The 62,633-nt window shown below is 43.5% G+C and overlaps 1 protein-coding gene across 1 annotated transcript; it reads left to right on the top strand.

The window, feature by feature from the left end:
- Positions 1 to 2,190: 2,190 nt before the first annotated feature.
- LOC115459485 (fucolectin-5-like) lies at positions 2,191 to 47,314 on the top strand. Its single transcript, XM_030189291.1, has 4 exons — positions 2,191 to 2,253; positions 26,211 to 26,324; positions 41,255 to 41,528; positions 47,149 to 47,314. Exons 2-4 carry the CDS (start codon positions 26,240 to 26,242, stop codon positions 47,312 to 47,314), a joined length of 525 nt encoding a protein of 174 aa, XP_030045151.1. The 5' UTR covers positions 2,191 to 2,253; positions 26,211 to 26,239.
- Positions 47,315 to 62,633: the final 15,319 nt, after the last annotated feature.

The raw sequence follows: 62,633 nt of genomic DNA, 5'->3' as shown, positions 1-62,633 counted from the left end.
GCTCCTGAACTAGCTGTTCCATGAGCTGTCCTTGATTTCATCAAGAAATCTTATGTCCCTTGCGTGTACAGATGTTACATTAACCCAGTTATATGCGGGTAATTGAAATCCCCCATTATTATTGTGTGCCCAGTTGTTTGTTTGCGTCCCTGATTTCCTTTAACATTTCCGCATCCGTCTGTTCGTCCTGGCCAGGCGGACGGTAGTACACTCCTATCACTATCCTTTTCCCCTTTGCACATGGAATTTCAATCCACAGTGATTCCAAGGAGTGTTTGTTTCCTGCAGAATTTTCAATCTATTTGATTCGAGGCTCTCGTTAATATACAATGCTACCCCTCCACCAATCCGATTCACCCTATCACTACGATATAATTGTACCCCGGTATGACAGTGTCCCACTGGTTATCCTCCTTCCACCAGGTCTCAGAGATGCCTATTATATCTAATTTTTCATTTAGTGCAATATATTCCAACTCCCCCATCTTATTTCTTAGGCTCCTGGCATTCGCATATAGACATTTCAACTATGTTTGTTGTTCCTAAGTACACATGCTTAGTACTGACAGTATTAATTGGCAATCTTTTGTCTGATTTTATTGTTATTTAAAGATACCCGATATACTACAATCTCATTTCCTCCTATCCCGACCCTCCACTTCCTCTTCAACTTCATGAGGTACCTTGCTAAACGCCTTTTGAAAATCCAGATACACACTATCAACCGGCTCCCCTTTGTCCACATGTTTGTTTACTCAATTGAAGTAAATTGGTCAGGCAAGATTTCCCCACACAAAAGCCGTGCTGACTTGGTCTCAGTAATCCATGTCCTTGGATGTGCTCTGTAATTTTGTTTTTAATAATAGCCTCTACCATTTCCCCGGCACCGACGTCAGACTCACCGGTCTATAATTTCCCGGATCTCCCTGGAACCTTTTTTAAAAATGGGCCTTATTTGTATAATAAATATTTGGTTGCTTTTAATCATTCGCTGTGGATTGTTTTCTGGTTTCTTTGTTACTTGTGAATGTTGTCTCCACTTCATTCCATTTCCATCATCCACAAGGAGGTAAACCTGAGAGCCTTTCTACAATATTGATCACAAAACTGTTAGAAAGAACCAAATAAAGACCGCTGATAATGCCCCTAGCCTAAGTGTGAACTCCATTTATAACTATGTCTCATCACCTCCCACTCAACCAGTTTCTTACTTAGTCAATCACTTTAGGGTCCCTACTGAGGTGCTCAATTTATTTATAAGGGTTGTATGTAGAACCATGTCAAGAACGTTGCTAAATCGAAGTCCACTACATTTAGCACTCTCCTCAGATTCAATTCTCCTGTAGGGATGACAGCATAGAGGAGGTTGTGGAGTAAAACCCACAACCTGGGCAGACTTATACGGTCTGTGCCAGAGCCGGTGGTGGGAAGCGGGACTGGTGGTTGGGAGGGGGGATAGTGCTGGACAGACTTGTACGGTCTGTGCCAGAGCCGGTGGTTGGGAGGCGGGGCTGGTGGTTGGGAGGGGGGATAGTGCTGGGCAGACTTATCGGTCTGTGCCAGAGCCGGTGGTGGGAGGCGGGGATAGTGGACAGACTTGTACGGTCTGTGCCAGAGCCGGTGGTTGGGAGGCGGGGCTGGTGGTTGGGAGGTGGGGATAGTGCTGGGCAGACTTATACGGTCTGTGCCAGAGCCGGTGGTTGGGAGGAGGGGATAGTGCTGGGCAGACTTATATGGTCTGTGCCTTGAAGAGCACAGGTACAAATCAAAGTAAGGTATATACAAAAAGTAGCAAATATGAGTTATCTTGTTGGGCAGACTGGATGGACCGTGCAGGTCTTTTCTGCCATCATCTACTATGTTAGTAAACCTCATTCCCTCCTCTCATAGGCACAGTCTGTAATTCTGTCCTGGTACAGTGACTGCTAGGCACAGAGACCTCCTAGACAGTGCTCTGTAAATATGAGGTCCTGGGAGATGTTATAGTTTTGTTCTTGACGTTCTGCACTGGTGAATTTTCGGATATCCTGCTGTGATTATTGGCCCATAATTTCCTTCTCTCTGTCAATGTTCCCATGGTTTCTTCCTGTAATAATGGTTTCAGATAATTGATGCCTTCCTCAAATAATGAGTTGATTCTCCAGTATAATTCATGTAGATACAGCTTCTACCTCCTGCTGAAACCTACAGAACAGAGAAACAGACGGACATCAACTGTGCTGTGGAGGGAACTGAATCTTTCCAGCTTCCCAGGTTAAGTCACCCAAACATTTTCTGACAATCTCCAGAAATTCAGGATGTTCCTACACAGGGAAAGATTTGTTTTTGGGGGAATGGGCTAAGATGAAGATTCTATTCTTTTCTTGTGATTTATAACCGCACGAGTCTCATCAATAGATTCTATCTAGGCAGGTAAAAAACCATAGATATTGAACTGGATATAGACATTTACAACAATTGCAGATTACAGTTTAGGAAATGGGACTTGATACACTGCCTTTCTGTGGTTTTTGCAACTACATTTTTTATTGGACATAACTTAATACATTTCTTGATTAGCTTTCGAAGGTCTCCCTTCTTCCTCAGATCGGAAATAAGCAAATGTGCTAGCTGACAGTGTATATAAGTGAAAACATTCAAGCATTACTATGACAGTAAATAGATACTATTGGACATTCTACATGGAATGTTGCTACTATTGGACATTCTACATGGAATGTTGCTACTATTGGAGATTCTACATGGAATGTTGCTATTCCACTAGCAACATTCCTGCGCAGGCTTCTGTTTCTGTGAGTCTGACGTCCTGCACGTACGTGCAGGACGTCAGACTCACAGAAGCAGAAGCCTGCGCGGCCACATTGGTGATCTACAAGGGCCGACTTCTACATGGAATGTTGCTAGTGGAATAGCAACATTCCATGTAGAATCTATAGAAATCAAACAAAATAAAACATGGAAAAGAAAATAAGATGATACCTTTTTTATTGGACAAACTTATACATTTCTTGATTAGCTTTCGAAGGTTGCCCTTCCCTCAGATCGGAATAAGCAAATGTGCTAGCTGACAGTGTATAAGTGAAAACATTCAAGCATTACTATGACAGTCTGACAGGGTGGGAGGATGGGGGTGGGTAGGAGGTATGCATGGGGACATCAAAGCATATTATTGATATTCTAACAGGATGGGTGTGGATAGGTGAGGGGTGGGGTGATCAACAGAGACATACAGCTTTATGGTTTATAATGGGCTAGGAACCCCAGATCCTTGTTAAGTCCTTTCTGTTGGGTGTTAAAATATTCAATCATTCTGACTTCAAAGGTCTTACTGTGTGCGGATTATATTTACAAAGAAGCTGTGTGGTAGCCGTGTTAGTCTACTCTTAAAGGTTATCAATAGAAATAAACAAAATAAAACATGGAAAAGAAAATAAGATGATACCTTTTTTATTGGACATAACTTAATACTTTCTTGATTAGCTTTCGAAGGTTGCCCTTCTTCCTCAGATCGGAAATAAGCAAATGTGCTAGCTGACAGTGTATATAAGTGAAAACATTCAAGCATTACTATGACAGTCTGACAGGGTGGGAGGATGGGGGTGGGTCGGAGGTATGCATGGGGACATCAAAGCATATCATTGATATTCTAACAGGGTGGGTGTGGATAGGTGAGGGGAGGGTGATCAACAGAGACATACAGCTTTATGGTTTATAATGGGCTAGGAACCCCAGATCCTTGTTAAGTCCTTTCTGTTGGGTGTTAAAATATTCAATCATTCTGACTTCAAAGGTCTTACGTTCTTGTGCGGATTATATTTACAAAGAAGCTGTGTGGTAGCCGTGTTAGTCTACTCTTAAGGTTATCAATAGAAATCAAACAAAATAAAACATGGAAAAGAAAATAAGATGATACCTTTTTATTGGACATAACTTAATACATTCTTGATTAGCTTTCGAAGGTTGCCCTTCTTCCTCAGATCGGAAATAAGCAAATGTGCTAGCTGACAGTGTATATAAGTGAAAACATTCAAGCATTACTATGACAGTCTAACAGGGTGGGGGGTGGGGTATGACGAAGAAGGGCAGCCTTCGAAAGCTAATCAAGAAATGTATTAAGTTATGTCCAATAAAAAAGGTATCATCTTATTTTCTTTTCCATGTTTTATTTTGTTTGATTTCTATTGATAACCTTAAGAGTGGACTAACACGGCTACCACACTCCTCTGCAACTACATTGAAAGTGGTTTACGTGGAGGGGCATAATCGAACGCGAACGCCCATCTCCATGGGCGTCTGTGTCCGAAAACAGGTACGTGAAGAGGCGGGACAGACCGTATTTTCGAAAAAGATGGGCGTCCATCTTTCGTTTCAAAAATACGGTTTGGACGGACCAACTGCCATGGATTTGGTCCTTTCTGAGCTGGGCGTTTTTTTTTTTTTAGCGATAATGTAAACTAAAAACGGCCAGCTCAGAAACGTCCTGATCCAAGCCATTTGGTCGTGGGAGGGACAAATGTACAACACTGCCATAGCTCTTAGGGATGAAGGGGCAACTACATGTGGGTACAGTGGGTTTTAGAGGCTCCCATTTATCACCACAAGTGTTACAGGTAGGGGGGGGATGGGTTTGGGTCTGCCTGCCTGAAGTGCACTGCAGTACCCACTAAAAGTGCTCCAGGGACAGGACTTGTTGGTGCTGTATAACCTTGGCACAGCAGTTCACATCTGAAGACTAATCTCGCTGAAAACGTCCTTTATTTGAATAAGCACCTTTACTCACAGTTAACTGCAGATCAGAGGTTGTGCCCCACTGGCAACGAGTCTCCCTGGTACTGAGTTTAGCAGTAGGTCTGAGCTGGCAGAATGCTGTACAATGGTAAGAACTAAGTTCTGTAACGTGGCTAACACATGAAAGGGATCTAAAACTGGCTTACAAAAATGGCCACTACCTCATGGACTACCGGAAACAAAACAGGGCACACTCTGACCCAGTAAGCAGGGGGAAAAGCACCATGGGAGTAGAGCCTACCAGCTACCAACATCGTGAGCATGTAACACAAGCTAGTGGAATCACGGAGCCCAATACCCTACATCCACCACAATGCATTGGTGATGTGACTCTGCAGTGCCCATAACAGAAAAGGTGTCACACTCACCCGAGACCCACATCAGAACCAGGGAAAGGCTGTCAGAGGATAGAACACATTCTGCTGTTATGGAGGTGGGTACGGCATTTGAGGCTGGCATACACGCTGGGAAAAAAAGTTTGTAAAGTGGGGTTTTTTTTGGTGGGAGGGGGTTAGTGACCACTGGGGGAGTCAGGGCAGGTGATCCCCGATTCCCTCCAGTGGTCATCTGGTCAGTTGGAGCACTTTTTTGGGACTTGTTCGTGGAAAAAAAGGGTAAAAAAAAAGTGACCCAAAATTGCAGTAAAAACGCCTTTTTTTTCGATTATCAGCTAAAGACGCCCATCTCTCCTCGGCCGATAACCACGCCCCAGTTCTGCCTTCACCACGCCTCTGACATGCCCCCGTCAACTTTATTCGTTCCTGTGACGGAGTGCAGTTGAAGACGCCCAAAATCGGCTTTCCATTATACCGATTTGGGCGCCCGCGAGAGAAAGACGTCCATCTCCCGATTTAGGTCGGAATATGGGCGTTTTTCTCTTTTGATTATAAGGTGGATAGTATATACAGGTATTTATTTGTGCCTGGGGTAATGGAGGGTTACGTGATTTGTCCAGAGTCATAAGGAACTGCAGTGGGAATCGAACCCAGTTACCTAGGATCAAAGTCCACTGCACTAACCAGTAGGCTACTCCTCCACTCCACACACACAAAAAAAGAAAATAAGATGAAATTTGCCTTAAATCCACCTAAAGATTATTCCACTGCTTGATTCCATGATATCCAAAAGAATGATCAATTAACAAAGTTTCATCAAAGATCGGTACCAGGAATTTGTAGGGTTAATAGGAAATGAGAGATAGTGAATGAACCGTTCTGTACCTTTACCATATAAAGTTGTATATAATAATGTTACCAGTTTAATCTCAACTCTGTCACTAATAGGGAGCCAATGCAATTGTTGCAAAAGCGGAGTAATTATCAAAAATAAGATGAGCAGCTGTATTTTGGAACAGCAAACAGTCTAGTTCGCAGTTTTGTTTATTAATTATTTATTTGTGACAAGTTTGATTTCAATGTGGCTTACAATAAACACTACTGGATACATAACAAAGAGTAATGCATAAGAAAGTAATTTGTTTTAAGAATTCAATTTACAAAATAATATCATAAAAAACTGGGATAGCGATGGATGTTTAACATTTAGAAATCTTTTATGAATGAGAAATTGAACATGAAGCAAAGAGAAAGTCAATGGTAAATAGAGTATTAATCAAATTTCAGATAGTAACTAACTGTTTGAGATATGGTCGCTCTTTGTGAGGGTTTGTTTGAATAGGAACGATTTGAGGATTTTGTGGAATCCAGTATATTCCTGAACATTTCTTATTTTGGGTGCTAAGGAGTTCCACCATTTGGTTCCTAGGTAATCTAACTGAGGTAAAATGATTGCCTGAACAACTACCTGAAGACGTTTGGAAGTTAAATATGAACGTATTGTATAACAACGTTTTCCTTACTACTTCATTTATCTGTATCCCAAAAGGTAATTTAGAATCAAGGAATGCACCAAAAACTTTAGACCACTTCCCCAGAGTGCAGCATAATCTTCCTTCCGATAATCCCATCCGAATTCCCAAGACAAACCAATTTAATGTAATACATCCAGTCATCTATGAATACCATACTGGACAAACACATTCATGTCTTCAAAATTCACATATGCATGATTTCAAATTAAAACCTCAGCAGCAGAAGATTAAAGAATACCCAGATTAGACAGCATTTTCCCCCAGAGAAGTCATAGACAAAGGCGAAAGCAGGGAACCCTGTGGAACTCCGCAATGAGTCCCCCATGTTGCTAAAACTGAATTTTCACCCTTAACACAATATCTTTTTCTTCAAAAATTCTGAAAACCATTCAGCACATTACCTCCCATGCCCAAAGCGCTAAGGGGCCCTTTTACGCATCGATTTTGAAATACCGTTCATCTACCGCGTGGCCTGGGTGGTAATTTCATGCTTTTTATGTGCATCCACTAAGTCTGTCAGAAATTTTCTGCCACGCAGCGCTAACCGAGCATAATCAGCATTGTACGCCCTAGACCGCTAGCGCTCGCTTAACATGTGACACCTTACTGCTAGGTCAATTGGGTGGCGGTAAGGTCTAAGGCCCGAAATGGATGCACAACAATTTTGATTTTGCTGCACGTCCATTTCAGCCCAAAAGGACCTGTGTGCGTCCAAATCATGCATCTACACCAGTGCAGGCCATTTTTCGATGCACCCTTAGTAAAGGACCCCTAATTTTGCTTAATATTGATATTGATCAATGGCATTAAAAGTCTCAGATACGTCACACTGAAAGAGCATGAGTTGTTTACCACGGCATAAGATTTTTCTGATCTCAGACATTAATATCATCAGTAATATAATATCTCTGTGCTATTCCCCTTTTCCCCGTAAGGGCTACCAAAATGTTAATAATTGGCTTCCCCTTACCACTCTAGGATTATCACTGTCTTTCCACTCTCATTCCAGTGTCCCAAATATCCACTACTCAGTATTGTGGAGTGCTGAAAGACCAGTGGTGTTTAGTATTTTTATCACCTCTTTAAACTATCTACTATAATAATTTGCACCTCCAATGTTCTGAAGCCGACTGCCAGGAAGTTGAAGCCCGGTTCGTAATGTCTGAAGCCTTCCGGTGACATCACCATGTTGCCTGGGAAACTTCAACGTGTCTCAAGCAAGAGGCGCCAACGGACTCAGACATAAAAGCTGCAGCAGCTGAGTCCCGCCTGCCGCACACAGACACACTGACAAAGAGGGGGCCTGAACAGCACCAACGTAAGCACAATCTGCCCCCAACACACTTGCACCACCACACAACCCGCCGCTACGAGTTCGCACCACCAGCTCCATCCCCTCCCAATTTACATGGTGAGCAGCGTTTCAACTGTCAAATGTGAAACACTATTGGCGCGACCTAAGTACTCAGGGCACCAGTGCTGACAGGTACACAATGTTGAGATCGCCGGACTTAGAGATGGCCGGCCTCGGTTTTCGTCCATAATGGAAACCGAGGCCGGCCATCTCAAAACCCGGCCAAATCGAAGCCATTTGGTCATGGGAGGAGCCAGCATTTGTAGTGCACTGGTCTCCCTCACATGCCAGGACACCAACCGGGCACCCTAGGGGGCACTGCAGCGGACTTCATTAATTGCTCCCAGGCACATAGCTCCCTTCCCTTGGGTGCTAAGCCCCCCAAAACCCCCAAAACCCAATACCCACAACTGTACAACAGTACCATAGCCCTTAAGGGTAAAGGGGGGCACCTACATGTGGGTACAGTGGGGTTTCGGGTGGGTTTTGGAGGGCTCCCATTTACCACCACAAGTGTAACAGGTAAGGGGGGATGGGCCTGGGTCCGCCTGCCTGAAGTGCACTGCAGTACCCACTAAAAACTGCTCCAGGGACCTGCATATTGCTGTCATGGAGCTGGGTATGACATTTGAGGCTGGCATAGAGGGTGGCAAAAAATGTTTGTCATTTTTTTTAGGGTTGGAGGGGGTTGGTGACCACTGGGGGAGTACGGGTAGGTCATCCCCGATTCCCTCCGATGTTCATCTGGTCATTTGGGACACCTTTTTGAGACTTGGTCCTGAAAATAAATGGACCAAGTAAAGTCGGCCAAATGCTCATCAGGGCCGGCCTTCTTTTTTCCATTATGGGCCGAGGGCGGCTATCTCGTAACCATGCCCCCGTCCCGCCTTCCATACCCTGCCGAGACGCCCCCTTGAACTTTTGGCCGGCCCCCGCGACGGAATGCAGTTGAAGCCGGCCAAAATCGGCTTTCGCTTATACCGATTTGGCTGGCTTTGGGAGAAGGGCAGCCATCTCCCGATTTGTGTCGGAAGATGGCCGCCCTTCTCGTTTGAAAATAAGCAGGATTGTAGACAACAAGCAGAAATCCTCTTCCCAGTGTGCAGCAGTGACCAAAAAAGCAAACAGGATGCCAGGAATTTTTAGGAGACGGATGCAAAATAAGACCAAAAATATTATAATCGCTCCATGGAGTGGCCTTACCTTGAGTATTGGGTTCAATTCTGGTTGCCGTATCTCAAAAAAAATATAGCGGAATCAGAAAAGGTTTAGAGAAGAGCGACCAAAATGATAGAGGGGATGGAACTGTTCCCATATGAGGAAAGGCCTTCAGTTTGGAAGGGAGACGGATGAGTTCTAAAAAATCCTGAGTGGTGTGGAGCAGGTGGAGGTGAATCAATTTTTCGCCCATTCAAAAAGCACAAAGTCCAGGGAACACTCAATGAAATTGCATGGGAATACTTTTAAAACAAATAGGAGGAAATATTTTTTCCCCTGAAAGAATAGTTAAGCTCCGGAATCTGTTGAGAGGATGTGGTAACAGTGGTTAGTGTAACTGGTATTAAAAAGGGGGTTGACAAGTTCCTGGAGGAAAAGTCCATAGTCTGTTTTGAGATGGACATATGGGGGAAGCCACTGCTTGCCCTGGGATTGGTAGCATGGAATGTTGCTACTAACTGGGTTTCTGCCAGGTACTTGTGACTTGGATTGGCCACTGCTGGAATTCTTTCTCCATGGGAAATGGTCTCTTTCCCTTATATGTTAGGACCGGGCAGTATTAGTCTATGGGCTAGATGAACTATTGGTCAGACCCATAAATATGGCTATTCTTATGCTCTTATGATCTTACATAAGTATTGCCACATTGGGAGAGACCAAAAGTCCATCAAGCCCCAGCATCCTGTTTCCAACAGTGGCCAATCCAGGTCACAAGTACCTGGTAAGATCCCAGAAAACTCAATACATTTTATGCTGCTTATCCCAGAAATAAGCAGTGGATTTTCCCCAAGTCAATTTAATAATGGTCTATGGAGTTTTCCTATAGAAAGCCATCCACACCCTTTTTAAACCCCGCTCAGCTAACCACCTTTACCACATTCTCTGGCAACGAATTCCAGAGTTTAATTACATGTTGAGTGAAGAAACATTTTCTCCGATTCATATTAAATGTACTACTTTGTAGCTTCATCGCATGCCCTCTAGTCCTAGTATTTTTGGAAAGAGTAAACAAACGATTCACTCCACTCATTATTTTATAGACCTCTATCATATCTCCCCTCAGCTGTCTCTTCTCCAAGCTGAAGAGCCCTGGCTGCTTTAGCCTTTCCTCATAGGGAAGTTGTCCCATCCTCTTTATCATTTTCGTCGCACTTCTCTGCACCTTTTCTAATTTCACTATATCTTTTTTGAGATGTGGTTTCCTTTCAAACCAGCAAATTCACACGATGATCAAAAGTAGGATTGTTATCCAAATAAAAATTCCCAGAATTTTTAGTTGAGGCTCTAGTTTATATCTGAGTCCATTGACTGCAACCTCATCTTCAGAGTTCGTTTATGTATAACTGAATCATGGCTTTGAAATAGTGATACCGCAATCCGGAAGCAATTATGTTCTTTAGGGGGCTCCTTTTACTAAGACGCATAAGCATTCTACGCGTGCCCAATGTGTGCCAAAATGGAGTTACTGCCCGACTACCGCGTGGCTCTTGCAGTAATTTCATTTTTAGTGCTCGTCCGATACACACGTCTGAAAACTATTTTTTATTTTCAGGAGTGCATAACGGACACACCCCAAGTGGCATTTGGCGCTCATAGGTCATTACTGCTCAGTTACCGTGTCAGTCTTTACCGCTAGGTCAATGGCTGGCGGTCAGGTCTCAGACCCAAAACGAACGCACGGCAATTTTCATTTTGCCGCACATCCATTTTCGGCAAACATTTTAAAAAAGGCCTTTTTTACAGGTGCGCTAAAAAATATGGATTGGCACGCACCCAAATCCTGCGCCTACACTACCGCAAGCCATTTTTTCAGCGTCCCTTTGTAAAAGAACCTCTTTTTTTTTCCAGTTTAGAACAAATAGAGAGAAAGTGGCCTTTTAATCATTTCAAAATGAGTTTGAGTTTGTTGGAAAATAAGTGTTTTTTCAATTCCGAAAATATTGAATCTCTGGTCTTCTCATTTATACATATGTTTAGTTTATAGCAGCCCTGGAACACTCTACACAGATGTGTCCCCTCTGTTTGAAGCTTTGATTGCTCAAGATTTTAAGTCAAGGGAAACTATTATTTTACATGATTTTAACCTTCATGTGGATTCATGTAAGGGGGATTTTAGAATTATATAATTTTAACATATTCTTTTTCTTTGGGTTGAAGATAAATTATCTCTGACCTACACACAAGGCTGGACACATTTTACATTTGTTTTTAACAAAACAATCAGTTTAGGATATTAGTACTATTACTACTACTACTTAACATTTCTAGAGCGCTACTAGGGTTAAGCAGCGCTGTACGGTTTAACAAAGAAGGACAGTCCCTGCTCCAAGGAGCTTACAATCTAAAGGACGAAATGTCAAGTTGGGGCACTCAAGATTTACTGAATAGAGGTATAGTGGTTAGGTGTCGAAGGCAACATTGAAGAGGTGGGCTTTGAGCAGTGATTTGAAGATGGGCAGGGAGGGGGCCTGGCGTATGTGCTCAGGGAGTTTGTTCCAGGCATGGGGTGAGGTGAGGCAGAAAGGGCGGAGCCTGGAGTTGGCGGTGGTGGAGAAGGGTACTGAAAGGAGGGATTTGTCTTGAGAGCGGAGGTTACGGGTAGGAACGTACGGGGAGATGAGGGTAGAGAGGTAAGGAGGGGCTGCAGATCGAGTCCATTTGTAGGTTAGTAGGAGAAGCTTGAACTGTATGCGGTACCTGATCGGAAGCCAGTGAAGTGACTTGAGGAGAGGGGTGATATGAGTAGACCCAGTTTCTTTGACTGATCCCTTTGGGGTGCACTAACTGATTAAGCACACGCTAATGATCAGTACAGGGTAAATGCTAAGAAGTCCATTTTATACCTGTGGGGTCTCTTAACAATTATCACTTTCAAATCGGTAGCGTGTGCTACATCTGTAAGCTCACCTTAGTAAAAGGATCTCTGAAATATTAGTTGCCAATTTTCACATAATAGAAGATCATAAAGAGAAATATGTTCAAAAGGTACAAACGTGAAGTCCAATTGACCCAAATAAATTAAAATTCACTTAGATTCATTAAATACAAGAGTTGAATAAAAATAGTTCCCTTGCACCTCTGCACTTCACAGCTGGAGAATATTTTCCACTCAAACGCGTAGTACTCACTCAGTTCACAAGACAGTGGAATAACGAATAATCTTCACTATGAGGAATCCATAGATGCTCTTCAGAATCCAAGGATCTACTTTATTGGAGGAAAAAGGGCCTCAGTTTCCGCTGGAAATAATTCTTAGTAGATTACGGAATTTATTCAATATCCTGACTACATCCAGCATTTTTCTATCATTGGCTCAAAAACCCTCCAAGCAATGTGGGGACCATCATTAACCATGGATCTCTCTGTGCAAACTCCTTGCGGGACTAAATGTCTCATACAGACTCTATACTAATGATATTCAGTTCTCTGTCCTTATTAAGGGATCTTTTGGGGAGTCCCTGAAATTTTTGAAACTATGTCTCTCTACGATTAAATAGGCTGAAGTTAAATATGTCTAAAACTCAAATTTTAATCTTGTCAAATCAACCAAATATATCTTACTCTGAGAAACATATGATAGGAGATACATCTATTTCATTAGTACGAGAAATTAAATTTCTTGGGGTTGTCTTAGACTTTTCAATTTCATTTAAAGCTCATCTCAGGCTATTGGTAAAAAAAGATTTTTTTTTTAATAAAAAAAGGTTTTAAGAAGATTGAAAAACTTATTGTCTGAAGATCATTTCAGAAGGATTGTACAGGCACTTGTAAAGCCATTATTTGACTATTGCAACTCAAATTTCTTGGGTATTCTAAATATGTTGAAATCATTACAATTGGCACAGAATGCAGTATCTGGATTTTATCTAACACCTCAAGATTTGATCATAACTCCCCGATATTATTAAGATTACATGGGCTACCAATTAAATGTATATACAATTTAAAATTCTGGACCTTATTTTCAAAACATGGAATCAATGATGTTCCTTTGACACTGGCAAAACGTTTGAGAATGTACCATCCACCTCGCCCTTTACGGTCAGCAGAAAAAGTGTTCTAGGACGTTCCCTCATTTTAAAAATATCCGAGGGATCACGTGATGCACGGCTAGAGAGAAGGTGTCGTCGTGCTGAGCTCCCGCCCTCCCCGCGCCGTTTTCCGCAAATAAATATCTCCTTTCGCCGCATTAAAAAGCGAGGATAACAGCAACGGTGATCCGAAACATCGGGGTATCGCGGAATACTAAAACGGAGCTTGGCAGAGGTGCGATGGCGGCTAAACCCCCCAAAAGGAAAACATGCGGACCCGTACAACAGATTCCAAGATGGCGGACGGAGACGGCCCGAGGTCGGTGAGCTCGGCGTGGGCCGCGGAGGTGGCAGCGGAAGTCTCTGCTATGTTGGGGGCGTCAGTGGACCACAAATTACAAGCGATTAAAGAACAATTAGGAGGCATCGACGTGAAGTTGGAAAACATCCAGTCAGAGTTTTCTCAATATACGCAGCGCTTATCTGATGTGGAAGATCGAGTGCAGCAGCATGAGACAACACAAAAAGACCTGGAGAGCAAGGTAGAACGGCTGGAGAGTAAGCTGGAGGACCTGGAAATTAGAGCTCGCAGGAGTAATATAAGAATGATTGGGTTGCCTGAAAAGATCAAAGATTCAGAATTAAGAGACTTTCTAGAAAACTGGCTACCAAAAATTCTACCTTTACAACTGTCTGCTGGGCCTTTAAGAATAGAACGTGCTCACCGGCTGGGGCCTGGAAATTCGAAGGACCCCCGCCCAAGAGTCGTCATTTTCAAAGTCTTGAATTTTGCCCACAAACAGGAAATTTTTCGGGCATTCAGAAAGGCTGGAACTATACAATATGAGAACCATACGGTACGCTGCTTCCAGGACTTCTCGACTGGAGTTCTTTACAGCGAAGAGCATTTCGTGGAGTGTGCCAACAATTATTTGAAAAGAAAATTCAATTTGCTTTACTTTATCCAGCCCGTCTAAAGATCTGGCATAATGGGAAACATTCCCTGTTTTCATCAGCGGTAGAAGCGTTGAAGTTTGTGCAGCGAGACCTGACCCCTGAGGATCCGGCCTGAAAGAACAACCAAGACAACCTGATGATCTTGAAAAAGCTGGGGTGGCGAGCTCACGCCGCGCTGACGGGACACAGTTGGTAATTTTATAACCCAGAATGTACCTCTCTATTACTGACTATAAAGAGGATACATGGGGCATGCTATGTTTACTGTTGCTGTTTCAAAGGTTCTTTGTTTGAGGGGCCCCGTAGAATCATACTTTGCGGAAGAGAGACATGGTTTTACAATTGGGCCATAACATCTGATATTATAAATTCCCTAGTAGGGATTACAAAGGTTGGATGGGTTTCTTTTGGGATAGAGGTTTTCACAGGGTAATTGTGGATACCAATAAGGGGATAGTCCCAATAGTGATGGGTCTAGGGATTACATAACGAGGGGGGGGGGTAAGATTGTAGGAGGTATTATATTAGATATTACATTAAAGGAAGGCGTGGGGAGGGGGGAGCTCACGTGATTTCAACCATGAGGGAATGGTTGAGTGATTCTGGGGGGGGAGGGGTAGGGATGGGGGGTGGGAAGGTTAAAGAGGGAGAGAGGTATCTGACAGAGTTTGAGTTTCAGAGAAAAAATTCAAAGGGATTGAAAAGGGAGGCCCTAGGGGCTGGGAGGGTTTCCCTTCTTTTGTTTAAATGTATAACTTTTTTCACGCTGTTATTGGATTTCTGGTGTACTGGGGTCACTTAAGATAGTTTCTTGGAATATTGGGGGAGTGTCGTCCCCGATAAAGCGGACAAAGGTGCTTCAGGCGCTGAAAAGACAACAAGTGGATATAGCCCTACTGCAAGAAACACATCTGTCCTCAGGGGAACACTTAAAATTTAAGACAGGGTGGGTGGGATCTCTCTTGGAAGCCCCAGCGGTGGGGAGGAAAGCTGGAGTCCTGATTCTTTTTCGAAAAGGACTGCAGATAAAGATCACCTCCACCTTGAGAAGTTCGGAGGGCCGCTATATTCTGGCGGAGATAGAGATTGAGGGTCATACTCTGGTGCTCTGTAATGTATATGCCCCAAATGTATATGATAAGAAGTTTTTTCAGGGGCTGATCTCCAACTTGTCAAAATTTAAAGGGGGGAATATTATCCTGGGAGGTGACTTTAACTTAGTGGTTGACCCCCAGCTGGATAGATCCGGTGCTGGTGCCAGGGGTTCGGGAGGGGGTGCTCGAGCCTTGACTTTGCTCTGTGATGCATTAGACCTTGTGGATGTGTGGCGTGTTTTACACCCATCGGACCGAGATTACACTCATCTTTCCAGAGCCCATGCATCCCAATCTCGCATAGATTATCTATTTGTTTCAACTCCCCTGTTTTCACAGATGGTTCAGGCTGAGATTGGTCCCTATGAGGTCTCAGACCATGCTATGATCTGGCTAAGATGGGGGAGGCCTGTGAAGGGGGGTGGACTGCGCCTTTGGAGATATCCCCTAGACCTAGTAAATGATCAAAAATTTCAGACATTTTTAGCAGAGAGGATAACAGATTATGAATTCCATAATGGGGTTCATAGCCAGCAGCCGACCCTTTTTTGGGAAGCGGAAAAGGCTGTCTTGCGCGGAGATGTGGAGGGGCATAATCGAACAGAAACGCCTATCTCCATGGGCGTTTATCTCCGAGAACGGGTCCGTGAAGGGGCGGACCCAAGCGTATTTTCGAAAAAATTAGACGTCCATGTTTTATTCGCCAAGTTGTGAGCTGGGCGTTTTTGCTTTTCAGCGATAATGGACAATGAAATCGCCCAGCTCAAAAACGAATAAATCCAAGGCATTTGTTCGTGGGAGGGGCCAGGAGTCGTAGTGCACTGGTCCCCCTAACATGCCAGGACACCAACCAGGCACCCTAGGGGGCACTTTTACAAAAACAGAACAAAAGGTAAAAGAGCTCCCAGGTGCATAGCACCCTTCCCTTGTGTGTAGAGCCCCCCAAATCCCCCTCAAAACCCACTGCCCACAAGTCTACACCATTACTATAGCCCTAAGGAGTGAAGGGGGGCACCTACATGTGGGTACAGTGGGTTCGGGGGGGGTTGGACGACTAAGCATTAAGCAGCACAATTGTAACAGGTAGGGGGGGGATGGGCCTGGGTCCACCTGCCTGAAGTCCACTGCACCCCCTAACAACTGCTCCAGGGACCTGCATACTGCTGCCAGGGAGGTGGGTATGACATTTGAGGGTCAAAATAAAAAGTTGTGAAACATCATTTTTTGAGGTGGGAGGGGGTTTATGACCACTGGGGGAGTCAGGGGAGGTCATCCCCGATTCCCTCCAGTGGTCATCTGGTCATTTAGGGCACTTTTTGGGGCCTTATTCGTGAAAAAACAGGGTCCAGGAAAAGTGCCCTAAATTCTAGCTAAAAACGCATACTTTTGTCCCATTATCTGTGAAATGCGCCCATCTCTGTTCGGCAGATAACCACGCCCCAGTTCCGCCTTCGCCACACCTCTGACACGCCCCCATCAACTTTGTCCGCATCCGCGACGGAGTGCAGTTGAAAACGTCCAAAATCGGCTTTCGATTATACCGCTTTATTCGTTTTTGTGAGATAAACGCCCATCTCCCGATTTAGGTCGGAACTTGGGCGTTTTTCTCGTTCGATTATAAGCTGGACAATCTCTTACTGTGCTAGAACTCGACGGATTCGAGACAGGGAAATCTTGAGGTTGGAATTGCAGGTCCGCAAATATAGAAAACTGTATGGTAGGAATGCTACTGCGGAGAATAAGTCACTGCTTTTGATTACGCAGCAAGAGCTCAACGAATTGCTGCATCGGAGGGCGGTTAAGTCCCAATTTTATTATAAATATAAGCTATTCCAATACAGCAATAAGGCAGGGAGGTTGCTGGCAAATATGGTGCGGAGTAGAAGGGGAGCCTCTAGAATTTTACAACTGAAAGATTTAAATGGAAAGTTGTTGAGAACGGATCAGGGTATAGCAGATCGATTTGGCCAGTATTACGAGGCCTTATACGCTAGGCCGGTAGATGAAGGACTGAGTGCTGATATGTTTTTAGAGTCGGTACAGTTACCCAAGTTGTCCCCTCGCCAAATACAACGATTAAATAGCCCACTTGAGGAAGGAGACCTTATGTTGGCGTTACAACAAAGTGCTTCTCACAAAACACCGGGTCCAGATGGCTACCGAGTGGAGTTTTACAAACAGTTCTATGAACATATCAAGAGACCGCTCTTAGCTTTGTTTAATTCCATGATAGAGGAGAGGACTGTGCCTGAAACTATGAAGAGAGCTCAGATTGTAGTTATCCCGAAAGATGGTAAGGATGTGGCAGACCCTGGATCGTATAGACCAATCTCTCTTCTCAATGTGGATGCCAAGTTATACGCTAAGATACTGGCAAATAGGTTAGCCCAGGTACTCCCAGACTTGGTAGAAGAGGCTCAAGTGGGGTTTGTGAAGGGGAGGACAGCGGTTCGGAATCTTCGTGCAATTTTGGCCTCTTTAGAGACAGTGAAATATAAGAGTCTGGCTTCTCTGTTAATTAGTTTTGATGCAGAGAAAGCCTTTGACAGAGTGAGCTGGCCTTACTTGTTTGAGACTTTGAAACACTATGGTATTCAAGGATCGTTTTTAGATGCGATTCAGGTGTTATATCTGGAGCCAATGGCTTATGTGTGGGTGAATGGGGTCTGTTCTCGCTCATTTCATATCTTTAGAGGTACTAGACAAGGATGTCCGCTCTCTCCTCTCCTGTTCGTTTTATCTTTGGACCCCTTGGTCAGGGCGATACAAACTCATCCAGAGATCAAGGGAATCCCGATAGGGGCCTCGAGGTTTCTTCTGTCAGCCTTTGCGGATGACTTACTGGTGCACTTGACACAACCATCCCAGTCTCTCCCGGCTCTGTTGGAGCTATTCCAAGAATTTGGAGATTATGCAGGATTCAAGCTTAATTATATGAAATCTCTGGCATTGGCGTCCTCAGATGACCAGAAGAAGGAATGGGGGCAGGCTTTCCCACTTCGGTGGGCACGAGGGTCATTTCGCTATCTGGGAATATGGTTGTCTATGACCTCAGCGGATCTCTATCGATTGAATGTGAATAGATTGCTAAGTGGTACAGAGACAAGACTGAAAAGTTGGGTGACACTGCCCCTTACACTTTATGGGCGCATTCAGCTGTTTCGGATGGTAGAATTCCCCAGATGGCTTTACTGTCTACGGATGTTACCAGTCCTTATCAAACATAGAGATCTCAAAGTCTTACATTGTTTACTCAGGCGATATTGCTGGGGAGGAAAAAAAGCTAAACTACCACTACCTCTGTTAATGGGCAACTGGAAAGAGGGGGGCCTGGGTTTGCCAGACTTGAGAAGATATAATAGGGCATGCTTATTGCGTTACTTTGGTGACTGGTTTTTTGACCGTGAAGATTATACACCCCGTAGAATAGAGGCTCAATTTTTTGCTCCTTGCCACTTTTATTTTTTGTTACAGGCACCTGGGGCTCGTATACCTGAACACCTAAGAAATAGCCTGTTGCTAACATCTTTGCGGTTTCTTTGGAAAGACCTGATGGGTATTTGGGGTATATCGAAACACACATCAGATATGTTACCCATTTGTGGGAATTTATTGTTTAAACCGGGGATGGACAATAAAACATTTCAGGTTTGGGGACGCTTGGGCATTAGTCGTCTGGAGCATCTTTTAAACCAGCAAGGGACGCTATTAAGTTTGGGCGCCTTGGGTATTCGCTATGACATGAATAACATTTTTGCCTATAATCAAATTATACACTATGTGAAGACGGTAGACTCAGAGGCTTTGAAACATAGACATTGTCACCGAATAAGACAGTTTTTAACAGGAGGAGACACAGAACGACTCTCGGTCTCTAAGTTGTATAAGATCTTGGGGAAATTGCCACTTCTAAAGGACCGGGAGTTAATACAAATGAGATGGGCCCGAGATTTAGCGAGACCAGGGCTGTCTTTGGATTTTGATATGTTAGTTTCTAGAATTCCGGAGATGACTGGCAATGCAGGTTTCCGTGAATGCCAATACCGAATTTTGCATAGAGCATACCTTACAAAAGCTCAGATTTTTAGGATGGGTGGGGTGGAAGACCCACTATGTGAAAAATGTGGAAGATTACCTGGGTCATTGTTTCACTATTTGTGGGAATGTTTTCGGGTACACCATTTTTGGAGGGAGGTTTTGCAATATCTGTCCTCTCTGTTGGGCTCTGGGGTAGTGGACTCCCCGATGGGTGTGTTGCTGGATAAACATGAGGTGTTTGCACTGCAGGGCATATCTGGAAGACATCTGATCCGTAGGGCCTGTTTGGTTGGCAAGAGGTTATTACTTTGTCAATGGGTGGGTAGTGCTCTCCCGGATTTCTGGCACTGGAGGAATAGATTCCATGAACTAATGTTGTGTGAGCGCCGAGGGGTGGGAGGTTCGACGAGGAGGAGGAAGGCCTTTTTGGACATTTGGGGCCCATATATTCAGACACTACATACCAGAGGTAGAAGTCTGGTCCTGAATTCCCTTTGATTTTACAGCGCGATACATTTCTGGAAGATATCTGAGGGTGGGTTAGGAGGAGAAGGGAGGGTAGATGGGAAGAGTATGATATAGAATGATGGGAGTATGGGAGATAGGGAAAAGAGGATGACATTTTAAACTATGATATGTTCCTCCGGCCCTGTGGGCGTTAATTTGTTGATAAATCACAACTTTGACATATGATGGAGGAGACATGGAAAGTAGTGAAACACAGGAACTACATGTACTGACTACAGAAGGTTGACAACATTCCATATTTATTTTCATTATGAATCTTGTTGAACAATGCTCCGATCACTGTTTTGATACAGTCCAAAGGTTCCTGTAAAGCTTCCTTGATAATCATTCTGTACAGATTTTCTCTTCAATAATGGATATGGTCAATAAACATATTATATAAAGGAAAGGGAGGGGGAGGGGGGAGGGGGGAGGGAATGGGAGGGGGGGGGGGAAATAAAATGTTGATGATAGAAGTTCAGATGTATTAGTACAGGTCTGAAATGTTTGCCACTGGAGTTTTAAGGATTGGCATGATACTGTATCATTTATGCTTTCATCAATAAAAACACTTTTACATAAAACTACATATGATATATGCACATCTTGTCAAATTATATATGGTCTTGTACTAATTTTAAATTCCAATAAACATCATTAAACTAAAAATATCCGATTGGAATAAATGTTAAAAGGTCTCAACTGTGGAATGCGCTTCCAGATAAATTAGATAAATTGAAGGCTTTCTTCTTCAACAATTCTTCAATAAGTTCAATTATGAGTTTCTTTACACTTTACACAGGATGTTTTAATTTTAAGTTATTGGGTCTTTTGTTTTATTATGAATGTTTTATTTATTTATTTATTGCATTTGTATCCCACATTATCCCACCTCTTTGCAGGCTCAATGTGGCTTACAATACATCATGGGTACTGGAAATAGAAGTGAATAAACATTAGGTTTACAGAGGGTTTGTGTTACATGGTGGTGAATTACATGATGGTGTTAAAGCAAAAGACATTATAAGACAGTACTAAAAGTTCAAAGGATTATACAGTTACACATGTTGATCTTTGTGATATATCTCGTCGAAGAGATAGGTTTTTAATAATTTGCGGAAATTGGTCAGTTCATAGACCGTTTTCAAGTTACGTGGCAGCGCATTCCAGAGCTGCGTGCTCGTATAGGAAAAGGTAGATGCGTGCATTGATTTGTATTTCAAACCCTTACACTTGGGAGGATGAAGAATGAGGGGTGTGCGGGAAGATTTTTTTGCGTTCCTGGGTGGTAGTTCTATTAGATCTGACATGTAGGCTGGGGCATTACAATGGATGATTTTATGGACTAAGGTACAAAGTTTGAACGTGATGCGTTCTTTTAGTGGGAGCCAGTGTAGTTTTTCTCGTAGGGGTTTCGCGCTTTCGTATTTTGGTGTGCCGAATATTAATCTGGCTGCCGTATTCTGAGCTGTCTGGAGTTTTTTTAGTATTTGCTCTTTACAGCCAGCGTAGAGTGAATTACAATAGTCCAGATGACTGAGTACCAGTGATTGTACCAGATTGCGGAAGACAATCCTTGGAAAAAATGGTCTAACTCTTTTTAGTTTCTACATTGAATGAAACGTCGTTTTGGTTATGTTATTTGCATGGTTCACAAGTGTAAGATGTCGATCAATGGTGACTCCAAGGATTTTCAGGATGTCCGAAACTGGTAGATTTAGTTTAGGTGTGTTGATGGTGGTAAATTTATTCTTATTATATTGCGAGGTGAGTACCAGGCACTGGGTTTTTTCAGCATTGAGTTTCAGCTGAAATGCACCTGCCCAGGAATTCATAATATGTAGGCTTTGCTTGATTTCGTTGGAGATTTCCCTTAAATCTTGATGAAATGGGATGAAGATCGTTACATCATCAGCGTATATATATGGGTTTAGGTTCTGATTCGATAGTAATTTGGCCAAGGGTGTCATCATTAGGTTGAATATGGTCGGTGAGAGGGGGGATCCCTGTGGAACTCCGCATTCAGGTTTCCATGTCGCTGATGTAATCGAGTTTGAAGTCACTTGATATGATCGTGTAGTGAGGAACCCTTTCAACCAATTGAGAACGTTGCCTCCAATTCCAAAGTATGCGAGGATGTGTAGTAAAATTCCATGGTCAACCATGTCGAATGCACTTGACATGTCGAATTGTAGCAGTAGAATGTTGTTGCCGTTTGTATCAATTGTTTGAATTTGTTCATGAGCGTGACTAGTACGGTTTCAGTACTGTGATTAGAGCGAAATCCTGATTGAGAATCGTGTAATATCGAGAACTTGTTTAGATAGACCGGTGAGTCTGACGTCGGTGCCGGGCAAGATGGTGGAGGCTATTATTAAGAATAAAATTGCAGAGCATATACAAAAACATGGACTGATGAGACAAAGTCAGCACGGATTTAGTGAAGGGAAGTCTTGCCTCACCAATCTAATGCATTTTTTTGAGGGGGTAAGCAAACATGTGGACAATGGGGAGCCGGTTGATATTGTATATCTGGATTTTCAGAAGGCGTTTGACAAAGTGCCGCACGAAAGACTCCTGAAGAAATTGCAGAGTCATGGAATCGGAGGTAGGGTATTATTATGGATTAAGAACTGGTTGAAAGATAGGAAGCAGAGAGTAGGATTGCGTGGCCAGTATTCTCAGTGGAGGAGGGTAGTTAGTGGGGTCCCGCAGGGGTCTGTGCTGGGTCCGTTGCTTTTTAATGTATTTATAAATGACCTAGAGATGGGAATAACTAGTGAGGTAATTAAATTCGCCGATGACACAAAATTATTCAGGGTCGTCAAGTCGCAGGAGGAATGTGAACGATTACAGGAGGACCTTGCGAGACTGGGAGAATGGGCGTGCAAGTGGCAGATGAAGTTCAATGTTGACAAGTGCAAAGTGATGCATGTGGGTAAGAGGAACCCGAATTATAGCTACGTCTTGCAAGGTTCCGCGTTAGGAGTTACGGATCAAGAAAGGGATCTGGGTGTCGTCGTCGATGATACGCTGAAACCTTCTGCTCAGTGTGCTGCTGCGGCTAGGAAAGCGAATAGAATGTTGGGTGTTATTAGGAAGGGTATGGAGTCCAGGTGTGCGGATGTTATAATGCCGTTGTATCGCTCCATGGTGCGACCGCACCTGGAGTATTGTGTTCAGTACTGGTCTCCGTATCTCAAAAAAGATATAGTAGAATTGGAAAAGGTACAGCGAAGGGCGACGAAAATGATAGTGGGGATGGGACGACTTTCCTATGAAGAGAGGCTGAGAAGGCTAGGGCTTTTCAGCTTGGAGAAGAGACGGCTGAGGGGAGATATGATAGAAGTGTATAAAATAATGAGTGGAATGGATCGGGTGGATGTGAAGCGACTGTTCACGCTATCCAAAAATACTAGGACTAGAGGGCATGAGTTGAAGCTACAGTGTGGTAAATTTAAAACGAATCGGAGAAAATTTTTCTTCACCCAACGTGTAATTAGACTCTGGAATTCATTGCCGGAGAACGTGGTACGGGCGGTTAGCTTGACGGAGTTTAAAAAGGGGTTAGATAGATTCCTAAAGGACAAGTCCATAGACCACTATTAAATGGACTGGAAAAATTCCTCATTTTTAGGTATAACTTGTCTGGAATGTTTTTACGTTTGGGGAGCGTGCCAGGTGCCCTTGACCTGGATTGGCCACTGTCGGTGACAGGATGCTGGGCTAGATGGACCTTTGGTCTTTCCCAGTATGGCACTACTTATGTACTTATGTACTTATGTTTGGTCACTATGCCTTCTGTTATTTTGGTAATTAAGGGGATGGATGCTACTGGTCTATAGTTTTAGTTCATTTGCATTTTTCTTTGCATCCTTGGGTATAGGGGTGAGTAAAATGTTACCTTTTTCCCTTGGGAAAAGTCCGTTTTGTAGCATATAGTTTATGTGGTTTGTTAGGTCTTTTATAAATTGTTGAGGGGCCGATTTCATGAGGTTGTTTGGGCATATGTCTAGTTTGCAGTGAGATTTGGCGAATCTTTTAAGCGTTTGTGAGATAAGATCTTACGGTATTATTGTGAATTCCGTCCAGATTCTGTCTGCTGGATATATTCCAGGATCTGGGTCTAGGCAGTCCAGGAGTGTGCTGTATTCGGTGTGGCTGACAGGTATTTTAAGTCGCAATTGTATGATTTTCTACTTGAAGTACTTCGCCAAGTCGTCAGCTCCTGGTATGTCTTTGCTGTTGTTGGTGACTGGAGTGGTGTCTAATAATTTTTTTACAAGTTGGAAGAGTTTGTGTTAATTTTGTGACCCACCTATCACTGTGGATAGTGTAGTATAAAAACTATCCCCCCAATATTTTAAACATTCAACTGGCCAGGAATGGCTCCTGACCAGTTAAATGGAACTTAGCCGTCTATCTGGCGATATTCAGCACTCATCCCGAGCATCGTTTATAGAATAACATTGAGCACTGACTTTTATAATTGCTGAATTTTCGGTGTTATTTATTGACTCTGTCCCTTGATGTAATGCACCATGTAGAAATGATATAAATGTAAACTATTTTCTTGCATCTGACAGACACCTTAAAAGCCTGACTGCATCCTTCAAACAGAAAGGCTACAACCCCAAAATAATCTCCAAGAATATTGCCTCCTCCCTCAAAACACCCAGGGAGAATCTGCTACAGTACAAGGAGAAAAAATCCACAGACAGAATTCCCCTTGTAGTGACATACAATCCAGAGCTGGAAAAACTGAGGAAAATCATAAGAGATCTACAACCTATACTCCAGGAGGATGAATTACTGAAAGAGATATTCCCATCCCCACCAGTACTGGCCTTCCGACAACCACCCAACTTAAAACACAAGCTAATCAGAAGTAAACTTCCATCACAGACTGAAAAGGAACAGAAGGGCACACTTCCCTGTAATTTATCCAGTTGCAAATTATGCCAAAATATTTCACAGGACCCCAAAGTCATCCACAAAGGAAAGATATTCAACATAAAGGGATCTTTCACTTGCTCATCTTCCAATGTGGTATATATCATTCAGTGTAAAAAATGTAACGAAGGATGCTATATTGGAGAAACAGGCCAGATGCTTAAGACAAGATTCAATTTACATAGACATCATATGAACAATACAGCCAGTAGGGCCCCCACCCCGGTGGGACAGCACTTCACAGAACCAGGACACTGTACCAGTAATTTCACAGTGAGAATCCTGAAAGGTAACTTTAAAACCATGCAAGAACGTAAGACCTTTGAAGTCAGAATGACTGAATATTTTAACACCCAACAGAAAGGACTTAACAAGGATCTGGGGTTCCTAGCCCATTATAAACCATAAAGCTGTATGTCTCTGTTGATCACCCACCCCTCACCTATCCACACCCATCCTGTTAGAATATCAATGATATGCTTTGATGTCCCCATGCATACTTCCTACCCACCCCCCTCCTCCCACCCTGTCAGACTGTCATAGTAATGCTTGAATGTTTTCACTTATATACACTGTCAGCTAGCACATTTGCTTATTTCCGATCTGAGGAAGAAGGGCAACCTTCGAAAGCTAATCAAGAAATGTATTAAGTTATGTCCAATAAAAAAGGTATCATCTTATTTTCTTTTCCATGTTTTATTTTGTTTGATTTCTATTGATAACCTTAAGAGCGGACTAACACGGCTACCACACTCCTCTACTTGCATCTGAATAAACTAGAAATGCGTAGTTGTTCCAGTTTGAGACCCACATGGCTCTTGTTACCCTGTGTTTGATTCATTGGCTACAAATTTAGGGGTCCTTTTACCAAGTTTCTACCAAAAATTGACATGGCCATGTGGTAAAATTGCATTTACCGCATGGCCATGCAGGTGGAACACTTACCGCCACCCAATGAGGTGGCATTAATGATTCCCATGGTAACCCAGCATGGCACTGCCCAGGTTAGTGCCGTGCTAATAATTATAGAAAAGAATTTCCATTCCACCAGAAATTGTACAGGCTCGAGGCAGAACTACCATCATCAGCCTCGTTGGGCAGGCGGTAGGTTCGGGTTGCTGTGGGGCAACCCTTTACTAAAAGGGCCCCTTAGTGCATGCAAGTCAACCTACAAATATGCATTAAACTTATTTTCTTAAAACCAATGTGTGAATCAAACAGATAAAGGTCACCTCTTTCCTGCACGACCCTGATAACTAATGACTGGGGCTCTATTAAATGGGAAAAATCTGCATTTGAGACTCCTCTAGAATTTTGCTTTTGGGTATTTTTGGTCATTTCTTGATTTGCATCTTTTTAATTCTCACACTGTTCTGAATTTGTGCTGGTATGTGTTTCAGGTCTCCAGGGTCTATCTGCAGTCACTAGGATGTACTTCCCTTTCATGCTGTTGCTTGGGATGGGGCTCTATGGAGGAATCCAGGTGGCTTCGAATTGCAAACCTGAGCCCGATGGTAAGGAGCTGAGATATCTTGTCACCATGAGCTATCTGATTATTTATCTTTGAATAGACAACTTTTGTCTGTATTCGCAATACATAATAATTTAAATCATTTTTCTCTTTCCACTTGGAGGGGAATAATCGAACGTCGCCGGCGAAATAGGTCGCCGGCGATCTATTTTGGCGGCGGCGCAACAGCCGGCCGGAACCGTATTTTCAAAAAAGATGGCCGGCCATCTTTTTTTTCGATAATACAGTGTGGGCCGGCGAAATGCCTTGGATTTCGCCGGGTTTGAGATTGCCACTCTTGTTTTTCTGCGATAATGGAAAAAACTGCCGGCGATCTCAAACCCGGCGAAATCCAAGGCATTTGGCCATGGGAGGAGTCAGCATTTGTAGTGCAATGGTCCCCCTCACATGCCAGGACACCAACCGGGCACCCTAGGGGGCACTTCAAACATCTTTTATAAACAACCAAATTAGCTTCCAGGTTCATAGCACCCTTCCCTTGTGTGCTGAGTCCCCTGAATCCCCTCCAAAACCCACTGCCCACAAGTGTGCACCATTACCCTAGCCCTAAGGGCTGAAGGGGAGCACCTACATGTGGGTACAGTGGGTTTTGGGGGGTTTGGGAGGGCTCAACATTACCCACCACAAGTGGAACAGGTAGGGGGGGGATGGGCCTGGCTCTGCCTTTCTGCAGTCCACTGCAACCAACAACAACTGTTCCAGGGACCTGCATACTGCTGTCTGGGTGCTGGGTATGACATTTGAGGCTGGCATGCAGGCTGGCAAAAAAGGTTTGTATTTTAATAATTTTAGTGTGGGAGGGGGTTGACGACCACTGGGGGAGTAAGGGGAGGTCATCCCCCATTCCCTCCGGTGGTCATCTGGTCAGTTGGGGCACCTTTTTGAGGCTTGGTCGTGAAAATAAAAGGACCAAGTAAACCCGGCGAAATACTGCTTATCGCCGGGTTTTATTTTTCCATTATCCGCGAAAGTCGGCCATCTGGTAGCCACGCCCAAGCCCGCCCATGTCCCGCCTTCGCTTCGCCGCCAACATGCCCCTTTGAACTTTCGCCGGCGAGGTGAAGGGAAAGCGGTGAAGCTATCACAAATGTAGCTTTCGAATATATGCTTTTCGACGCTTTTGCGAAATCGTCGGCCATATTCCGAATTGTGTCGGGAAATAGCTGGCGATTACTTTCGATTATAAGCTGGTTGGTCTCCTTTTCATAAACCTCCTCCGCCATTTTCCCTCAATCCCAAGCCAGGACATTGCAGGAGGTCAGAGAGGTTCTGGCAGCAACACCTGTGTCTCTCATCAATCAATATTTGCAGCATAAATTAATTTAGTCAGTGATTTTTAAAAAAACCTGTTGTGGCATTTTATTGCTACGACTGATCATTTCTGTAGCTAGTCACACACTCTTTGCCGGAGGAGGTGGGTTTAAAAGGGTTTGGACAAATTCCAGGAGGAAAACTCCATAGTCTGCTATTAAGACAGATATGGGAAGCAACTGCTTGCCCTGGAATTTGTAGTATGGAATGTTGCTACTCTGAGATTCTACATGGAATCTTGTCACTCTTTAGGATTCCAGAATCTTGATATTCTCTGGGGTTCTACATGGAATGTTGCTACTCTGAGATTCTGTATGGAATCTTGTCACTCTCTTTAGGATTCCAGAATCTTGATATTCTCTGGGGTTCTACATGGAATGTTGCTACTCTTTGAGATTCTGCATGGAATCTTGTTACTCGTTAGGATTCCAGAATCTTTCTATTATTGGGGTTCTACATAGAATGTTGCTACTTTTTAATATTCTGCATGGAATCTTGTCACTCTTTAGGATTCTAGAATCTTGCTATTCTTTGGGGTTCTACATGGAATCTTGTCATAAGTACATAAGTATTGCCATACTGGGAAAGACCAAAGGTCCATCAAGCCCAGCATCCTTTTTCCAACAGTGGCCAATCCAGGTCACAAATACCTGGCAAGATCCCAAAAAAGTACAAAACATTTTATACTGCTTATCCCAGAAATAGTGGATTTTCCCCATGTCCATATAATAACGGTCTATGGACTTTTCCTTTAGGAAGCCGTCCAAACCTGTTTTAAACTCCGCTAAGATAATCGCCTTTACCACATTCTCTGGCAACAAATTCCAGAGTTTAATTTCACGTTGAGTGAAGAAATATTTTCTCCGATTTGTTTTAAATTTACAACATTGTAGCTTCATCGCATGCCCCCTAGTCCTAGTATTTTTGGAAAGCTTAAACAGACGCTTCACATCTACCCGTTCAACTCCACTCATTATTTTATAGACCTCTATCATATCTCCCCTCAGCCGCCTTTTCTCCAAGCTGAAGAGCCCTAGCCGCTTTAGCCTTTCCTCAAAAGGAAGTCGTCCCATCCCCTTCATCATTTTTGTCGCCCTTCTCTGCACCTTTTCTAATTCCATTATATCTTTTTTGAGATGCGGCGACCAGAATTGAACACAATATTCGAGGTGTGGTCGTACCATGAAGCGATACAAAGGCATTATAACGTCCTCATTTTTGTTTTCCATTCCTTTCCTAATAATACCTAACATTCTATTTGCTTTCTTAGCCACAGCAGCACACTGAGCAGAAGGTTTCAACGTATCATCAACGATCCCTTTCTTGGTCCGTGACTCCTATCGTGGAACTTTGCATGACGTAGCTATAATTCGGGTTCCTCTTTCCCACATGCATCACTTTGCACTTGCTCACATTAAACGTCATCTGCCATTTAGATGCCCAGTCTCCCAGTCTCGTAGTCTCATAAGGTCCTCTTATAATTTTTCACAATTCTCCCGCGATTTAACAACTTTGAATAACTTTGTGTCATCCGCAAATTTAATTACCTCACTAGTTACTCCCATCTCTAGGTCATTTATATATATGTAAAAAAGCAGCGGTCCCAGCACAGACCCCTGGGGAACCCCACTAACTACCCTTCTCCAATGAGAATACTGACCATTTAACCCTACTCTCTGTTTTCTATCTTTTAACCAGTTTTTAATCCACAATAGAACACTACCTCCTATCCCATGACTCTCCAATTTCCTCTGGAGTCTTTCATGAGGTATTTTGTCAAACACCTTCTGAAAATCCAGATACACAATATCAACCGGCTCACCTTTATCCACTTGTTTGTTCACCCCTTCAAAGAAATGTAGTAGATTGGTGAGGCAAGATTTCCCTTCACTAAATCCATGTTGACTTTCCAGCTTATAATCGAAAGTGATCGCCGGCCATCTTCTGACACAAATCGGGAGATGGCTGGCGATTTCTTAAAAGCGGCGAAATCGGTATAATCAAAAGTGGCATTTTACAGCATCGCCGCTTTCCTGTCGCTTCGCCAGCGAAAGTTCAAGGGGGCGTGTCGGTAGATTAGCAAAGGCGGGACATGGGCGTGGCTACCAGATGGCTGGCTTTCGCCGATAATGGAAAAACAAAAACGGCGTTAAGCAGTATTTCGCCGGCTTTACTTGGTCCTTTTATTTTCACGACCAAGCCTCAAAAAGGTGCCCCAACTGACCAGATGACCACTGAAGGGAATGGGGTATGACCTCCCCATATTCCCCAGTGGTCACCAATCCCCTTCCAAACTAAAAAAATAAAACTAAAAACCTTTTTTGCCAGCCTGTATGCCAGCCTCAAATGCCATACCCACCTCCATGACAGCAGAATGTGTTGTATCCTCCGACAGCCCTTCCCTGGTTGCGATGTGGCTCTCGGGTGAGTGTGACACCTTTTCTGTTAGGTGCCCTGCAGAGTCACATTAGCAATGCATTGTGGTGGGTGTAGGGTACTGGGCTCTACTCCCATGGTGCTTTCCCCCCCTGCTAACTGGGTCAGAGTGTGCCCTGTTTTGTTTCCTGTTGTAGTCCATGCGGTAGTGGCCATTTTTGTAAGCCAGTTTTAGTTCCCTTTCCTGTGTTACCCACGTTAGAGAACGTAGTTCTTACCTTGAATAGTGCTGAAAGAGGGCATTGTACACCATTGTGTCAGCTCTGACCTACTGCTAATCTTAGTACCAGGGGACTCTTTGCCAGTGGGGCACAACCTCTGATCTGCAGTTAACTGTGAGTAAACGTGGTTATTTCAAGAAAGGACTTTTTCAGAGAGATTAGTCTTCAGGTGTGAACTGGTGTGCCAAAGTTATACAGCAGCAATAAGTCCTAGAGGCTGTATGCAAGTCCATGGAGCAATTTTAGTGGGTGCAGTACATTTGTGGGTAGTGGGTTTGGGGGGGTTTGGGGGTGCTCAGCTCCCAAAGTAAGGGAGCTATGCACGTGGGAGCTTTTCTGAAGTCCACTGCAGTGACCCCTAGGGTGGCTGGTTGGTGTCCTGGCATGTCAGGGGGGCCAGTGCACTAAAAATGCTGGCTCCTCCCACGGCCAAATGCCTTGAATTTGGCTGGGGTTTGAGATGGCCGACATAACTTTCCATTATCGCTGAAAAACAAACCCGGCCATCTCAAACCCGGCGAACTCCACGGCATTTGGCCGGGCTAAACCGATAATACGGTTCTGGCCAGCTGTAGCACCGCCGTCAACATAGATCGCCGGCGATCTATTTGGCCGGCGACGTTCGATTATGCCCCTCCACGTCTCATTAATCCATGCTTTTGAATATGCTCTGTAATTTTGTTCTTAATAATAGTCTCTACCATTTTGCCCAGCACTGACGTCAGACTCACCAGTCTATAATTTCCCGGATCTCCTCTGGAACCTTTTTTAAAAATCGGTGTTACATTGGCCACCCTCCAATCTTCTGGTACCAAGCTCGACTCGCAGGATAAATTACATATTTCTAACAATAGCGCCACAAGTTCATTTTTCAGTTCTATCAGTACTCTGGGATAAATACCATCCGGTCCAGGAGATTTGCTACTCTTCAGTTTGTAGAACTGCCCCATTACATCCTCCAGGTTTACAGACTCATCAGCTACGAATACCATTTCCGGCACCGGTATCCCACCCAAATCTTCCTCGGTGAAGACCGAAGCAAAGAATTCATTTAATCTCTCCGCTACGGCTTTGTCTTCTCTGATTGCCCCTTTTACTCCTCGGTCATCTAGCTGTCCAACTGATTCTTTTGCCAGCTTCCTGCTTTTAATATACCTAAAAAATTTTTTACTATGTGCTCTTGCCTCCAACACAATCTTTTCTCGAAGTCCCTCTTAGCATTCTCTATCAGCACTTTGCATTTGACTTGACATTCCTTATGCTGTTTCTTATTATTTTCAGTCAGTTCCTTCTTCCATTTTCTGAAGGATTTTCTTTTAGCTCTAATAGCTTCCTTCACCTCACTTTTTAACCATGTCGGCTGTTGTTTTGTCTTCCGTCCTCCTTTTTTAATATGCGGAATATATTTGGTCTGGTCTTCCAGGATGGTGTTTTTGAACAGCATCCATACCTGATGTAAATTTTTGACCTTCACAGTTGCTCCTCTAAATTTTTTTTCACTGTTCTTCTCATTTTATCATAGTCTCCTTTTGTAAAGTTAAACGCTAACGTATTTGATTTCCTATGTATACTTACTTCAAAGCTAATATCAAATCTGGTCATATTATGATCACTGTTATCAAGCAGCCCTTCAGGATTCTGGAATCTTGCTATTCTTTGGGTTTCTACATGGAATCTTGTCACTCTTTGGGATTCCAGAAACTTCTGGGATTCTACATGGAATGTTGCTACTCTGAGATTCTGCATGTAATCTTGACACTCTTTATTATTTTTAAATCTTTATTTTAGAAACTTTTCCATAAGATCAAAGCATGAAAGGCCAAGTGAATAACAACTCAAAAGCAGATTAAACAGCACATAGTGTTACATACCCACATACCCCCCTCAACCACCCCCCCAACCTTAAGCATGATCCCCTAACACTTCAACTATTCAACAGCGTAGAGGGTCCAGGTCCAGCAGACTACTGTATAAACAAGTCCCAAATGCGATGGTAATCTTGTCGCTCTTTAGAATTCCAGAATCTTGCTATTCTCTGAGGTCCTACATGGACTGTTGCTACTCTTTGAGATTCTGCATGGAATCTTGTTACTCTTTAGGATTCCAGAATCTTGCTATTCTCTGAGGTCCTACATGGACTGTTGCTACTCTTTGAGATTCTGCATGGAATCTTGTTACTCTTTAGGATTCCAGAATCTTTTTATTCTTTGGGGTTCTACATGGAATGGTGCCACAATTTGGATTTCTGCCAGATACTTGTGACCTGGCTTGGCTACTGTTTGGAAAACAGGATACTGGGCTAGTTGGGCCATTGGTCTGACTCAGTATGGCTACTCTTATATTCTTATGTTCAAAGGAGAGACAGTGCTTGCTCTGTAACCCTTGCAGTCTAGCCTGGACCCACAGCGTTTGAGGAAATTTGCAAATCATCATGAGCATCTTATATTATATATGACTTCTATTCCTCAGATACCTATATTTATAAGACATTGGACAAATCAAAAATTTAGGAATTATTATTTCCAAATCTAACACATTCAATTATTAAGTATCCAAAATTCAGGAGTTAAAATTTCCAAATCTACTACTTATCACTTCTATAGCACAGTTTACAATTTAATCAGGTCAGACAAACAGGACAAATAAGGGATAAGGGAATTAATAAGTTGGGAAAGATAAAATATACAAGGGTACTACACAGGTGAATAGGGGTTAGGAGTTAAAAGCAGCATCAAAAACAGGGTTCCTGGGGACAAGTGTAGGGAGAGATAAGAGTGGAGAGGTACTGAGGAGCAGTAGAGTGAATGCACTTGTAAGTCAATAAGAGGAGTTCGAACTGTATGCAGAAACAGATAGGGAGCCAATGAAGTGAGTTGAGGAGAGGGCTAATATGAGCATAGCGACACTGGTGGAATGTAAGTCATGAAGCAGAATTTTGAACAGATTGAAGGGGAGAAAGATGGTTTAGTGGGAGACCTGTGAGAAGCAAGTTGCAATAGTCTAAGTGAAAGGTGATAAGAGTGTGAATAAGGGTTTTGGTAGTGTGCTGTCACGTTTTCAAAGCTGGAAACTGGTTGTGAGCCCTTGGGCCACTGCCGAGGAGCGGCAGTGGCAGGCAAAACCACCCCACACCGGAGACTAGGCAAATCTCAGGCAAGCAGTTAGGCTTCACCTGCACTTGGCCACTTTTCACCCAGAGTTGAGCTCTGGGCTTCAGGTGGCCGGCAGGACTTGCTGGACAGGGCAGGACTGGATAACAGCAAGGCAGCACAGGGACTGAGGGTCAGAGGGGAAAGGGAGGAACATGGGCAGCAACGCAGGAGACTGGGCAAGGAAGGGAAAGCTAAAGGGCAGAACAGAACGCTGCAGAACAGCCACTAAACAGGGAGCAAACACTGACTAACAAGACACAGAACTAAGAGCTGCAAGCAGCCCCAAAGCCAGAACACAGACAAGCAGAAACTAAACACAGAATAACAAACAAGAAACCAGGCAAGGAAAGCAAGCAAACCTAAACTAAACACAGACTAACAAGAAACAGGCAAGAATCTCAGGCAACAACCGGACTAGCAGAAGTGCAACAAGCACCAACATACCAGGGCCTTAGACGCAATGCAAAGGCAAAGGCAGAGAGGTTCCAAATGGCTAATAAGCCCAGCAGGCAGCTGAGACTCAGGAGCAACAATCACCAGGCAACTAAGGGTCGGGCAGCCTGGAAGATCCGGACTGGACTGAGCTGAAATCTGGAACGGGTGACAGCACACTGACAATCTAATACAGCCAGCACACAGAGACAGAGACAGAACTAACTCACAAAGAACAAACAGAAGCCAGCTCAGAAGCTGACCACAGGAAATAAGGTGAGTCTGAGAGGGGTCACGGCCACAGACGTGACATGTGCTTAGAAAGGAAAGGACAAATTTTGGTGATATGGATATGTGCTGAGAAAGAGAGAGAGGAGTCAAAGATAACCCCAAGGTTACGAGCTGATGAGACAGGGAGGATGACAGTGTTATCCACAGAGATAGAAAATGGAGGAAGAGGAGAGGTGGGATTAGGGGGAAAGTCAAGAAACTCAGTATTGGTTAAGTTTAGTTTCACATTGCGGTGAGACATCAAGGCAGCAATGTCAGACAGGCAGGCTGAGACTTGGGCCTCAATTCCTACTGAAATTTCTGGTGTGGAGAGGTAGATCTGGGAGTCATGAGCATAAAGGTGACACTGAAAACCATGGGATGAGATCCGAACACCAATGGAAGAAGTATAGATGGAAAAAAGATGAGGTTTCAAGACACAGCCCTGAGGTACACCAACTAATAATGGGGTAGAGGTGGAGGAGGATCCACCAGAGTATACACTAAAAGTGTGATGGGAGAGATAAGAAAAAAAACAGGAAAGAACAGAGCCTTGAAATCCAAGTGAGGACAGCATATCAAGGAGTAGGCGGTGATCAACAGTGTCAAAAGCAGCAGATAGATGAAGAAGGATGAGGATAGAATAGAGACCTTTGGATCTGGCCAAGAACAAGTCATTGGAGACTTAGCAAGGGCTGTTTCAGTTGAGTGAAGATGGCAAAAGCCAGATTGAAGTGGATAAAAGAATAGCTTGAGATGAAAGAAAGTCAACACAATGACGATGAAAGCACGTTCTAGAATCTTGGATAGGAAAGGATGGAGGGAGATGGGGAGATTTTTTTATTTATTTATGTTACATTTGTACCCTGCACTTTTTCCCACTCATGGCAGGCTCAATGCAGCAGGCAATGGAGGGTTAAGTGACTTGCCCAGAATCACAAGGAGCTGCTTGTGCCGGGAATCAAACTCAGTTCCTCAGGACCAAAGTCCACCACCCTAACCACTAGGCCACTCCTCCACTCATACACAGATAGCTGTAAGGACAGGTTGAGTCCAATGAAGTTTTTTTGAGGAATGGTGTAACTATGGCATGTTTGAAGGCATCAAGAACAGTTGCATTGGAAAGTGAAAGATTAAGGATATGACATATAGAAGGGATGACAGTAGGAGAGATAGTGCTACGTAGATGGGTAGGAATAGGATCAGATTAACCGGTAATCAGTTTGGAGGAGGAAAGAAAATGTACAGTTTCCTTTTCAATGATTTCAGAAAAGGAAGAAAAGGAGCCAGGGGTTGAAGGGGGGTTGAGAGAATGGAATGAGGGAAGGAGAGGTGGAGATGACTTGGTTGAGAGTTCAAGGTTAATCTTGTGAACCTTATCATGAAAGTACTCAGCCAGAGTCTGGGGAGAAAGTGAAGGGGGAGTTGGAGGTGAAGGCACTTTGAGGAGACAGTTCAGTGTAGCAAAGAGACGCTGAGGGTTTGAACCAAGAGAGTTTGTCAACTGGATGTAATAGTCCTGTTTGGTAAGTGAAAGATCACACTGGAAGGAGGTCAGCAAGAATTTGAATGTAAGAAGTCATCATGGGCACGGGATTTCAGCCAAAGTAGCAACAGAATCTCAAATAGTAACAACAGAATCTCAAATAGTAGCAACAGAATCTCAAAACATTCCATGTAGAATCTCAAATAGTAGGAACAGAATCTCAAATAGTAGCAACATTCCATGGAGAATCTCAAATAGGGAAAGGGAAATGGGACTTGATATAGATTTTCAACTCATATAATGGACCGATGAAGAACTGGGTGTTATCCACTTCCTATAAATAGGAGCAGTGGCTCTCAAGGAAACGCACTTCTGATGGTCCTAAGAACTAATTTAATGCATTAGATCTTTACACTACAGAAGCCTGATCCAGCTTGTTCCAGTCTGTCTGCTCCAGCTTGTTCCAGTCCGCCTAATCCAGCTCATTCTAGTCCGCCTGCTCCTGCTCCAAACCATTCCAGCTTGTTCCAGTCCTGCTGCTGTGCTCTCCACTGCACTCACCTGCTCCTGCCTGCCTGCTGCCCAATCACTTGCTCCTGCCTGCTAGCCACTCAACCTGCCTACTAGCCAATCACCTGTTCCTGCCCGCCTGCCTGCTAGCCAATCGATCAGCCGGCCGCTTGTTAGCCCTTCAACTTGCCTGCCTGTCTGCCCATCAACAACCTGCCACTTTACTAGCCCTTCACCCTCCTGACTGACTGCTCATCCTGAAACCTGCCTGCTTCCCAGCCCATCTTCCTGCCAGCTCATCGTTCCCCTGCCCGATTGCTCACCCTCACCTGCCTGTCTCCCAGCTCATCTACCTGCCCCCGTGAACACCTCAGTCACTACTCATGGCCCCCATTTACATTCTATTCCTTGCCCTGTCCCTCCCTAATCTTTTCCCCCTCCCACCGCTGTATACCACACAAACTCACTGCCCATCCATGTTCTCTCCCGTCCTGCTCACTACTGCAATACCCTACCTACCCCTGTCCCCCACCACCTCACCATCCCTATTGTCCTCCTCCTCCTTCCTATCTCTCAACCTTCAACACCTCCTTCCTGCCATGAACCCTTCCCCATTCCTCCTAAGCGCATCCCGTCTTCGTCGCCTTCGTCGCCCTACCTCCCCAACCCTTCTCCGCACTCTCTTGCTCCTTCTCCTGCTATCTGCGGGAGACATCAATCCCAACCCAGATCCCCCACACCTGTCCTCGTCTTCATCTCATTTATGCAAACATTTCCACGATATCTCCAATCTCATCTCTATTCCCCTCCTCCCCCCTCCTCCCTCCCCTTCTCGTGTGCCCTGTGGAATGCCCGCTCGGTCTGCAACAAACTTTCCTTCACCCACGATCTCTTCATCTCCCATTCCCTTCAACTGCTCGCCCTAACTGAAACCCGGCTCACCCCTGACGACTCTGCCTCAATCGCGGCCCTATGCCACGGAGGTTATCTTTTCTCCCATTCGCCCCACCCAGTTGGCCGCGGTGGCGGCATTGGGCTACTACTTTCGCCCTCCTGCAGTTTTCAACCTCTCCTTCTACCACAGTCTCACTGCTTCTCATCCTTTGAAGTTCACTCCATCCGTCTATTCTACCCGATGCCACGCAGAGTTGCAGTCATTTACCGCCCCCCTGATAAGTCCCTCCCTTCTTTCCTTACCGACTTTGATGCCTGGCTCTCCGTTTTTCTTGAGCCCTCATCCCCATCCCTCATTCTTGGTGACTTTAACATACACACTGATAACCCATCCGACTCATACGCTTCTCAGTTCCTCACTCTAACCTCCTCTTTCAACCTCCAACTGAGCTCCACCACCCCTACGTCCTCTATTCTACCTGCTCACCCTCCAATTTCCGTGCATCAGCTCTTCCTCTCTCTGACCATCACCTGATCACATTCACACTTCATCACCCTCCCCCTCAGTCTCACCCAACACTAACCACTACTTCCAGGAATCTCCAGGCTGTTGACCCCCCCACCTTATCCTCTAGTATCTCTGATCTCCTCCCTTCCATCATGTCCTCCGAGTCTGTTGACAAAGCTGTCTCCACTTACAATGCCACTCTCTCCTCTGCTCTAGACACCCTTGCACCGTCCATCTCCCGTCCCACAAGGCATACCAATCCCCAGCCCTGGCTGACCCCTTGCACCCGATACCTTCGCTTGTGCGCCAGTTCGGCTGAACGCCTCTGAAGGAAATCTCGCACCCATACTGATTTCATTCACTACAAATTCATGCTATCCTCCTTCTAGTCCTCCCTATTCCTCGCCAAACAGGACTATTACACCCAATTGACTAATTCCCTCAGCTCTAACCCTCGTCGTCTCTTCGCCACCCTCAACTCCCTCCTCAAAGTGCCCTCCGCTCCCAACCCCCTTCACTCTCTCCCCAATCTCCTGCCGACTACTTCCGCGACAAGGTCAGAAGATCAACCTCGAATTCACCACCAAACCTTCTCCTCCTCTTCATCCTATAACCCACTCTCTCAACCAACCAACCCAGGCCTCCTTCTCCTCTTTTCCTGATATCACCGAAGAGGAAACCATCTCCTCTTCCTCGAAATGCACCACCTGTTCCTCAGACCCCATCCCCACCAACTTACTTAACACCATCTCTCCTACTATCACCCCCCCACCCATCTGTCATATCCTCAACCTCTCCACTGCAACTGTCCCGGACACCTTCAAGCATGCTGTAGTCACACCACTCCTCAAAAAACCATCACTTGACCCTACCTGTCCCTCCAACTACCGCCCCATTTCCCTCCTACCCTTCCTCTCCAAGATACTTGAACGCGCCGTTCACAGCCGCTGCCTTGATTTTCTCTCCTCTCATGTCATCCTCGATCCACTTCAATCCAGCTTTCGCCCCCTACACTCGACAGAAACGGCACTATCTAAAGTCTGCAATGACCTGTTCCTCGCCAAATCCAAAGGTCACTACTCCATCCTCATCCTCCTCGACCTATCCGCCGCTTTTGACACTGTCAATCACAACTTACTTCTTGATACACTATCCTCTTTTGGGTTCCAGGGCTCTGTCCTCTCCTGGTTCTCCTCTTATCTCTCCCATCGTACCTTCAGAGTACACTCTCATGGATCTTCCTCCACCCCTATCCCGCTCTCTGTTGGAGTTCCTCAGGGATCTGTCCTTGGACCCCTTCTTTTTTCAATCTACACCTCTTCCCTGGGCTCCCTGATCTCATCTCATGGTTTCCACTATCATCTTTATGCTGACGACATCCAGTTTTATCTCCATACCAGACATCACTGTGGAAACCCAGGCCAAAGTATCGGCCTGCTTATCCGACATTGCTGCCTGGATGTCCAACCGCCACCTGAAACTGAACATGGCCAAGACCGAACTTATTGTCTTCCCACCCAAGCCCACTTCTCCTCTCCCTTCACTCTCTATCTCAGTTGATAGCACCCTCATTGTCCCCGTCTCATCTGCCCGCAACCTCGGTGTCATCTTCTACTCCTCCCTCTCCTTCTCTGTGCATATCCAGCAGATAGCCAAGACCTGTCGCTTCTTCCTCTATAACATTAGCAAAATTCACCCCTTCCTCTCTGAGCACACCACCCGAACTCTCATCCACTCTCTCATTACCTCTCGCCTTGACTACTGCAACCTACTCCTCACTGGCCTCCCACTTAGCCATCTATCCCCCCTTCAGTCCGTTCAGAATTCTGCTGCACGTCTTATCTTCCGCCTTGACCGATATACTCATATTACCCCTCTCCTCAAGTCACTTCACTGGCTTCCGATCAGATACCACATACAGTTCAAGCTTCTCCTACTAACCTACAAATGCACTCGATCTGCAACCCCTCCTTACCTTTCTACCCTCATCTCCCCTTACGTTCCTACCCGTAACCTCCGCTCTCAAGACAAATCCCTCCTTTCAGTACCCTTCTCCACCACCGCCAACTCCAGGCTCCGCCCTTTCTGCCTCGCCTCACCCCATGCTTGTAACAAACTCCCTGAGCCCATACGCCAGGCCCCCTCCCTGCCCATCTTCAAATCCTTGCTCAAAGCCCACCTCTTCAATGTCGCCTTCGGCACCTAATCACAACATCTCTACTCAGAAAATCTAGACTGCCCCAACTTGACATTTCGTCCTTTAGATTGTAAGCTCCTTTGAGCAGGGACTGTCCTTCTCTGTTAAATTGTACAGTGCTGCGTACCCTAGTAGCGCTCTAGAAATGTTAAGTAGTAGTAGTAGTAGATTGAGTTATATTATTATACTGTAGTTTTGAAGTTTTCATCCATACAATTTTTGGGACATTTTGCAACTATATCACTGGCTTAGCCACAGGTGGGCCTGGGTGGGCCGGGGCCCACCCACTTTGGGCTCAGGCCCGCCTAACAGTAGCACACATTTAGCAGTAGCTGGTGGGGATCCCAAGCTCAGCCAGCTCAGATTTCCCCCTGATGGTAATGAAAACGCTACTGTCCACAATAACGGCACCTGCGCGTGCTCAGTTTTCAGCGCATGCCTGCTGCAGACTGCCAAGATGGAAAGAAGCGTTTTCTCACCAGCTGAGATATTTTTTGGGTGGTTGTTGGGGGGGAGGGGGGAGAACACTTGGTGCCCACCCATTTCTTGCCTAGGCCCACCCAAAATCTGTTGTCTGGCTATGCCCCTGAACTATATGACAGCGTTTTGGTATGAAATGAGTCACATTTGCTCTTACCCACAGTATAGATAGTAAAGAATTTGGGGGGCAAAATTCATTAGGACTTATCCAGGTTGAAGTGTTTCTGATTTGGATAAGTCCTGCTGATTTGGATAGGTCATACCTCCTCAGTGCTGAGTGTTGGGCCATGAAAAGTCACATCAGCTGGTGTTAAAATTCAGACTGAAGCGGTCAGTACTCCTTTAGAACTACTTGTGAATTGGAGGGAAATTTTCTTGAGCTAAATATGCAATTATTTGACTCTTTCCATTATAAAGAAAATTGTTATGCAATTTAGAACTATTTTAAAGTTAACTTTTTTTGTTATCTTAAATTGTAGATATATTTATTTATTTGTTGCATTTGTATCCCACATTTTCCCACCTATTTGCAGGTTCAATGTGGCTTACATTGTTCCGTCATGGCGATCACTATTTCCAGAGTGAGAGATACAAGTGGTATTGCATTAGAGAATATTATTGACATTTTATGTTAAACAATTAATATAAAGAATTCATATTCAGAATTAAAGATAGAGTGGCAATCATGTTAAAGTTCATTCGTGGTAGAGTAGACTTTGGTAGTCGGGTATAGAGATTTAGGTTATATCTAGTTCAGGCTTAAGTTATGTTGTTTGGTAGTTAGGATGTATCCTTGTGGTATGCCTTCTTGAACAGGCAATAATGAGCCAGGCAAGGTTTTTCCATTTTGTCTCAAGTTCTTGATTTAATGCCACACCGACTCACCCATTCTTAGTTAGAATTGCTGAGTTCATGATTGGCAAAAGATACTAAATGAACTGATATTATTGTACTGTGTTACAATTTTGGTCCTTCCTGCACTGCAAATCTTGCTAAGATTTGGATTTGGGTTCCAGATACAAACATAGCACCAATGGGAATAGCGAATCAGAGTTCAACGAAGTATGATGCTGCTGCAATATTAGCCATCGATGGGAATTTAAACAAAGATTCCCGGAAAGGCTCCTGTACCCATACTGAATTTGCTACAGGGTCCTGGTGGCGGTTGGATCTACGGCGTTCCTGGAAAATTGCATCCATCGTGGTACTGAACCGGGAAGACTGTTGCTCGCAACGACTGAAGGATGCAGAGATACGCATTGGTGACCGTCCAGACAACAGCAATCCTGTGTGAGTTGATTCCAGTGGTTGCACTCTCAAGTGCTACATTAGAACTCGCCTCTTCTACTTAAAATGTGCTCAGATTACTTTCACCCCACATGGGTACATGAGACTTAGAAATGGAACCATCTGAGATGCTATTAGTCTGAGGGGACGTCTCAATGGGCTTTTGTGGGTTTTATGGGAAATTTCGATAAAAAATATATAAGCATGTTTAAATGTGTTTTAAAACTTGGAAATTCTCTATTTCTGTGGATAACACTCTCATCCTTCCTGTCTCATCAGCTCATAACCTTGGGGTCATCTTCGACTTCTCCCTTTCCTTCTCTGCACATATTCAGCAGACTGCTAAAACCTGTTGTTTCTTTCTCTATAATATCACCAAAATTCGCCCTTTCCTTTCTGAGCACACTACCAGAACCCACATCCACACTCTTATCACCTCTCGCTTAGACTATTGAAACTTGCTTCTCAAAGGTTTCCCACTTAGCCATCTCTCTCCTCTTCAATCTGTTCAAAATTCTGCTGCACGACTAATATTCCACCAGTGTCATTATGCTACTACTACTTAACATTTCTAGAGCGCTACTAGGGTTACGCAGCGCTGTACAGTTTAACAAAGAAGGACAGTCCCTGCTCAATGGAGCTTACAATCTAAAGGACGAAATGTCAAGTTGGGGCAGTCTAGATTTCCTGAATAGAGGTATGGTGGTTAGGTGCTGAAGGCGACATTGAAGAGTTGGGCTTTGAGCATATTAGTCCTCTCCTCAAGTCACTTCACTGGCTTCCTATCCGTTTCCACATACAGTTCAAACTCCTCTTATTGACCTATAAGTGCATTCACTCTGCAGCTCCTCAGTACCTCTCCACTCTCATCTCTCCCTACATTCCTCCCCGGGAACTCCGTTCACTGGGTACATCTCTCTTATCTGCACCCTTCTCCTCCAGTGCTAACTCCAGACTCTGTTCCTTTTATCTTGCTGCACCATATGCCTGGAATAGACTTCCTGAGCCGGTACGTCAAGCTCCATCTCTGGCCGTCTTCAAATCTAAGCTAAAAGCCCACCTTTTTGATGCTGCTTTTAACTCCTAACCCTTGTTCACTTGTTCAGAACCCTTACTTTATCATCCTCACTTTAATATTCCCTTATCTATTGTTTGTCCTGTTTGTCCTAATTAGATTGTAAGCTCTGTCAGGCAGGGACTGTCTCTTCACGTTCAAGTGTACAGCGCTGCATACGTCTAGTAGCGCTATAGAAATGAAAAGTAGTAGTAATTAGTAGTAGTAGTGAGTGGGTTTGGGGGTTTGGGGTCTAATGTAGTTGAAAGCTGGCCCAGTGTCCATAAATATAATTATTAAATTTAAAAGAAAGGGTTTAGAGTCATTAGTGACAAAGAACTGGGGGAGGGGGGGTGTTAAAATGTTATTTTCCTGCCCAGTGTGTAATAATAACAATAACAATATAACTTATATTCCACTATATACCTCTTGGTTCAAAGCGGATTATATTTACAAAGAAGCTGGAAATTTCCAGAAAGTACAGAGGTGTGGTAGCCGTGTTAGTCTACTCTTAAAGGTTATCAATAGAAATCAAACAAAATAAAACATGGAAAAGAAAATAAGATGATACCTTTTTTATTGGACATAACTTAATACATTTCTTGATTAGCTTTCGAAGGTTGCCCTTCTTCCTCAGATCGGAAATAAGCAAATGTGGTAGCAGATAGTATATATGAGAGAAACATCAAAGCATTACTTTGACAGTCTGACAGAGTGAGAGGGTGGGGGTATGCATGGGGACATCAAAGCATTTCATTGATATTCTAACAGGATGGGTGTTGGTAGGTGAGAGGAGGGTGATAAACAGAGAAATACAGCTTTATGTTTTATAATGGGTTAGAAAACCCAGATCTTTATTAAGTCCTGTCTGTTGGATGTCAAAATATTCAATCATTCTTACTTCAAAGGTCTTACGCTCCTGTATTGTTTTAAAATTACCGTTCAGTATTCTTACTGTGAAATCACTGGTGCAGTGTTCTGGTCATGTGAAGTGTTGGCCCACAGGGGTGGGGGCCTGACTGGCACCGGCTATTTTCATGTGATGTCTGTGCAGATTGAATCTTGTCTTAAGCATCTGGCCTGTTTCTCCAATATAGCATCCTTCGTTACAGAAAAATAGTCAATATTATAAAACATTAGTATTTAAATTTAATTAAAATGATAGCAACCTAACTAATTATTACAATTCAGGACAGATTTCCTAAATAAATATTTTTAAATTTGTTTACGAAATGGACTGTCACAGAAAGCAGTAAAGCTTGAATATCCTTATCCAGACGAACCTCTTGATTTGAGAAAAGTGATGAGCTGGGATTGGGAATGTCTGTGAAAAGTGGCTGGGTGACTGCAGAGGGATTTAAGAAAGAAAACTAAGCTCAGAGAAAGTTTTTCCATTTTCTTTCAAAATAAATCTAAGATTCTGTTCTGACAGGGCTGTGTTTGTATATAGGGCCTGAACCTGTTTGATGAGTACTGACTTGAACTCCAGAATTTGGCATGAGTGATACTATGACATGAAATGCTGAAGAATTGGGGTTCTTCCTTAATAGGGAAGCAGTATAAGAATAGACATACGATAGATAAAGATTGTGATTATCCACTTAATTATACTGTGTCTAGTCAAGGAGATAGATTTTCTTATTTAATTTATTAAAGCATAGGATAGAAGGTGACAGCATCCAACTGCAGAAGCTGATGCCAAGAAGCTGGGCCCCAACATACAGCAAGCCTAAATGGATGTGGTAAGGGCTCACACGCTAACCCGGCGATAACCAATGCTAAAAAAATATAAATAATTTTCGAGCACCGGAAATAGCATGTGGCACACATTCCGTGTTACCAATCCCAGGGCTTAGTATTGAGACCTTGAGATGGATTACTTTCTCTGTACAAACATTATCAGCTCTGTCTGCCTTTGTTACCAGAAACGTTCCACAATGCTGTGCCTTAGTTGAATCCTGGTTGAACACACAGAGGGGCATAATCGAATGCAAACGCCCATCTCCATGGGCGTCTATGTCCGAGAATGGGTACGTGAAGGGGCAGGACAGACTGTATTTTCGAAAAAAATGGGCGTCCATCTTTTTTTCGATAATACGGTTTGTGCCGGGCAAATGCATCGCATTTGTGCGGATTTGAGCTGGGTGGTATCGTTTTTCAGCGATAATGGAAACCGAAGGCGCCCACCTCAAAAACGAACAAATCCAAGGCATTGGGTCATGGGAGGGGCCAGGATTCGTAGTGCGCTGGTCCCCATCACATGCCAGGACACCAACCGGGCACCCTAGGAGGCACTTGTAAAAAGTAAAAAAAAAAAAAAATACCTCCCAAGTCCATAGCTCCCTTCCTTTGGGTGCTGAGCCCCCCAAGACCCACTGCCCACAACTCTACACCATTACCACAGCCCTTATGGCTGAAGGGGGGCACCCACATGTAGGTACAGTGGGTTTTGGGGGCGGTTTGGAGGGCTCCCATTTACCAGCACAAGTGTAACAGGTAGTGGGGGGCCTGGGTCCATCTGGGTGAAGTCCACTGCACCCACTAACAACTGCTCCAGGGACCTGCATACTGCTGTCATGGAGCTGGGTATGACATTTGAGGCTGGCATATAGACTGGAAAAAAAGTTCTTAAAGCTATTTTTTTTGGTGGGAGGGGGTTAGTGACCACTGGGGGAGTCCAGGGAGGTCATCCCCGATTCCCTCTGGTGGTCATCTGGGCAGTTGGGGCACTTTTGGGGACTTGTTCATGAAAACAAGGGTCCAAAAAAAGGGACCCAAATTCACGGTAAAATGCCTTTTTTTCGATTATTGGCCGAAGGCGCCCATCTCTTCTCGGCCGATAAACATGCCCCAGTCCCGCCTTCACCATGCCTCCGACACCCTCCCATCAACTTTGTTTGTTTCCATGATGGAGTGCAGTTGAAGACGCCCAAAATCGGCTTTCGATTATACCGATTTGGTTGAAATATGGGCGCCCATCACTTTCGAAAATAAGACTGACGGTGTCCTGTGTTGAATTAGGAGAAGGTGGTGACTTTCTGACTGAGGAAGGATGATAGCCAAACATCTGACCATTTGAGAACACAATAATTGGGGGTGATCACTGATTAGGTGTCTCAAATTTGAAAGATCCATGGTCAATGTTTTGCCCTCTTAAATCTGCTAAGAGAAAGTCTACAACCCTTATTGTATACCTTCGATTTGTGTGATGGCCCTAGCCTTAATTTTGATTAGACTCAGTTTTGGAATCCCAAAGAATTGTCTTCATATTCCCATGTGTACTTGTGAACACAGTGGATTGTAAATATGATTAAGACCAATGCAGAAAGCTACTGTGGGCAGAAGGCTGCAATTAACAAGCGGCACATGATGCCGAAAGGGTTTCAGTACCGAAGTTATCTCACATGGTAGACATCAGCACACAGCATATTAAAATGAATAGTAAAGAGGCTATCAGTTAATTTGCAGAGAAGTTTCTAAGCTGGGCGAGAACTTCTTGAGAAATGCACTGGAAGGTCTGAAGTGGCATAGAAGGGTTAGTTGAGAGGATTTTAGTGCACTCTTCTGATTGAGGGATCAATATTACCTACATACAAGGGGACCAAGAGAACAACTGTAGGGCCTCAATATTCAGTTCATGGCAAACAGCATTTTTCTAACTGGTGCACAGGGCCATGCCAACCCAGTAAGCGGGGTAAGCACCGCAGGGGGGCGCCTGCCTTCAAGGGCGCCACTGCCGGTCGAGTTCTATTTCAAAATTAAAAAAATAAACCGTACCGTACCACGTTGGTGCGTCGGCGCCTATGCGCATGCGCTGCTGCCTTCCCGCGCACAGCGCTTGGGCTCTCCTCCCTCCCTCCCCATCAGCACATAGACATGTCCGCCTGCGAGCTCTACACCCAGGTAAGTGAAGCGGGGAATCTATCTCTTCAGCTGCTCAGCGAGCGGCGGGGGGAGGGGCGCATTGAGAGAAAGGAGATGACACATGGGGGGGGCGGGGCGCCAACTGATAGTCTGCAGGGGGGCGCCAACGACCCTAGGCACGGCCCTGCTGGTGCAAGCCATGTCTGGGTTCTGGCATTGAATTTCTGGCTATATGACGGTGGTGAACTCATAGCTGGTTACGGTGAAATAAATAAATATAGGAATGACTTTTATGTGGTCCTATTTACGTAGTTACTATGGCTGGTTAGTACTGATTCTGACCGCAGAATGCCCACAAAATAGCCAGTTTCAGCTTGAGTGCTAACTGGATATGTTCAGTTAGCCCCAGGCAGCTGATTTAAATCATTTTAAATATTGAGCCCTCAGTTTCTACTTTTTATTTTTCTGGAATGGGGGCAGAGAGCAAACATGAGGCTAGGACAAACCCTGTCACGGGGCCTCAGGGTGCTGTTGTCATTTCCTTCAAGGTTTCTTCCATCTCATCATGGCAAGGATGGTTATAAACCCTTATTAATCCTGTCTCTGAGTCCTCTCTCTTCTCTCAACAGGATAAGACTGGCCATATTTTAGGTGGGGTCCATCTCTCAATAAACCAGTCATCTTGATTTCTTCCCAAATATCCAGATGTGGCAACATCACTGATATCAGAGCGGGCTCCATCACAACGCTCTGTTGTAATGGGATGGAAGGTCGTTATGTCAGCGTGGTCCTGCCAAATCGCAAGCAGTATTTGACACTTTGTGAGGTGAAGGTGTTCCCTCTCCAACATCCTCAAGATTCATGTAAGTAGCTGGATCATCCTCTGTTCTCTTACAGTGTCCAGACCCCCAACTCTCAGTCTGAGCTGAGGGTGTCAGGTAGAGATATAACATGGGAAATCCACCGCAGATGTTCTGCTTCTCATTCTTCTCTAGGAATTCTTTAGACTGATATTCAAAAGTATTGACATGGGATATGCAGCATGGCCAAATGTATCCGTCAGGAAAAGGGATGTGGTTTGGCATAAGGCAAGAGGAGGGAAAATAGCTATGAGTTTGGTGATAAAATTTAGTCATTCAATATTTCACTTAAATATCCAAGTACCAAAGAGTAGACATCAGATCTAACATCTGGACATAAATGCATCTGTTCAAGTTACACATGTATTTCAAAGATGATAGTTATGGGTAATGCATCTGAAAATACTTATAATTTCCTACAGCCAGTTATACATCCAGAGGTCATCATAGTGACCATTAATAAATTCATTCTTAGATTATTAACTCAACTTCCCAATGAAGTTTAATGTGATTGACAGTATTTTTAGCATGTAGGTACAATAAGTTCCTTCCCCAAGGAGCTTACAGTCTGAGTACATGAGGCAATCTCTTATTCTTTGGCAGTTCTGCACTCTCTCTCTCGATTGTCTCACATGAGGTGTCATAATGTACTCTTCTTCCCTTGTCCAGTATAAACAGGTAGAGGAGCAGTAATCCCAAGCCCTGTGCTATTGTAATACTAGTCAGCAAGTTTAACCAGATCAAAATCCCCATGAGAAGAGCTGCTTTCTTAGTTTCCAACTATTTATTACATATAAGCAAACAGATTGTAGAAGCCCAGAGTACCACACTGAATCTGGTTAAACAAAAGGATTAAAAAGCCTTTCTCTAGGTCTTTCAGTTGTATAGTTGAGAATTGAGTGAATAGTAACTCAGTAGCACAGTAACTGACGCAGAAAAAGAACTGTATGTGCCATCCATTCTTCCCAACAAGTCGAAGCCATTTAAGCAAAACATCACCCCTCTCCTCAGGTCACTTCACTGGCTTCCGATCAGATACCGCATTCAATTCAAGCTTCTCCTTCTTACCTACAAATGCACTCAGTCTGCTGCCCCTCACTACCTTTCTACCCTCATCTCCCCTTACGTTCCCGCCCGAAACCTCCGTTCACTGGACAAATCCCTCCTCTCAGTACCCTTCTCCACCACCGCCAACTCCAGGTTCCGCTCATTCTGCCTCGCCTCACCCTATGCTTGGAACAACCTTCCTGAGCCCTTACGCCAAGCCCCCTCCCTGCCCGTCTTCAAGTCTTTGCTTAAAGCCCACCTCTTCAATGCTGCGTTCGGCACCTAACCCTTACCGTTCAGTGAATCCAGAATGCCCCAATTTGACTGCCCCTATCGGACCGACCGTTCACTTGTCTATTAGATTGTAAGCTCTTTGAGCAGGTCTGTCTCTCTTTGTTAAATTGTACAGCACTGCGTAACCCTAGTAGCGCTCTAGAAATGTTAAGTAGTAGTAGTAGTAGATAGATAGATAGATAGATAGATAGATAGATAGATGAGATTACAATTGACCAATATCTATCCTTTGAAAATCAAGTCTCTAAAGTGATGTCAAGTACTTTTAACGTGTTCTGGAATCTAAGGAGGCTAAGACAATTTTTTCACAAGACCAGTCTTTCATACCTTAGTTTAGTTCAATCTCCTGTTTTAAACAAAATTTGACTATTGTAATTCCATCTATGCAGGAATCAAATGTGGTTTTCTTAAAAAAAAAACAACCCATAACAACTACAAACCACTCAAAACATATCTGCGTATCTCACTTTGTCAAAGCTGCTCCTCTCCTTCATCATTTACATTGGGTGCCAATAAAGAATAGAATATCATTCAAGCTATGTGTGTATTTAGTCATCAAAATCTGCACGGCATGCCACTATCCTATATGAATGATCTAATTGAATTACCACCACGTAACGCCATTATATCATCCAGAGAATATCTCATCTTACATTTTCCTAGATGCAAGAATGTAATCTACAAAAGAATTCATACTACCAGCTTCTCATATCAAGGCACCAATTCTTGGAACCCTAAACAAATTAGATACACAAATGATTACATGATATTTCAAAGCTTACTGAAAACACATTTTTTCAGTTAGAAACATAGAAACATGACGGCAGATAAAGGCCACATGACCCATCCAGTCTGCCCAACCTCTGTAACCCCTAATTCTTCCTGTTCCTAAGCATCCCACATGCTTATCCCATGAACAGTCCTGGACTCCACCACCTCACCGGGAGGCCATCCCACTCCTCCACCACCCTTTCTGTGAAATAATACTTCCTTAGGTTACTCCTAAGCCTATTCCCTCTCAACTTTGTCATATGCCCCCTCGTTCCAGAGCTCTCCTTCATTTGAAAAAGGCTCTCTTCCTGTACATAAATGCCCTTGAGATATTTAAACGTTTCTATCATGTCTCTTCTCTCCCTCCTCTCTTCCAGCGTACACATGTTGAGGTTCATAAGCCTGTCCCTATAATTTTTGCATTCAAGACCGCTTACTAATTTCGTAGCTGCCATCCTTCAATAAAACAAAGAACTAATTTTGAACTGTACAATGTTTGATCTTTCTATGTCATATTCTATCTCTCTTGGGGCCCTTTTTACTAAACGGCGGTAAGCTATATGGGAAGTACCGCCAGGGTACAGCAGCCCGGCAGTACTTTCCACCCCTAGCACACAGTCATATCTGGCGCTACGAAAAATATTTATTTTCATAATGCCGGAGTGTACCTGGTGGTAATCGGGCAGTCCCGTGGTGCTTCCCGGTTACCGCTGGGTAGGTGTGGGAGCTCTTACCACCACCCAAGGGCTCCCTCCGAAATGGCCACGCAACAAGTGCTTTACTTGCTGCACGGCCATTTTCTGAAGGAAAGAGAGACTTCTCTGCTGCGGTAGAAGGGGGCCTCAGCACCCATGAAAAATGCATGCCGACACCAGCGCAAGCCCCTTTTGCACAGCTTGGTAAAAAGGGCCCTTAATTACTTCATATCTCTTGGATAATCAAATCCTTAGTTGATCACTCTATAATTAATGATTACCTATCTAATATTACTCAACATATTTTACTCACTATCATTGTACTTGAGTCTCAATATTTATCAATTCTATATTGAAATTGTCAACTTTTAGTTGCTTTTATTATTCTATCTACTACTACTACTTAACATTTCTAAAGCGCTACTAGGGTTAAGCAGCGCTGTACAATTTAACATGGAAGGACAGTCCCTGCTCAAGGAGCTTACAATCTAAAAGACAAATGTACAGTCAATCTGATAGGTCAGACAGATTGGGGCAGCCTATATGTTCGAAAGGTTAGGTTCCGAAAGCAGCATTGACGAGGTGAGCTTTAAGCAAGGATTTGAAGATGGGTAGGGAGGGGGCTTGGCGTAGGGATTCAGGAAGATTGTTCCAGGCCTAGGGTGAGGCAAGGCAAAATGAGCGGAGCCTGGAGTTGGCAGTGGTGGAGAAGGGTACTGAGAGGAGGGATTTGTCATGTGAGCGGAGGTTACGGGCAGGAACGTAGGGGGAGATGAGGGTACAGAGGAAGTGAGGAGCAGCAGACTGAGTGCATTTGTAAGTAAGGAGGAGAAGCTTGAATTGCATGCGGTATCTGATCGGAAGCCAGTGAAGTGACCTGAGGAGAGGGGTGATATGAGAATAACGGTTTTGGGCGGAATATAAGGACGTGCGGCAGAGTTCTGAACGGATTGAAGGGGGGATAGATGGCTGAGTGGGAGGCCAGTGAGGAGTAAGTTGCAGTAGTCGAGGCGAGAGTAATGAGAGTGTGGACGAGAGTTCGGGTGGTGTGCTCAGTGAGGAAAGGGCGAATTTTGTTGATGTTGAAGAGGAAGAAGCGACAGGTTTTGGCAGTCTGCTGGATATGCGCAGAGAAGGAGAGGGAGGAGTCGAAGATGACTCCGAGGTTGCGGGCAGATGAGACGGGGAGGATGAGGGTGTTATCAACTGAGAGAGTGGAGGAAGAGGAGAAGTGGGTTTAGGTGGAAAGACGAGGAGCTCGGTCTTGGACATGTTCAGCTTCAGGTGGCGGTTGGACATCCAGGCAGCAATGTCGGATAGGCAGGCCGATACCTTGGCCTGGGTCTCTGCGGTGATGTCTGGTGTGGAGAGATAGAGCTGGGTGTCATCAGCATAAAGATGATACTGGAAGCCATGAGATGAGATCAGTGAGCCCAGGGAAGAAGTGTAGATAGAGAAGAGAAGGGGTCCAAGGACAGATCCCTGGGGAACTCCAACAGATAGCAGGATGGGAGTGGAGGAAGATCCATGAGATTGTACCCTGAAGGTGCAGTGGGAGAGATAGGAGGAGAACCAGGAGAGGACAGAGCCCTGGAACCCAAATGAGGCCAGTGTGGCGAGAAATAAATCGTGATTGACAGTGTCAAAAGCGGCGGAAAGATCGAGGAGGATGAGGATGGAGTAGTGGCCTCTGGATTTGGCCAGGAGCAGGTCATTGCAGACTTTAGAGAGTGCTGTTTCTGTCGAGTGGAGAGGACGAAAACCGGATTGGAGTGGATCGAGGATGGCATGAGAGGAGAGAAAATTGAGGCAGCGGCTGTGAACGGCGCGCTCAAGTATTTGGGAGAGGAAGGGTAGGAGGGAAATGGGGTGATAGTTGGAGGGGCAGGTAAGGTCAAGTGATGGTTTTTTGAAGAGAGGTGTGACTATGGTGTGCTTGAAGGTGTCAGGGACAGTTGCAGTGGAGAGAGAGAGGTTAAGGATGCGACAGATGGAGGGGTTGACAGTATGGGCGATGGTGTTAATTAGGTTGGTGGGGATGGGATCAGAGGAACAGGTGGTGCATTTCGAGGAGGAAAGAAGGCAGGAGGTTTCCTCCTCGGTGATCTCAGGAAAGGAGGAGAAGTAGGCCTGGGTTGGTTGGTTGAGGGAGAGGGTTAATGGGTGAAGAGGAGGTGATGGCTTGGTAGTGAACTCAAGGTTGATCTTTTGCACCTTGTCGCGGAAGTAATCAGCCAGTGATTGAGGAGAGAGTGAGGGGGGAGTGGGAGTGGGGGGCACCTTGAGGAGAGAGTTAAGGGTGGCGAAGAGACGACGAGGGTTGGAGCTGAGAGAATTGGTCAATTGGGTGTAATAGTCCTGTTTTGCAAGGAATAGGGAGGAGTGGAAGGAGGATAGCATGAATTTATAGTGAAGGAAGTCTGAATGAGTACGAGATTTCCTCCAGAGGCGTTCCGCAGATCGTGCGCAGGAGCGAAGGTAACGGATGCAAGGGGTCAGCCAAGGCTGGGGATTAGTACGCTTTGTGGGTCGGGAGGTGGATGGTGCGAGGGTGTCCAGAGCAGAGGAGAGAGAGCGGCATTGTAAGCGGAGATTTGTCGACAGTCTCGGAGGACATGATGGATGGGATGGATGGATGGGTGAAGAAGTGTGAATGTGATCAGGTGGTGATCGGAGAGAGGAAGAGCTGAAGCTTGGAAATTGGAGGGTGAGCCGGAGGTGGAGAGGACGAGGTCAAGACAATGGCCGTCACGGTGAGTAGGGGTGGTAGAGCACAGCTGGAGGTTGAAGGAGGATGTTAGGGTGAGGAACTTAGAAAGCGTGAGGGTCGGATGGGTCATCAGTCTGTATGTTAAAGTCTCCGAGAATGAGGGACGGAGATGAGGGTTCAAGAAAACAGAGAGCCAAGCATCAAAGTCGGTGAGGAAGGAAGAGAAGGATTTATCATGGGGGCGGTAGATGACTTCCACTCTGAGTGGGAGCGGGTAGAATAGCCGGATGGAGTGGGCTTCAAAGGATGAGAAGCAGTGAGACTGCGGTAGGAGGAGGGGTTGGAAAACTACAGGAGGGCGAGAGTACTACTACTACTACTTAACATTTCTAGAGCACTACTAGGGTTACGCAGCGCTGTACAAATTAACAAATAAGGACAGTCCCTGCTCAGAAGAGCTTACAATCTAAAGGATGAAATGTCAAGTTGGGGGTAGTTAAGATTTCCTGAGAAGAGGTGTAGTGATTAGGTGCCGAAGGCGACATTGAAGAGGTGGGCTTTGAGCAATGATTTGAAGATGGGTAGGGAGGGGGCCCGGCGTATTGTTGAGAATTGGGGGGTCCCGAGCCCCCAAGAAGGGCTGGAGTGACCTTAAATCTGACTCCATCTCTAAATAGCACTAGTACTGGGGTACTCAAGGAGTTATTGCCTCTAAGGGATTTAGACTACAGGTTATACAATGCAGGCGAATGATAGCCTGATGTAGCAAAAGCATTTATACTTACAGCCTTTCATCATTAAGTGAAGCCCACAAATCATCATTTGGAATGAAGAGTTTATTGCAAATCAGACTTTAATCAGATACATTCATCAGACAGGTTCTGGGTTCAATTGCACAGAGCTTCTGCCCTCCGAGAAGAGTTCGGGACCGTTCCAATGATCTGCCAAAATCTCATCTCTTTTATAGGCGCAGATCTCAATACAAGTCAATGGCAAGACCCTGTTTTTTTTCTCAATATTGCCCAACCTCTGAATCATTTCCGGCAGGTGTCCATCTGTACCCTCACTTTTCCGTTCTAACTATTGCAAGTTATTGTGCAATTTCCCTTTTTGTCAATATCTCCCTAGATACGGACATCCAAACATGGCTATTGTGTAATTTCCTTTTTTGTAAACACTTTGTTCTTATGAAGATATCTAAATATAGATATATCAATTTCATAACATCTTGTGATCTGGGTGCCAACTTATTAAAGACAGACTCCGTGTTATGAACCAAACTTCTTATCATTTCTGTCTTTAACTTCTACATCATGTGTGTTACACTCAATTTGGAAGTTGCACCAGGTTTCATTAGAACTCACCAAGCAGTCCTTGCTCTTGCAGGCTCTCTGCTATAAGGCCATCATCTTGTTATCAGGCCTAGTCAGTGCTTTTCAGCTGTTTAAAGCTATGTAGCTTGGCCCACCACTATTCCAGTGGATAGGTCTTAAGCTAGAACACATATTAACTTGCAGGAAAAGCAAGTCCTTGCTCAGCCAGTCATAGATTTTTAAACCTAGCTGGTATTTTTACAGCCTGAGTCCTAAAATCTGGCCTTCCACCCTTCCGGTGGGCATCCAGTGAGGGCCTCTTGCTGTACTATAATTATAACATTCCCCACTTGTCACCACCCTCTGAGGAGGGGTGACACAAAGCTCGTCAAGCTCGTCATCATCCATTCCAGAAGGTGGCAAGCTATCAAACGAGAGGGGAGTTTTGCTCTTATGGATGGCTAGCAGATATTATGCAAGACAGAAAACTTCATTCTTAGGTGGTATATTTTTGGGCATATGGAATTCCTTTTATATTACCATCCTTGGGCCTTAATCCTGATGTCATCTCTCTTGAGACTTACTCAACACTGTAATGAGAGAGGTTTTATGAATGGGACAAATCCATGATTCATCTACAAATCCCATGAAGTATAGGTATGCGGGTATAGCAATTTCAGGTGGATCATACTAGTAAATACGTTCAGGTCTTTCTATGACGTCTATTATATCTGTTGCATAGCGCATTGAGAGATAATCTAATGTATCTATCTCAGTGGTCCTCGGAAGGAATAGTGGTTTGATTAAGTATTGTTATGGTGGCTCAACACTATATGGTTAGTACTTAGATTGCAGGCTGTTTTAGGTTGTAGGTATTCAGAATCCTTAAACAGTCGGAATTCCTGGACCTTACTATTACTCATCATTGGCATCCAATCATGAGCACTAAAAAGTGGATAGCAAGTATAAGGTTGCCTCAGACAGCAAAAATGGTCAATCCTAGGAAAATTCATATTAACAAAGGACATGCATGGAAACTTGACATATGCATAATGATCTGGAAGTATGGGAAGCATTTATATATCCGTTATCCCACTTGGAGCTTAGTCAAACCTACAGAAAGATATGCAGCTTAAGTAAGCCTACACCAAAGTTAAACAATTGCATAACTGGTTGATACTAACAGGGTTTACACCTACATTATGATATCATAGCCAGTATTAGGGTTTGATGTTACCCTTGTATCTGAGCAATATCAACTTCAATTTAAATTACATAAACAGAAATACGGGGAAACTCTTGGAAAAACAATTAGAACAATAAAGGAAATAATGGGAAAATAAAAATAAACCTTTTCAATATAGAGACAGGATTACTGCTACACTGAAAATAAAACAAAATATGAGTCTATAATGTCCATAACAGCAACAGTAATTCTCAAATTAAGTATCAGTTCTGAATTCTCTTTCATCGAGGCGGTGGAAGCGCAGAAGAATCTGGACGGAGATCTGGGTTTTCAGGCTGGCCTGCTGAAGGAAGTGGCTGGTCTTGAGATGGTTAGGCTGGTAACATCTGGTTCTGTGGCTGAGTAAACCCGTATATCTTTCACATGGACCCAAGACTTGTGATCCAGTAGTTTGCAAGGTGTAAAGATTATTGCCACAACCTTGGGGGATCTAACATCATTTGGGCCTGGATAGATCTTGAAGACGTACTTGTGGTGTACAAACTTGGATCTTTCCATGTCTTTATTCTAGACATGCACCATCATAATCAGTCCATCAAGATGACTGTATGCCTGAATGTTACATTGCTATATCTTGGTGGGCATAATCAGTGTGAACTGAATAAGCAAAAATAATATATAGATGTCAAGAGACATGAAAGACAATGTAAACATGGAGAAAACAGTGCAATAGTATATATGAAATTATATCTCCTGATTGGTAGGGGTCAGAGCTTCAACTTCAACCCTCTTAATACTAGGAATTGGGATTTGCATAATATATCCCCACTTCTGGCTTGCATAATGTGCAAGACAGACTGGTAATTATTACGAAGAGATGATCCAATAACAATGGTAAAGTTTATGGAACAAAAGAAAAGAGTACAAAAAACTAATAATAAAAATTGATTGTTCGAGTTATTGATGTATGGAGGGTCAAAAATATGGTGAACAAAAATAAGCAAAAGGCATGGATAATGCGTTGCAATCTATGGCCAGTAGGTATGGAATCTTCACCTGCGATGACTAACATTCACCAAGGGTTGAGCCCTCAGCTGCAGGAGGCCAGCAGGACTTACGAGTTAGATGATTCAGAAAGAAGGGTGGCTTAGGAAATAGTCATAATCAGAGCAGAAGTCTAATGTGCAGGAATTTAAAACTCATAACTAGTCCAGGTGATGGAAGTATCTTCTGGAATCACGGTCGCTGTCTGTTGTAATAGAGAGCTCATACGTAAAGTGACATGTATGTTCTGGAAAAGATGAGCCTGTAAAAATATTTAATACAGTAGAATATTTAAGAGCATAACCAAGAAGGTCTAAGTTAATGACATCATTTGGACAAAAGAAAATTCTCATTGGAGAAGGTAGCGCTTCTTTTTCTTGTCAGAGGTCAGTTGTAGCAGAAGTACCAAACTGGAATAAAGGCGGTAGGTCAGGAATTGGATTAGCAGTCTTCACTCAACCTACAGGACTTAATAAATAGAGCTAATATAAGAAGTAATATCAAGTGGTCAAATCTCAGCACAGGACCATTAGAAAGAAAAAATCAAAGAATGCATTGTTAGTTCCTTGGGGCACCAATAGGTGGAGCATAGTTTCAATATATAAAATCATAAGTTACAAGTAGAAAACAATTTTTCTCTGTCGATTAGATTTTGCTAGCACAGGAAGTCAGCAGAGTCTGAGGAAACATTGTGGTCAGAGTCTGCTCTAGGAAAATGCAGACTTTAATATGATATTTAGAGAGATAGAGAAAAGCCAATATCAGAAATGTAAAAACTATATATTTCCATGAGGCCTCCTCACGTGACCTTTACAAGGTTTAAATAGGTCAAATGAGAAGGACAACAACCTATAGTCCTCTGTAATAGCTCAGAGCCAATTTGGAAAATAAAAATTATATTAAATTTTAAACTGATCCTTTCAATGCTTTCACAATTTGGGCCCTAATCATGACAGCATATCAAGATTCACATTCAGAGGGATAGCTAAAAATAGCTTATATATTCCCAGGAATCAATTTACAATTTAGAGTATATTATAAATACAGAGGAGGAACCAATTTATAAACAGGAGACAAGTAGGAGCATTTCTTAAAACATTTTAGTAAAATTCAAAATCAAGGATATATAACAATTTTATTAATGCAATAAATGCATAAATTGACCAGTATGATATGTTCATATAGACCAGTATGATAAATGGAACAGCTTGTAAGCCTACATTGTAAATTGAATTCTAAACAAAGAGTAGCAAGGATAACACAGGACCACAGAAAAACCATCTAGTTATTAAAAATCTGAAACACGTAATCAATTCCTGTATCATATACTGAGTTCAAAGCTTTTGTAAAAATGAACTTAAGAGAAAATAAGAACTACAAGGGTTAATCTCTGTTATTCGGTCCTAAGGAAATCACGAAATAACGGTGTTTCCTGTGTCAAATTTGAGTTTACTGCTCACTGCAGCATTGATATAATGGTGACTGAAAACAGGACTATACATCAGACAAAAACTGTAAGTTGAAGTTTTTATATTAAACTTCATGCTGGTGTAATTAGTCTTCATAGAATTAATACTTCAGGAGAGGAAAAGAGGAGAAGGTTATTACTTTATCTGCTACCAGAGGTACGGTTTTCAATAAAAAGGAAGGTGGCAATTGTAGCTAGTCTTATCTGAACATAGCTCTGAAATAATAGCAACCTAAATTTCTTTAGTTCGGATTTACCAGGTAGTTATGTTATGCAAGGGTTAATCTCTAAGTGTACTTCAGCACTTGTTATTTTAAACAACGTCACAAATAAACAGTGTTTAGAAGGGCATATAATATAGAACCTTTCATAGGAAATATCTGAAATAATTATGCAATTTTCAAAGAACACACACCTATTCCATTAAACTAAAAAGTGCTTGCATTTCTAGTGAAAGCAATTTACCAGAAATCAAAAACAATCAGGTATTTAACATCTCGTCACAAATCAAACAAACTTTGCTTAAATGAAATAATATACAATCCTGAAAAAAACAAAAACACTCCTTTGAGATTTACTACCACTGCAGTTGATAGGCAATCTCGCAGAGTAACCTTAAAGCACTAATTTAAAACTAAAGAAATGATTCCTTAATAACTAGCTGGTTTATATATGCCATTTACCACAGGACACACGGCAACATATAGACATAAAATTAAAACAGTAACCCAACCTTGATAAGTAGAAAACTTAAAGTTCAGAAGAGGAAGCAAGATATTTCTAAATGTAGTTCAAAACCAAGCATTGGAATTGTGCACGGTTAAGTAATTTTTTAGGGTTTTAAAACAAAAATATAAAAATAAATATTCAGTAGCCAATTACAAGTCATAGCACACAGACAGTATAGAAAAGGAAAACCACACTCATACACATACAAAGTTATTGTCCCACATACAGAGGTGTCCCTGTGTATTGAGGACAAAATCTTATCCTAAATTTGGTAAAATAAAACATTTAAATTAGAGCTAATCCAAACAGGCCATGAAAGTATACAAAGGCAAGCTCAATAGCAATACATACAATAATGAAAATATACTCACGATTCGTGCAATGTATCTCCAGCGCAGAAAATCAATTGAGAAAGAGGACAGTTGGCGGGGTCACTATGCCCTTCCGAACTCTCGGTGGCATAGGGAGGTCAACCGCAAAATAGAAAGGTTTGTTTCGGACGGAAAGTCCTTACCAGAGATCTGAATAGATGTCAGATCACCAGTATCTGGTGTTGGGTGCGGAGAGGAAGATATGATATAATGGGTAGTGAACAACATCACCCAATATGTATATAACGGGACCTAGTGAGCAAGTGGTCTACAAATAAGCTTCAGACCTGTAATTTGCTATAGAAAAAATGAACTAGATTAATAATAATACTATATATTGACCAGATCTAGAACCTGGTCCAAGGTCAGTGGTTCAAAAGGCAGCTTCAGAGATAACAAGGAGACCTAGAAATGATAATGTGCTAACAGTTTACAAAAACATACAATGATTATTCTGATAGTAAAACATGCAGAGACATAACACAATCATACTCACACATCTATTAATGTGCTCAACAAGGGACCCGAAATAAAAATTACTAATTGGCGGGAAGCTCAACGCTTTTACCGCAGGTCAAATTAACAGACAAATGACAGTCACAAAGAGGAAAGGAGGAAAGGAAAGGAGAGTTTAAGAAAAAAAGTACAAAAAAGTGAATGGTGTCAGCTATTATGTATCTATACTACTCTACCCCTAATTAATAAATACTACTCTCCAGAGTGTGCTTCTAAGGGCATAAAGAAACCCCGTTTCCTGCCTGCCAAGAGCTATCCAGGTTACTTGGCCATGAGCTCCAGCCCATGATAGAGCCCCCAAAAGGGACATTGCAAACACTCCCAAAAAGAACTCAAAAAACCAGCGAATAAGGTCTCATGAGTCGAAGAGCAGCGGTCCAATGGGTTTCCGCTGATTATTGAACTTCTCGTGGTACGATTGACTTCTCGTGTACGACTAATCACCCCAAAGGACCTGTAGTTGAGAACTTCTCGTGTACAACAACCCACTCAAAATTTTATGGTTAGGAAACATCTCGTATATGACTAACCAGTCTAGAACGTTGAAAAGTTAGGAAAACTTCTCGTATAAAACTAACCCTCCAAGGAATATTGAATGCCCGAGTCACCTGTACACAATCTCAACCAAGTCTTAGACGTCTCTTTATTGCCACGGCGATCATGTATACAGCAACTCCTATGTGGGCAATAATACCGAATCCGCAGGCCACTCCGAAAATGGAATGGAAGTCTGCTCCTACTAATGAGATACCGTCATCCATTGAAGGATCACCTCCAATGGGTGTAGCCCCAGGCATCGATATCAAACCCAATGGTTATAGCGTGACACTGGATATAAGAAAATAAAATAAAAAAATAAAAAAAATAGAAATAAATAATAAAAAAAAAAAATAGAAATAAAATATAGCATATCCCAGGGAAGAGCCCCTGAAACAAACTGCAAAGGTAGTAAAAATAAAGTAGATATAATAAAAAAAGGAAATTGAAAGAAAGATTTGTAACACTGAACACATGTAAGCTCTTGGGGGATGGTACCATAAAAGAGTCACTAGACAATAGATTTTCTATTAAATAATTCATAAGAAGGGAACTCAAAAGGCATTAAAATAAAACAGCCGACAGTAAGGAAGCCCGCAAAACCAGGACAATACAATACAAAATAAAATCATTCACACTGTTGTACTGCATAAAAATGCATTAAAGTCTGAAACAAGAGTGACACACGCAAAATAGGAGAGTAGGTGGGACTTGGAGGGAGAAAAAAATGATTTTGATGGACAAGCAGAGCAAACCAATGGACAAACGACTTCGTATGTTCCCCATATCAGAGGAAAAAAAAACTGTACAACAAAATTGGAATATCAAGTAAATGAACAAAAAAAAACCTGGACAAACAGACTGTAAATCATTATTATGGAACTTGCAATATTACACTGCAGAAACAAAAGCCATTCTAGACAAACAACAAACCAGCGCTGCCACCGCAAAAATGAAACCGAAAGCATTCAAAACACTGCTGTTCGTGTAAGAGAACACATACAAAAAAGCTAGAGAACCGGGAACTGAATTATCAAAAGATAGTGATTTAAAAGAATATGTACCATTACATAGGAATATCATTATGCATGCTGAGAAAATGTGCCATAAAACAAGGTTAAACTTGCAGAAAACTGAATATATGATTGAACTGAAAACATTGCCGCACACCATTAATTTATAGAACTCAAACATAGTCTTGCAATCTTAACTAAAAATGAAAACCCAAGCTTTTGACAGTAGAGCTAATCAGTAGTGTAAAATCTAACTTGCATCCTGAAAAGTTACGGGCAAGTAGTTCTACAGGAAATAAGTGGATATTAATCATGCCGTTCAGAAACAATGCCGTAAGCTAAATCCCGGAGTATCATTTCAAAGTATAATAACAATAATCTATGGAGGGTCATACATATAAATGCTACTACTTTTGATACATTCCATTAATTACCCCGTAAACTGAATATACCAGAGTAGCAGCAAGGAGGGACAATTTTAGGGGGAGGAAAAAACAAAAAGGTGCAAGAGTCGGTAGAGCATCAGAGAGGAGGGCCGTGAGGTGTATCCCAAGTATGGAGCGTCAAAGTGAGAGCCCAAAGCATATCCAAGACATAAATAAGGAAAATAAATGACAAATCTTAAGCATTATTAATTAAAAATATAACATTGTCCCAAAACAAATTGTAAATTAAAAGGGTGTGATAACAGCTACTAGGTCAAGTACAAATTTAAAATTACAACTGTAAGAGGAGAAGAAAAAGCATTAATCAGACCGGAAGATGGCCGTATAGTTTGACAGCCAGCCATAAGTTACAGTATAAAGCACTGACAATACATGAAGGAGAAGAGCATGCTTCTGAAGTCCAGATAGCTTAGAAAAACAAGTCACAGAGCCAGGGGACAGGAGAATGCTGTATAAAGGACAAGAGACCTTTTGCAAGGAGAAAGTATAGGTGGGAGTGAGATAAATTTAACAGTCTTACAGCCGAGGCTGTGACAGGAAAGAGGGGTACAGAAAAAAGTGGCATATTCACTCAGAGAAGCAGTAACAACGAGAGCTTAAGGCAGACAACTGTCAGGATTAGTGCAGGACTTTTGGGACTTTTAGCAAAGACAAAATACAAAGGTAGAAGACTTGGAGCGTAATAACAGTTTCATATATAGTGAGTATGACAGAAAGGTGCCGAAAGTGGCAGAGACGGGGTCTATGCAGCGAAAATTAAACCCGGAAGCATCCAAAGTGGCTGCGGGGAACAGAGACAGAATACAGACCGGGACTTCTCAAGCGGAGATTTCTAATGTCATGAAAGTTTCAGACGGGGTTCCCATAGCAGGCAGGCATAGAAATAAGTGTGGTTTATCAAGTATAAAGCTGTATGACAGGAAGGAAGGGGGGGGGGGGAAAGTTATCAGAGCGGAAGATGGTTACAGCGCACGAACGGACAGCAAGCTCTCAAGGCATGAGACGCACTTGCAAAATAGAGACACCGGTTAACAATACTTAGAACTGGCAACAGACCTGTCATAGGGAATATTTATAATCAAAGAAATAACTAACAAGATAATATGGCAGAGAAATCACTGACGGAGAAGAGAACATAACCTTACTGACAGATAGCCTATATAAGACAGGGAACATAACCAGGAGAAAAG

This window comes from Microcaecilia unicolor, unplaced genomic scaffold (assembly GCF_901765095.1).
Source record: "Microcaecilia unicolor unplaced genomic scaffold, aMicUni1.1, whole genome shotgun sequence".
NCBI lineage: Eukaryota > Metazoa > Chordata > Amphibia > Gymnophiona > Siphonopidae > Microcaecilia > Microcaecilia unicolor.
Note: the sequence above shows the minus strand (reverse complement) of the source record. Positions and strands in the feature narration are given on the sequence as shown.

Bases quoted from the DNA above. Each gene is read 5' to 3' on its own strand.
- LOC115459485 (XM_030189291.1), top strand. From the start codon at position 26,240: ATGTACTTCCCTTTCATGCTGTTGCTTGGGATGGGGCTCTATGGAGGA. The intron at 26,325-41,254 runs GTAAGGAGCTGA...TTTGGGTTCCAG, and splicing joins TTGCAAACCTGAGCCCGATG to ATACAAACATAGCACCAATG. The intron at 41,529-47,148 runs GTGAGTTGATTC...CCAAATATCCAG, and splicing joins CCAGACAACAGCAATCCTGT to ATGTGGCAACATCACTGATA.